The 72,089-nt window shown below is 42.5% G+C and overlaps 2 protein-coding genes across 7 annotated transcripts in view; one reads left to right on the forward strand and one right to left on the reverse strand.

The window, feature by feature from the left end:
- Positions 1-8,219: 8,219 nt before the first annotated feature.
- MYB (MYB proto-oncogene, transcription factor) lies at positions 8,220-36,194 on the forward strand. 3 transcript variants are annotated; one of them, XM_057364417.1, is made up of 16 exons: positions 8,357-8,437; positions 12,046-12,163; positions 13,813-13,884; positions 14,521-14,613; positions 15,006-15,226; positions 16,752-16,989; positions 17,783-17,863; positions 18,264-18,368; positions 19,691-19,948; positions 20,980-21,345; positions 22,790-22,932; positions 23,545-23,659; positions 23,746-23,871; positions 24,549-24,659; positions 25,290-25,397; positions 34,891-36,194. In XM_057364417.1, the coding sequence occupies exons 1-16, from the start codon at positions 8,415-8,417 to the stop codon at positions 35,005-35,007; spliced, it is 2,295 nt and encodes a 764-aa protein (XP_057220400.1). In that variant the 5' UTR covers positions 8,357-8,414; the 3' UTR covers positions 35,008-36,194. The 3 variants fall into 3 exon arrangements, with proteins under 3 accessions (XP_057220399.1, XP_057220400.1, XP_057220398.1); XM_057364416.1 differs by lacking the exon at positions 20,980-21,345 and having other exon boundaries at positions 8,220-8,437; XM_057364415.1 differs by lacking the exons at positions 18,264-18,368; positions 20,980-21,345.
- A 26,004-nt stretch (positions 36,195-62,198) lies between these two features.
- The window catches only part of AHI1 (Abelson helper integration site 1), an 85,682-nt gene continuing 75,791 nt past the window's right edge, over positions 62,199-72,089 (reverse strand). For all 4 annotated transcript variants that reach the window (XM_057364419.1, XM_057364418.1, XM_057364421.1 and 1 more), the window contains 2 exons: positions 66,893-66,972; positions 62,199-63,347 (listed from right to left, as the gene is read on the reverse strand). In XM_057364419.1, coding sequence (XP_057220402.1) covers positions 63,110-63,347; positions 66,893-66,972 — 318 coding nt within the window. In that variant the 3' untranslated portion in view covers positions 62,199-63,109. The remainder of the gene's footprint in view (positions 63,348-66,892; positions 66,973-72,089) is intronic.

The raw sequence follows: 72,089 nt of genomic DNA on the forward strand, positions 1-72,089 counted from the left end.
GCCCCCATAGCAAGTTCACCTCTGATAAGAAGGTGAGCACTCTCAATGCTCAGTTTCTGTAACATCTCCAAAAACAGCTGAGGAWTCAGAACCCAACTGCTGACCTGGTGTACAGCAGGCAGATGATGGGCCAGCTCCCCTTTCATGGTTCTTTGTGTTTTACAGTGCTGACAACACTGGAGCTTGTTTTCATCAGTGTACTATGCAGATATGACTCAGAAGACATATGGAGAACGTGTACTGCCAAGATTCATTTTTTAAAGTCACTTTTCTGCTCAAAACCACACTTAAAGAAAAAAAAGAAAAAAAGGAAAAAAAACCCAAACTAAAAAAAAAGAAAAACCCACAACAAAGATCTGCTAAACTGACAAAAACTGTCATTAATAGCTGCCTAAATCAATAGGTGGTCATCTCTTGCCCTCTAACTTCAGTGGGGATGGGGAAGCGGAAAGGTGCTTGATGTGTAACTATGAAAAATGTTAATTTGAGGAAAAGTTTTAGATTAGCAAACCAGAACACTGAATACTATCTAGATTACAAAATAAAAAACTCAATTTATGGCAGCTGATATGAAGCAATTATGTTGATTACTATTCAAAAGAAGRGAAAAAAGAAAGGAGGTTTCTGTTTGGTATTGAGACTACTGCATCACAATACTCCTCAAAACAAGAAGTGCCCATTAACAGGAGAATAGGCACTTGTGAAGTCCAATCTTGAACCTACAYGCATGGCATGGCCATTTGCTGGGGGATCTGCAATCCATACTAGAAAGCAACAGTAGATGGCCTACTTTCCACAAAAAGTGAGAGCTAGAGAAAACCACATTGTRCCATAGGGAGGGGAAGCACAGGCATAGCCTTCATTATTAATTGGCATGCACAGAAAGAGCAAGCAGAAACAAGACAAGTAAAAGAAAGAAGGGAATTCTCCCCGGAAACATATGGGAAGCACAAAACAGAAGTAATAAAACATTAAAGAATAGGGTTACAAACACCAGCATCTCCAGAAAGTGCAGTCATTAGTAATGAACGTAGTGAAAGCACTGGAAGTGTGAATGCAAAAGTTAATGGGTTCTTTTACACGTGTGAGAGACTGCACAGCAAAAGAACAGGGTATCTAAATAAGAAATGTATGAAAGAGTCTTCCAAGTATCATTTTCTATATAACTCACCAGCCTTCACTAAAGAGAGAAGCAAAGGAAAGCACAGAAAATTCCACTATGACACCTGTCTTTTAAAGCTGTTTTCATTTTCACAATTTGTCTCCGTAGTTACTGCACAGCAGAGGACCCAAAGCCAAGAACTGCCAGCAAGTCTGGCCACAGTCCTGGTGTTCTACTCAGTTACTTTATGGGTCCACTAAATCAACTCCATTTTATAATTAGCCACCAAGGATAATTTTCTGTCTGATTTTGCCATGTAAATCCAATAAAGGCTCAAACCCCTAAAGAAAACTAAGCACTGCTGACACACCCTCTCTTCAAGAAGCTGAGCACGAGTTTTTTCAACACTTTTGACTATTCTTTTCCTATCTGGTTGAATTCTCAAACCACAAGCTGCCTGATGCTGTCAATTGACATTTAGAAGATACCTCAGGAAATACTTTTGCAGGTCCCAGAAGTCATTTCCAGTGTTGAAAAAACCGTGCATGTAAACATGTATCTTGAAGAATTATTGCTAAAAATATTTGGTGGACACATTTTCACAGTTCATACCCAAACTTTGCTGGACAAAAATAATTAGTAATAACAGCAATTGCTCAGAGCTGTCTAAGTGATAGCAATCACCTCTTCAACCACTTGGTATTGCTTCTAATTAAGATCCAGCAAACTTCTTTAAAAGCTAATGATGTGATGTAGGAGTAACTTAATGGAATTAAATGGCAGCACTTATGGGCACAAGGAAGAGATGAAGAAGCACTGCCCTATTTGTATATATAGTGTAACTGCATACATAATTTGACTACCTCTTAAACATCAGTGACTAACCAGGGTTACAAGATACAAAAATGGAGGTGATTTTTCTGTCTTGGCCTGAAAAAATTACTTTTCTTGCCAATATTTTGGCACCTCCTACTGACTAATACAGAAAGGAGTGACACAGGACCTGAGGATGTAAAACAGATATGATGAAAATGAAAAGCTTTAACAGCTARCCAACATTAGTCTAGCACAGCAACAGAGCAAGTGTGAAGGAAAGTRGAAAAAAAGAGACTGATTCCACTTCACAATACTCAGTCAATTGAATGATGGGAGAAGGTTTGAAAGGGGCAAGGTTATAAGCATATAAAATACTGGATTCTAATACGATAATAACAGACTTCATGGGAAATAGGGCTTTGTGTGAGCAGAGTCCATGACAAATCTACAAAATGAGATTAATCATGGGTTAACAGCTAAAAGAAAACATGTAAGAAATTACTGAAACCAGTGAGTTAGAACCACAGAAAGAGACAAATCTCCTTTACTTATCTTACAGTAATAGGAGAAATTAATGAATTTWAAAGACAATGGATTTGACAAGAGCCCGCCCATGCTTTTATTTAAATTGGTGTAAATCACCTTGCATTTCCTTCCAATTTATCAAGTCAATGGAACAAGAGGGAAGAAAGACTGCTGCGATGGGGAACCAGGACTTTCCAGCTTCATGACAGTGAAAGAAGGCTAAATGTAAGCAGTTGGTGTCTGTAGGACCTTGCTATGTTGTGCATTGGACAAATAAGTGGCTAAACTCATTTACATGTGCTTAGTCTCAACTACACTACCATGGTTTATAGATTAAGCTCTGCTTTCAGGTACACCAGGTATATCTACTGAACCTTAAGAAATATCACTGGAATTGCTTTGCATTTACAAGAGCAAAAATGAGAGAGAAGGAACAGACTGAATCCCCTGCTAAACCAGTGCAAAGGTTTGCAGAGGACACTTTTAAAAGCAGCCACAGAACAAAAGCCACAGAGGACACTTTTAAAAGCAGCCACAGAACAAAAGCCTCTCTGCTTGCCAGCCAGGCATACATTAGAGTAACCACACCCTTCTAGGTAAACATGTACATAGAGCAAATCACTTCTTTGGTGAATAGGGTTTACTTTATCATTTTGAAATGCATATTGCTGTTCCTTKACATATGAGTATGCTTAAAAGAATCATTAAAGAAAATAAACTTATTTGCCTCTGTTTACACTTATTTGTCCTCTCCTCTGGTACTAATCAAATTTGTCTAATTTTTTATCGTATCACATTTTATATAAATAAATAAACATCACTATTGCCTTTCAAGCAGTAGTTGCTAGAAATAAAATAAAGTCAAGAAATGACATAGTTTCCTGTGTGATRAGAATAGGTGGAAAGGATGTATTGCTCCAGGTATTTCGGTAACATACAATGTCAATACCCACCATATTGCAAATTTTCTATTGTTTTGAATGTCAGTGCTCTGCTACAGGTTAAAAAGATGAAGCAGCCTATGCAATGAATCCTTCTTATTTTTAGTACTGTTTTTAAAAGAAATGAGATTGTTCTGTATGATGATGTAGGCATTACATGAAAAGAGGCTGGTTTTCACAGGAGGCACTGCACTTTGAACACCACTGAGCCCACCATGCTTGGGCAGCCAACTGGATGTGGGGTTCTGCTGGTGTCCAAGGATCTGGTGCCACTTGCCCTGAGCCTCCTTTTGCACCTACTGTACCGTGCTGTTTCCCAACAAATGAAAAAACAGCTTTCATACAACATATGTTCAGTTCCTATAGTAAGCTATTTTTGCAGTTAGAAGGCCTCAGGCATTACTCTCCTTCCAAGCCATACACAAACAAAGAGGGTTTACCACAAAAAAAGAGCTTCTGCTGAAGAGTGCAAGGTTTACCTTTGCTCCCTCACTCAAGATCCTAATTTTATCAAGTCCTATAAAATTTCAATTGATTGAGTTTCACCTTATCATTGAATTCTTATTGCTACCTGGCCTAAGGTCAACTATGCTTTCAAAATAAATAAAGAAAAAGATATAATGCAATCAACTGGTAAGTCTGAACCACTGCTATCTTATTTGTGCTCTATACCAAAACACACTGGATTTTCAGTGTAGGTGCTCTGCTATAATCAGGCCACAGTGGTCTAGAGGGGTCTAAACCTGCATGTGCAGAAACCATATGTACAAACTTAAAGATCCAGGTGTTCATCTACACCACTGGAGCAGCAGACAGCAGAGCCCCTCCTTCTTTCTCTAAGCCCATGGATGCACAGCCTTGTTTCCAGCTGCTAAAAAGTTTCCAATCAGCTCCCAACCCTTTCCCTGGCCATCCAGCCTGGCTGCAAGAAAGCGTGAGTATGATGGTGTGTAGGCAGCTGCWTCTCCTGCTGGCCTGCAGTTTGCCATCGGTTTTGGCCTTACTAAGGTCCAGGCTATGCCCATTTTCAGCAGGGGAGGTGGCTGCCACTCACACCTAAGTGTTTGCTGTTCTCAGGGTCCTGGGCCACATGCAAATCTGGATGGTGCCACATCCAGCTACCTTTGAGGCAGGTACTCTTGGGGAAGCCACCACAGGACCAGACACCGGCCTGGCCCTCACACACTAAACAGTTTACTGGAACAAAATTGTTAATGCTTGTGGACATAATTTGTATCCACAGGTAAGGGAATCTGGCTAAATATCTGGCTCTAAGTGACTTGGCACATGATACAAGAGGCATTAAACCTCAGCCTCCTGCCTCCTTCCCATGAACTTGCAATCAATCTTCTTATCTCCTTTTATGAGGAACTTGTTAGGAAGTCTACATCAAAGGAAAATCTACATTTTCATTTTGCTTCAAAAGTATTAACAATATTTATTAAAAATATTCTGGCCAAAATACCAAAAACCACCTCATGTTCAATTATAAAAATACCACAAATGCATTTGAAAGTTTACCRTAACTAGAGTCTAAAAGTGAAACTAAAAAAGTGAAAGTTACTTGTTGTTTTATGATGCACAGGCTCAAAGAAAYGCAGAAAGTAAACAAAAAAGCACACATAAGCCTACATTTATAAAAATGCATCTTGAATTTTAAGTTATCTTTGCACTAAAGAGGAAAGTGGCAATTTACAAGACTTTTAATAGGGAAAAAACACGTGTGATCTTATAACTTGTTAGACACTGATTTCACAGTACTCCTTGCATATCCTGTGACAAACTCAGAAAAAAATAGGAACACATAGGTAGAGAATGCTGCTAAGATTTTCCAGWGTAAAAAGCATGTATGCRACTACCTCCTGTCCACTTGGAAAATCCTGGTGTTCAGCCTTACTGTTTTTCTCACAGCTAAACTTCCTTCATGATTCYTTCTCTATTTGGTTATGCCTGGTTAATGTTGGCAATACTCAGCCCAAGGCATGCCAGTTAAACAGCAGATCGCAACAGGAAAACACTACAGAAGAAGACAATGTAGCTTGGATTTGACATTTAACCAGGATTCTTGAAAATTTCTTTGCATGCTTTTAAACTTCATTTTGAGGTTTACGTTTGTAGTGGAGATGCAAGAAATCAAGTAATTCAACTTGTATTTACCATTTATATAATTACTTTTATTAAATTACCTRTATAATTTGTGTAAGTAAAAAATAAAAAAAAATCACCAGAACATGCAGTTACACTGTTTACAATTACTCTGTCAGTTGATGCAATTACTATAAATAGGCTCAGAGATATCACTAATTAATGAAGTTGGAAGGGTAATGTAGGAAGAAGTCTGCTACTGCACAATTAAAGCATATAAAATCTAAGTTGAGATGTAGAAGATTGATTTCTTTKTCTTTTGGGCTTTGGCAAGAATATACTGTCAAGAACCCTCACACATCAAAGTCCCCCAGGCTACAGATGCTTGGGAAATAAAGCAAAATAGTAGAGTTGTGTTTGGTTTTTAGCTAAATTTTAAATATTAAGAATGAAGCCACACCAGTGGAGTGCATACACACACCTTACAGATYTTAGTGGGGTTATATATGCAGAATGAGTTGTGGAAGACTGATCTTTAAACCTGGAGCAGAGGTGTCATTTCCCTCTCCGTTTTGAACACAGTAAGTTATTTTTTATTTGCAATTTCATGTAATCTTGTAAACCAAATGTAGTGGATTTCTTTTCTCTTGGATGAAAAAAATTATTTCTTCAGAGTTACAGGAGAAGAAATGTAGTCTTGCAAAAAAAACAGTCAGAAGAAAATTGTGCTTATTAACAATCTTCTTGAGAGCAACAATAGATATTCTTTGCATTTGTTCAACAAATTTRCATCCAAATAGAGAAGATGTTGGATTTATCTCAGTTAACACTGAAATATTTGCAAAAATCAATAGGGGAAAGTGTTTTCTGCAGAAGAAGGGAAAGATAACATTGCACAGTCTTGTTTGTACCTCTGTGGGATACTGTAGGCAAAACAACCACCCCACTTGAGTGAAACGTGTGTTTTCAGTCACAGAGAGAAMTAGTACATCTCCTTAATAGCCGATCTATTGAATCCTGACATATCCTTACAGCTGCACTGACCACAGGCCCAGCTTTGGGCCTCCTGTGTACACAAGCAACACTTACTTGTGGAGCAGTACCCAGGAGACTCTCTTAAGTAACTTTCTGTAAAGGTTCAGGAACATTTTACCCACACAAAATTTAAACTCTTGTGGCTTGTTACCTACTTTGATTTTGTAACAGTAATATCCCAACCACCTGGCAACAGTGTGAACACTGAAACATCTTTCTGTATTTTCTCTGCCCTCCTGATTTCCTTCATTGCCCAAAGACATCTTTACTGGAAAAAAAAAAAAAAACCCAAACAAAACAAGTTACAAATCCAATGGATATGAGTAGTCTTGTTCTCTGCTGATGCTAAAATGCATTTTATACAAAGGTGTACAACAGAGCTGATTTAGCCTTCAATTTTCCCGATTAGCATTAACCCCTCCACTTCCTTGCAGAAAAATGGTTTGCAGACACGTCCCCGTGCGAAGCCACTTCACCCGCACTAACGCCGGTCCCCCGGTACAGCCGACCCATTTTACAGGCAGGCAAATAGAGGCCGGTCTGGACGGCACCTCCTACCGGAGGCTTGGGTAGGGCAAAGCAGGACCGACSCGCACCCTGCGGCCAATTTGGCACGAAGTGTGACCCCAAGAGGTGATGCGTCCGCTCGGAGAGACAGCCCCGGCTGTCCGTCCGTCCATCCCCGCGCTGCCCGGGCCGGTGACTCCCGTTACGCGGGAGCCTTCGGGACGCAAAGAGCCGCGACGGGGCGGTGCGGCGGTGCCCGCGGGCTGTGCCCAGCGCACGGCCCCGGCCCGCGGTTCGCCCCGCCTCGGCAGCCCGCTCTGGCCCTCCGGCAGCAGCGCCGCGGGCTCGGGAGCGGCTCCGCGGCCCCGCCCCGTCGGCAGCCCATTGATGAGCCGCGGGCCTTTGAGGAAAGGGCGAGTGCTCCGAAACCGCTGCAAAGCTAAGATTTTTCAAGCAGCAGCGCAGCCTGGGAACTTTGCATGTTTCGCCATTTTTCACRTCCTGACTCATTTCTGTATCAAAAAACGTGTTCTCTCGAGCTCATCGGACACCCGCCGCCCCTCCCGCCGCTGCCGGGCGGGACGCATCAAAGCCGGGCAGCAGCAAGGGGAACTATAGCAGAAATCCCCCGCGGCCAGGCAACCGCAGCCAAGCCCCGGGCAGCCCCGGGCCCCTCTGAGTCCCCTCCGAGTTCCTTTTCTGCTGTCAGCGGGGGTTGTTTGCCCCTCGAGAACTGCTCTCGCTGCAGCCCGCACGCCACGCAGGGAGCAGAGCAGGTGCACCCGCCAGGGTCCACCCTCCCCCCGTCGGCGGGAGGCACCTGCGAGCGCCGGGGGGTGATCGGGGGGTCTCGCCCGGCGAGAGTTCTCGCTCCACAGCGGGACTCGCCTTCCCCACCCGCCGTGCACGGGAAAGAGGGGTTGCCCCCTGCCCCGACAGCTCCATCAGCGCAAGCAGCAGGGCGCGGGCACGGGGGGCTGCGGACGCGCCGTCGAGAGCCCGCGGTGCGGGAGCGGCGCTGGCCCTGGCGCGGGGGGGTCCCGCCGCTAGAGCGCGGGATGGGATGGGATGGGATGGGCGGAGCAGGGCGGGAGGGCCCCGTGGGGAGCGCGGCCCCGGTCCGCCCGCCCCGCTCCCCGCCACCGCGGCACGGCCCCGCCAGGCGCGTGCGCACTGCTGAAGCGCCAGATTTGGCGGGAGGGGGAGTGTCCAAGGGCCCTTTGTTTGATGGCATCTCTGTTTACAGAGTTTACTCTTTAATCTCAACCTGTTTCCTCCTCCTCCTCCCGCGGCTCCTCGGCACTCCCGTGCGCGGCGGCGGAGCGCCCAGGCGCAGCCCGGCAGCAGGGAGCGGCGGCGGGCTCGGACTCCCCTGTCCTCCTCCCCCAGTGGCCGGTGCGAGGATGTCCCGGAGACCCCGGCACAGGTAACCCGCTGTYTGCGGGCGGAGGACGGCTGGCCGCGCTCCGCGCCTGTCAGACGGAGAGCGGGACGGGAGACAGGGAAGGCGGCAGCAGAACGCCGCTTTGCCCGGTGGACGGGCGGGCAGCCCCCCGTCCCCCGTGCACCTGGTTRACTTCGCCCGGTGCTGAGGCGCCCCCCACCCCCGGAGGCGCCGGGGGAGCGGCAGCCCAGCGGGACGCGCCGCGGAGCCGCCGGTGCCGGGGCTCTCGGGCCCCGCGCTGCGCGCCTGCCGGGGGCCGCGGGGGGCCAGCGCTCGCCGCCCGCGGGAGCCAGCGCGGAGCCCGACGGAGCTCCCCKCAGCCGCACGCCAGGACAATGTCTGGCGGGCTCGGCGGTGGCAGGTAGCGCGTCCCGTCCCAYTCATTCATTCATTCCCGGTGGGGTGAGGTGGCAGGTGGGCGGCGAGTGCGGGGACTCGGTTTGCTCCTTCAACTTTACTTTTTCTTTTATTCGTGCGGCCCCTTCGTCCTTGGATGCGCGGTTCTCGCCTGCGAGCCTTAGCTTTTTCCCGGCACACGCCACTCGGCACACGCCGGCGTGCGGCAGCGCGGGCGGGGGGCTGCGGGTCCGACGGAGCGCTCGGCCGGAGCTGTCATCCGTGCTCKCCCGCCTGCCGCGCACCCGGGCCAGGGCGATCCCTGCCGCGCCGCGCCAGGGGCCGGGGGTGGCCGTGCCCCGGAGGCTGCGGACTGGACGGGACGGGGCGGCAGCGCCGCGTGGCCGCGTCCGTGCCGCCGCTGCCGGGCGGGCGCACAGAGTGGGGTTGTTGTCTAATTAGCCAGGGACGGCGGGTCGGACACGTGGAGGCTTTTTTCTCTTTCTCTTTGCAGCCCGGCATCCTCCCCTCCTCCCCTTCCCTTTGGCTGACTGTGACAGGGGAGAAGGTCGCAGCCTTGTTTGTTGCTTCTCGGGCTCCAGCCCTGTCCGGTCGGACTGGGTGCTTGGTGGGCTCTTTCTAAGGAAGAGGGGCTTGCGGAGCGGGAGGAGGCGGCGAGCCGCTGGGCGAGCGCCGGGCTGCACTTTCAGTCAGAGCGGAGTTGTCGCTAGGGCTGGCGGTGAACCACCCGGCCCGTCTCCCGTAAGAGAGGGACAGCCACCGCTGCCTCGCGGGCGCCTCCCGCAGGGACGTGTCCGCCGCCGCCGCTTAAGGCCGGGGAACCGGAGAGGCGCGGTGCGGTGTCCGCCTGATCCGCGGGCGCGGCGCCGGCGGGGCCTCCCCGGCGGGAGCGGACGCGGGCTCTGCCCCGCGGGGCTGATGCCCGAATTCCTTCAATGACGGTAACAGCAGCGAGTCATTTCCTCTACACCTCCTCTTTTTTTTCTTTTTTTTTTTTTTCCTTTTTTTTCCCCTTTTTTTTTTTTGTTTTTTCCCCTTTTATCGTTGCACAAGCCAGTTGCCCGGGCGAACAGCACAGAGCTGATGGGCGGCCGGGGGTACTCCCTCTGTCCCGGCTGGCGGAGCGCCGCTCCGAGCCGAGCCGAGCCGGGCCGCCCGGGGGGAGACTTCGGGGCTGAGACCGGAGGTGCAAAATAAAGTTTTAGAGCACCGCTGGGGGCCCGGTTGGCTGAAGAAACTACCGAGCGTCTCGGAATCCCGGGCCCTTTTCTCCTGCTGGAGAACGTAGGTAGTACAGTGGAGTTTGCTCGGTTCTGCGGTTCTGCGAGGTCCCAGTCATTTAAATTACCCGGTTACAGAACTGGCCCCACGCTGAAGTCCTTCAATGTGCTGCCGCTGATGCTGCGCTGCCGCTGCCGAGCGGCGTTTCCCTGCGGTGCCCGGCCCCACGCAGGAAGCGCCGCCGATGGATGCGTACCTGCTGGTTGCCATCTACGGAAAACTCGTTTTCAAAACGATACTTGGAAACTGAGCCACAAAACTTCCTTTGGCATATGGGCAGTGGTGCAGCTGTCTCTGTGTTTCACTGTGAAAAGTGAATCTACTTTGAGCGGCAGCTGGGAAGGAGCCGCGYTCGTGGCAGCTGGAGCGTGGGAGCTTTTGCTCAAGCATGGGAGGCTCCAGCTGCCAACGAGGGGTGCGTGCGGAGCGGGGGCTTCAGTCGAGACTTGTCCCCAGTGGTTATGGGGTCTGGGGAACAGGGACTGAGCCGTGGGGCTGCAGGAGTACGGCGTGGTGGGGGCAAGTTGAGGGTGGCAGCGATGGGCTGGGTGGGTGAGGCAGGGACCACCCGACAGAGGCTGCGGGAAGACCACGCACATCACAGCAGACTGTGGAAAACTCACATGAAGCATAGTTTTCATGGCACATGACATAGGATAGAGAGTAGGGTGGAAGATGTATGGTGTGATTAGCCCTACACTTTTAAAGAATRTTTGTTCAGCAGCTTGAATTTTGGGGGGTGTTTGCATCTTGACTAATCGTCACCATGGTTCACTGCAACTTAATTTAAAGTAATCTGAAAGCGTGTTAACAGCATAAACAGCGCCTGTTGATTTTATTACAAAATAACTTTATTTTAAAGTCTTAGTCATACTTTAACCACAGCATGCCATACCATCAGATACATCACAGTTTTTAATCTTGCAGCATGACATTGACTTCTTYCTAACACTTGTGGCTAGCATCTCTTAGCTGAAGTATCAGAATTGCCACTCATGCCTTAAAAGTTTGAAATAAAATACTGWCCACCAGAAAGGCCCCTCTGGTTGCAAAACACTCTTTTTGAGCTGGTTAGCTAGGCAGAGCCAGTGCTGTTTRTGAGAAGAGTAATGGAGTCCTTTTTACCCATAGATAGCCTCTGGGGAAATCCCTTAGTCATGAATTAGGTGAGAAGCAGAGTATTTCAAAAACAGTATGAGGGATTTAGAAATAGATTAGAGGTAATAAAGTTAGAGAAATGGGGAGTATAGAAGGGTTCAGTCATTCATTTATTGGTTGCAGGATATTAAATAAACTTGTCCTYAGTCCTTATCTGTCCAAACCCATAAATGGAGGGCATATTTTATATTAGAACTTATTGCATGTTAGTGCTGCCACTTACTGTCTTTACTTAATTGCAAAAACTTGTGCCTTCACATATAGGGTCCATAAGCATTTTTTCAAACAAGGTTACTGTTTAACTTTTGGTATTGCTGCACRGTCTGTTTTATTTTGGAACAATATAACTATCTGCTGAATTAAATATACAAAAGCACTTCTATCTTTCAGAATGCATGGCACGAGTTAAAGATCTTAAACATGTACTYGTGTACTGGACACAGCCTCTAGTTGTCTTTATTGTCCCAAACATTGTATTTTAATTCGAAACCTTCATTGGTTGAAAGTTTGCCAAATGTGTAATTCACCACTGATCTAACATTAAGAGCAGGTCTAAACATGCACAGTAATACGAAGGTTGCCAGCCTTTTGCTTGTATCTGTGGATACCAAAAACAGCAGAACCAGTTCAGAATACTAGAACAACAGAATGCAGAACAAAATCTTGTTGTGCAAGTTTTAAAACTTTTATCTGTGTAACCTTTGTAAGGATTGTAGTGGGGGGGTTTTGTGTTTTGTAATTAAGCAGCTCAAGCCCTCATGCTCTATTCTGTCTTGCTGTGCTTCCTTTTGCAGTATATATAGCAGTGATGATGATGAAGAAGATGTTGAGGTGTACGATCACGACTATGATGGTCTGCTTCCTAAGACTGGAAAACGTCACTTAGGAAAAACCAGGTGGACYCGCGAAGAGGTAAATCCAAGTTCATTCATCTCTTGCATGTGAAAAGATAAGAGAGAGCATGGATCACATTCTTCTCCAAGTYGCTTCATGTTCTCCACCATGTTGCTTATCTGCAAACTTACTTCAGTGACAGTCCTWTATCTATCAAGGAGGACAACTTTTGTCACCCACTAGCTACATTCAGTGTTTTATTTAACTWTGAGCTTAGTTCTTACCTTTTAAATGAAATGTATAGCCACATTTTTTTTAATTCCCACTGAGTTCTGTATTACAGTATGTATGTGATCTGTGAATCTTTGTGTAATCCCAGTTGGAGAAGCAGATTCCAAATCACCTGTAGCAGYGCTTCATTGTTACTATTTGCCTCTTTTTGTTTGGAAACTGTTGCTATGCCAGAACTGCCGTGTGTTCGGTGTCCCACAGCCGCGAAGAAATGTAGCAGAAACTGCTGCTTCTGTACTGTGGGAATTTTATACTTTATTGCAGCATTATGGTTYCAAGGGGAAATAAATTAAAAGCTGGAGGAAAGAAATCCACCAGTACCAACACTGAGCATTCAAGATGTATTTTGCTTTTCAAGGTCAGAATGTGTTTTAGTCGTGATACCCTTGTGCTGACTTTCTGGGAGAATTGTGGTATCAAACTCCTTTGCCAGGTGGATATCCTTTGGCCATTTAACTGGCTTGAGTTTGTTGTGAAATACATTAATACAGTTCTTGAGTTATGTTTTGACTTTCTCTTCTCTAACAATGTGTATTGATGTAATAACAGTGTCAGGTCACCTTTTGCAAGCCTTTTATTTATATTTTTTTAAATCATAGTCTGTTCTTACAAAGGTGGACGTGGGTTATGATGTGGCCAGGGRGGAAAGGATGGCCATGAAGTTCCAATGGCATTGTCCTGTCACATGAACTGGGAGCATACTGGGAGGTGCTAACTGGGGAAGGAGAGGGCTCCTCTTTTCTTATCTCTTGGGGCATTTCTGGTTTGTTTCGCATTATCTCTATCTTTCCCAGTACAGAAGATTGGTGTCTTTTGTCTTTAGGGTCTGTATTTCTGGCCTTATCATTGAAAAGATTGGGTGAATTTTTTTGTTATTCCAAGTATGARAAACTCCCTCACAGASAACAGGAGCAAAAAGGAGCTGTTAGTTTTATTGTGTATTATTGTAGGTGAGCAGACCATGAGCAAATCACTGGAACTCCCATCWCTTGCAAGGCATATAAAGTTTAAGSCTGTGATGTTCAGGGGTTCCCAGATAGCTGAGTGCCTGAGTGTTACTGAATTTCATGGTTATTCTGATGCCTGGCACCTAAACACCCCTGGCCTCCTGTAAATCCAGTCCAAGACTAACAGTTACAGTGCTTTGATGATGTAAAATGAGTAAAATGGGAATGTGTATTAAGTCAAAGAAGTGCACAGAAGTCAGTCTTTTCTGCTGCAGCACAGTAAGGAACCTACCAGAATCCAAAGGAGTAGAAAAGTCTTCTGTTTTAAGCAATTAAAAGTGTGAGAAGTCTRCAGACCACTCCCCCTTACACTCAGAAAGCAGAAGTAGATGTATAAGAAGCTAAAAGAATAAATTTTWAAACATATTTCATTTGAATTGTAAGAGATTGCAATATTAATAGTATATATATATTTTTTAAATTGTTTAGGATGAGAAATTGAAGAAGCTTGTGGAGCAGAATGGCACAGAAGACTGGAAAGTCATTGCCAATTTCCTTCCTGTAAGTGGATATTGGCTTTCTGTTTCCAGGGCTAGTGGCAATTCTTTATCGAGGAGTTTCCTTRATAAAGGGGAAGGGGAGTGGTTGCCTTACAGCTACATTTTCAGCTCCTCCACAAAGGAGGCTGTAGAAATTTAGTTTGATTACTGTGGAAATCCTTACATTAGCTTTCCTTTCACTTCTCAGAAAGTGCTGAAAAAGTCAAACAAGTAAAAATGGGGGATGGTGGGGTCTTGCACCGTAGATGGTCAATGTGACAATGAGTCAAAGTTTCTCAGCACAGTAAAAAAATAGCTTTGGTGAATTGTAAGTATGATTTTGAAGATAATTGCTTTGTGAGCACTGGCTTTTGCTGAAATACTGCATGTGAAAGCATGCCAGCTATTGTGCAGATGGGGAAGAAAGATAAAGTTTGTGTAGTTTTGGTGATGCAGTCCTCAATGCAGAAGTGGTAGAAATCCTATCTAGAAAATTGATAGTTGAGCACCTTCTTCTCAGACTCTTTGTATCACTCCATGTTGTTTAGTAGTCTTAGCTGGCAGTGAAATACATTGAGAGCAAGTGTATATAAATAAGACATTCTACTTTCATCTCGTCTAAAGCATTATCCACTTTGTGTATTTCACATTTCACTAGAATCGGACAGATGTTCAGTGCCAGCACCGATGGCAGAAGGTACTAAACCCAGAACTTATTAAAGGTCCGTGGACTAAAGAGGAGGATCAAAGGGTAATCAGTTTTCCTTTCTGTCTGATTATTGCCTTACTAGCAGATTTCATGTGTTGGGGCAAAACTCCTGGAAACTTTGGTGGTCTCAACTTTATTATGGCCAGAGGCAGATTGTATTTGTGTAGTGCTTTCTAAGTTTGCTATGCAAATAAATTAATGTTGCTTTACAGCACTGTAATGCAGGATTGCAGTCTAGAAATGCCTTAACTATTACCAGATTTTTCCTTTTGGGTAAAAATATGAATGGGAAGTGGGAAACCTTAATTGCTGTTACTTTTACTGTGGCACTTTTAAGAAATGTTGTTGAAAATATTGCTTCACCACAGAAAAAATATTTCATTGATTCGTGATGCATCATTAAATACAGGCAGTTTTTATGTCCTTCTTTGAAGGTAATAGAGCTCGTGCAGAAATACGGTCCAAAGCGCTGGTCTGTCATTGCTAAGCATTTGAAGGGAAGGATTGGAAAACAGTGCAGGGAGAGGTGGCACAACCATTTGAATCCAGAAGTGAAGAAAACCTCCTGGACAGAAGAGGAAGATAGGATTATTTACCAGGCACACAAGAGGCTGGGAAACAGATGGGCAGAGATTGCAAAGTTGCTGCCTGGACGGTAATGACATATACTTTTATCTCTTAAAAAAGGAAAAAGCTGCAGGTCTGAGCAGTCTGTTTTGGTCACCTCAATCTGCAATGTATAAATCAAAAAAATTTTGGAATCAAAACCTGGGGAGCCAGTGACACCGATGTGCATTTTTCTCAGTGGGGAACTGCGCTGTTTGGTCAGTACATGGAACAGTATGCTATTTTTATAGCCTTTTAATGTTTGCCATAGGTAAAGAAAAACCAGTAAGTAGAGGAAGACCATAACAGTGTCCTAAATGTCTGTGCAGTCTTATTTGTGGCTGCGATGACTGTCAAAATTTATWTTGGTTGAAGAGGGAAGGATCAGGCTCTGCTAGTGGAACATAATTTATCTTCTTCTAAGAGTATGCCTTCAGCGTGAAATCCAGTCTGTTTATTCAAATTTATTTAAGAGAAGTCTTCTTCAACTTTTGTAGTTGCTCCTGAATCATCCAGATGATTTTGACCTAWTAAAACTCCATGCATAAAACAGGAGAAACTTTTTCTTTAAACTCTGGTCCTGGAAACATTTGTCTCACTGAAAGCTTTTGCACAGCTTGTATACAATTTCAAAGATTCGGTGTCTTATTTGCTWTGATTAAAAGAGACTCAAAGTGTGGGCAAACAAATAGTATAAGCAAGGGAGAAGTTTCCCTTCCTACTTTACTTCCTGCTATTTGGTAAAACATCTTCAAGATCTGAATATAAGACCTAAGATCATGATAGCCTTTTAAATGGGCATTTCCTGGGCTGCTTTCACCTTCTAGGAGATAACAAGAAAGGTATTAACCCTTGAAAATATTACTGTAGTGTCCACACATCACAGATACTGCTTTGAATGATACTGTGCAGTGGTGATGTTTTTCAAATAGAGGAGCTGTTGCTATGCATACTCTTAAAACCTCACAAACTTGGTAAGTTTGCTTTTTCTGACTCACATATGTGAGGATTTGAATCTCAGTTTTTCTGCACCTAAGAAAAATCCCGACAGTTTTGTTTACTGAATTTGTGTGTACAGCATGATGTTGTCATCTAGGTGGCCAGCTGGAAAGTTGCTTGGAAGTCAGTCTTTGCACAGCTGTTCTCCACAGTCTTTCTTCCCAGCAATGAGACACAATAAGACTCCACTGAAATGTTAAGATATAGAAAATGATGTTGGCTCTCCTTTAGGATAGCCTGAAAGGATTGTTAGCCTTTGTCGTCACCTCACTTCACGGGAATGAGGTGAAGCTGAAGTTGGTAATTTCTTACGGTTTGAGGATCTAAGTCATGAYGGATGGCTTTTAAAAGTACATAAACAACTTTAGCCCATTTTTCTTTTTCCCTAACTTTTTTACTGAACATCTTTCCTGAGAAGTCAGGAGTAGCTTTTGTGGTGGTGGAGGAAAGAGGAAGGCCAGAGAAGAGCTCGGGATTTAAACAGAAATGCCAACAGCAGTTCCCTGCCTGTTGACCTGTCTGAATTGGAAATGCTCATTTTTGAAACTCCTCAAATCTATGTATTTCTGTTGCAGAACTGATAATGCTATCAAGAACCACTGGAACTCCACCATGCGCCGAAAGGTTGAGCAGGAGGGCTACCTGCAGGAGTCCTCCAAGGCCTGTCACTCCTCAGCAGCTGCTGGCTTTCAGAAGAACAACCACTTGATGGCCTTTGCTCACAACCCATCGCCATCTGCCCAGCTGCCGGTGGCCAGCCAGCCCCCGCTGAGCAGTGACTACCCCTACTACCACATCTCTGAGCCACAGAACGTAAGTGGTGGAAATGGGAATGTGGTGGGGCTGCTTGTTTTGCCTTGTTGAAGAGATGGGTGCAGTTTAGCCATGCCTGCTTTCAGGAAGCACGAAGGATTTTCATTATCTTGGGGGACTTGGGYTTGATGTCAGATGAGGACTTCYTTGACTTTTATTTCATTTAGTGGTSAAAATATCTGCATTTCAAACTGGTTGCATTTGGGTGGYGGAGCTGGGTACAGCGGGTTTAATGCCATGGGAGCAGTTAACCTATTTCTTAGAGCTGTGAATAATAAATTCCTTGAATATCGGTTGAATCTGGTTAATTCTGTGTTCCATGTCAAAATCTCCCACGTTCTCTTTAGYAGCATTCTGTTTGTGGGTTGCCTATCAGAACAAAGTAAACAAGTATTGTTTTTAATCAGATTTCTTTGTTATTAATGATTAATAATGAAACRGGCTCCTGCTTCAGACAGTTGCATTGTAGAGTTTTAGATGATAATAAATTGCATCTTTTGCTTTTTCACATCAATTTAGAAAATCCTTACAACTGTCTCTATAAATTATTGATCTTTTCTCGTTCAGGAAGGGTAAATATTTCATATATGAATTTTCTTTCTTCCTCTCTAAAGCTCACTGTCCTATTCCTAAAAACCTGATTACTTTTCTTGTAAACATTTTTAGGTTTTTTGCTATTTCATCTTCACAGACTGCAAATATTAGGTGCCTAAAACCAAAGTATGTTTAACACAAATTCACAATGCAAGCAGATAATATGATGGAAATAATCACTTTTTGCTTTTTGGCCTAGGTTCCTGGTCAGATCCCATATCCAGTAGCACTGCATGTAAATATTGTCAATGTTCCTCAGCCAGCTGCTGCAGCTATCCAGGTAGATAACTTGAACCTCATTTCAAGMGTCCATTTCTTAAATATTTGATAAAATAAAATGCAGACATTATACATTAAGGAAGCATTTTAATGTATTAAGTGTGGCGAAAAGAGAAAATGGGGAAGGTGGGGGAGTTCTAACATGGCTCATAATTGCTCCTTCAGAAGTGGATTTAAAACACAGTTGCTGACATCTGGTGTGATGGCTTTCACTTTCTCCATTTCAAATGTCTATATTGAAATTCAGCAGGGACTTTGGTAGTRGAAAACACAATTGACATTTGTTTTGTCTTTGAATCTAATGTGGCTGTTATAACCACAGGTCGGAAAACCATGAGCATTTTAGTTGCTACATCCTATCAGACCTTTATCTTTTCTTTTCCCTTAACTCTTAATTTCAGAGACACTATAATGATGAAGACCCTGAGAAAGAAAAGCGAATAAAGGAATTAGAGTTGCTACTAATGTCGACTGAGAATGAACTGAAAGGGCAGCAGGCATTACCAGTAAGATTGTCACTGTGTGCTTGGATGGAGGGATAGCAGCCTTACCCCAGTGCTTGTCTTTTTAACTTTTTACTCCCCCTCTGCCTTCAGTACTAATCAAGGCTCTATATTTCCGTTTTAAAAGGATGAAACATAGCACATATATAAACATACTTGATTCCTTTAAATAAATTCCTTTATTTAAAAAAAAAAAAAAACCCATAAAAATTTGCCACTATCTTACTTTGCAAAGTGGGAGCAGGACTGGGCTCTGTAATGTAATGCAATTTTGGAAATATGATRATTGTAGAAACATTAAAAATCCTGTAGATCTTCAATCAATAATTGTATCTATGTTTCTGAAAGTGTGCAATGGTTCATGTGATGAAAATGTAGTGCCTGTTCATTAGATTTTTCTTCTCTGTTGTATTCTTTCCTTCAGCTGTTTTATAGACTTTGTAAGCTTCAGACTTGGTGCATGTTTGAAAGTTTATTTTACTTCTCCCAATAATGTTAGATTCTTCATAACTGCATGTGTGGAGCAAGTGCTGGCTATTACTGAATTCTCATTGTATATGCCATTGGATGTTAATGTGTGAAAACCCTGATGTAACTACTTAACACCATTTCCAAAGCCAAGAATCCCAAAATAATTTTTGACGATAGGTGATAGCCAGCAGACTTTTTTTTTGGGTAATATTTAAATTAATAGTAAAAGAATTGCATGCATGATACGTTAGTTAGGCCACTTTTTAACTTTAGTTAATGTTTTGCAATTTCTTCTGTTGCATGATCACACTGGAAAGAAACTTCTGTTAATTTGTTCTTCTGCTTTCCTAACCACGTTGATTTGACAGCCTCTTCATTGCATTGGTGTAAGCTGTAGCATTAGACAGGGATAGCAGAMGAAAAGGAGATAAGCAGACAAAAGCAACTCTAACTCTAAAACCTTTTAGCCTTCTACAGTGCTGAGCACTCAGTAGGGAAATCCTGCCATTTCTTGCTTCTGACAGTAAAGGACTTGCAGACACTTTTTCAGCACTTGGAGTCACRAAGTACGAATTGATTATGTGTTACTAATGACATATGCCTATAATCCTGGAAGTAAATTATAGGTAACTTTGGGATAACAAATACAATGCCAGTGTTACTTAAAACAAGATCTTGCACTGATGAAAGGAAACATCTTGACAATTGTTTCATAGGCATAAGCTTTTAGATGATGATGCAACTACTTTTATCTTTCCTCCAGTGGCATCTGACACCTTGTGCAATTTCATTGCTAAGTTCCTTCTGCCTTTCCCCCCTCCCTTTTCTTTTTTTTTTTTTTCTTCTTCCTTTAGACACAGAACCACACATCAAACTACCCCGGCTGGCACAGCACCACAATTGCTGACAGTACCAGGACCAGTGGTGACAGTGCACCTGTTTCCTGTTTGGGGGAACATCACCACTGTACTCCATCTCCACCGGTGGATCACGGTTGCTTACCTGAGGAAAGTGCATCCCCTGCACGGTGCATGATTGTTCACCAGAGCAACATCCTGGATAATGTTAAGAATCTCTTAGAATTTGCAGAAACACTCCAGTTAATAGACTCCGTAAGTAGACTTGCCGCCTCAGGTGGATTTGTGTGTCGTCAAGGAGTAAGGGGTGAGGAGCTGGGATTGTCCTAAATGTGRTTATTGGTGTCTTTCCGAGTAACTTTGAGTTGCTCCAGGATCTGAAGCTTATCTTCTGACATAACAAAATGCAGCTGCTCATAAATGAAGCCCTYGAGTGTGGATGCATAYGCTTTTTGTGGCTGTCTCCCTTTCCTGCTACAYCTTRGTACAGGAGTGTGAGTTTTGGCAAGCTGCACAGTAGGAGCTTGAAACAGTCTCTCAACATTAAGTCTCCTTAAAAAAAARTCAGAGACATCGTGAAAGATTTTAAACAATGAAATTATATTTATTAATATTTGAAGTGACACATGCCATAGGTTTATGTCTGGCTGCTCATGTATCTGCATTGTTTCCTAGAAGTGTTTGTGGTACTTCAATAGCTGCTTCTCAGAGTTTAAGGAGCTTTCCCTGGCATATGCGAGGGACTGYACACACATTTTTAAATGCCAAGTATCTGACTGACATTGACATGGATCTGTTCTCACTGCRGTCTCTGGGGTGTTACGTGTAAAGTAGTAGCACATTGAGATATGTTTGTTGGTGGGAAACTCCTTCAGGAGTGGAGGTGTCTGCTTCATGTGGCACCACGTCCCTGTCAGCACATCCAGAGCAGACTTGCACATTAGGAGGAGGCCAGTCTTGGTCTAGAGCACGCATATTTTGGTAACAAAAGGCACCACCTTCATACCAAGCAGAAAATGCTGGGCAAGTAGTGAGGACATAATTTGACTTGTTCATTAGGGACTCAGTTGCCAGCAACACTGCTGGGATGACAGACAGTTTGATAAGATCAAGGTATGTACTGGAAACACAGACTGTGTTTGCTACTCGCATGAAGAGGGTCAGGCTGAATTGAGCCGGGAAAGACTTTATTGTTGTTGTTGGTTACCGGCATATCCTAGCGCTGTATTTTCATGAGGTGGCACTATACACTGTCTTATAGCTCCGTGCCTCCCACGTTGTTTCAGGATCCTTCATCATGGGGTGATCTCAGCAGTTTTGAATTCTTTGAAGACACAGACACTGCGGCTAGCAGAGCTCCCTCAGGCACAGTCGCGCAGCTTCAGCAAAGAGCGGCCAGTGCTTGTAGACCTCAAGGACAGCCCAGCACAAATTTGAGCAAAGTCATGTCGAGTCAGGGCTCTCTTGGCTCACCAAAGACCTTATCTGCCTCACAGGGCAGTGCGGCTCCGTGGGTCCTTCTTCGCAAAAGGAGAGGGCACTGCAGCCCCTCAGCCAGTGGCCACGGTAGCACCTTGGTCCTGGCTGACATCAGCAGCTCAACTCCTCCTAAGCGCTCCCCTGTCAAAAGCCTGCCCTTCTCTCCCTCGCAGGTAGATCAAGACTTCTGCACAGATGTTACTAATTCKCAAAAGTCACCCCAGTCTTAACAATTTAGAAACTAATCCTTTGGAACAAATGACTAATTACCGTTGTGCTTGTTGATTTCACTCCGTGTTTGAATCTTCTCACTGCTCTTAGTCTTCACTGCTGAGTTTAGTTAATCAGCAAGCTAACTGTTGATTCTTAAATTCATCTGTGGGGCTTGGTTTTTTGTGTTTTGGKTTTTTGCCTTTTTGGAGCTCTTCTATAGGGGAGTGTGTCTCCTTGCTTTACTCCTGCTGCTAACTCCAAATACTAGAGTTTGACATTTCTTATCATTTGTGATCCTTTCCATCTCTGTCCACTTACACTATGATTCATTGACCTAGAAAACCCCAAACTGCATTTAAATAGCATTCAGGTTGTGAGACAAACTAACAACAACCAGAAAATTCAAATRACATTTGCCATCCTCTGCCCAGTCCATGGGAGTTGGAGTGGAATAGGAATGAGGAGGAAAATGGCCTGTTAAAATGGCCTGGTGTGTGCTTTCAGATTCCTGATGGTGGTTGCTTTGTTTCACAGCTSTAGCACTATTTAAAAGTGTTTTGGATTTTTTTTGTTTGTCTGTGTTGTTTTGCTTTAGCCTTTGATATTAGGTATTGTAATCATGTCATTTGTCCAGTGAAAGGCAGATTTTCTAACATGCCACATTTTTATAAAGTAGCAGATTGAATCTAGAGGAAATACATTGAATTGTCATCAGAATAAAGGATACAAGTATGCTCACAGATTTGTAAACTCTAGAAATAGAAACAGTATTTTAGGTTACTAGGTAAAACACATGCAAAAGTAATTTTCTCCAAACAAAYAGTGCTGCCTCCTTTTCAGTCAGCTGTTACCACTCCAAAGCAGTCCATGCACCCGTCACAGGTGGCAGTTTTCATTTTAAGCCTTGAATATGAAGCGCTTTCTTTTGACAGAAWTGATAGGAAATTTATTTTCCTGGCATAAACACTTCATTTACTGCCCTAAAAGCCCCTAGATGCCCCATATAATTCTCTGCGGAATTTAACCTCATTTCCTGTGGGTTTGTTTCTGAAACATCCCTTGCTCATTTTCACCTAGTTTCTTGGGCACACTGCTCTTAATTAAAATTTATTTGGAGAAAATCCAAATCAGGCTCTGAAAGTGGTGGAAATTGTTTCTCATTGGAACAGTGTCATTTACTTTAGAATTTCCCTCTCTAACTTGCTGAGCCTAACCATTGAGTATTTTTTCACGATGTAGTCAGGTACCCCAGATACTCCTACTTGCGTCATAGAGGCAGGAGAGTGACTCGTGTCAATCAGAAGAAAATAATTCATTTTTCTTTCTTCAACAATGTCAACTTAAGAGGYCAGCCATGTAATCTGGATGTTCCTGTTAATTTTTTTTTTCTTTCCACACCTGCAGTTCTTAAACACCTCATCCAATCACGAAAACTTGAACCTGGACAACCCTGCACTCACTTCCACGCCGGTGTGTGGCCATAAGATGGCAGTTACCACCCCGTTCCACAGGGACCAGACTTTCAAAGCTCAGAAGGAAAACCATGGGTAAGTCTGTTGTCTTGTCGGGCTCACAGGGGTGTCTTTCCTCAGGCTGGCATGCAGCCAAAGCCTGGGTCAGTGTGTGTGCTTCAGGCTGTTAGAGGGTAGGTTTAGATTAGATGCAAGGAAAGAATTCTTTGCTGAGAGGCTGGTGAGGCACTGGAACATGTTGGCCAGAGAAGTTGTGAGAGCCCTATCCCTGGATGGAGCCCTGGGACACCTGGTCTGGTGGAAGGTGTTCCTGCCTATAGCAGGGTGTTTGGACCTAAATGCTCTTTAAAGTCCTTTCCAACATAAATCATTCTATGATTCTGTGCTTGCTGCAGAGTTGTTCGCTCACACATTCAGATTCTTCTTAGCTGGGAGTAAAACTTCCACTTTATGACCATGGAGGTAGGTTATTAATAGAGAAAACAATGTATATAGGCTCAATAGTTTTTACAGTGAAGTCATTACACCTTATAACAGTCATATTAATGTTCTGTCATAAAAGCAAAATGGMTTATAAGATCGCAGGGAAATATTTTCCAAAGTCCTACAACAATACGGCACGTATTTTTATAAAGAGGTAGTATTTCCAAGCATCTTCCTTTAAAGTTCCTCTCCTTCTTTTTAAAGTTTCAGAACTCCAGCAATCAAGAGGTCGATATTAGAAAGCTCACCAAGAACACCCACTCCATTCAAAAACGCACTTGCAGCTCAGGAAATCAAATACGGTCCTTTGAAGATGCTGGTAAGAAGGAAACAATGATGAAAGTTGCTTTGATTTTAGTGCAGAGGGATGTTCTGGGACTTGGATATAACGTTTCTTTCTTTCAGCCTCAAACTCCAACTCATCTTGTAGAAGATCTGCAGGATGTTATCAAGCAGGAGTCGGAGGAATCTGCAATAGTGGCTGGGCTACATGAAAGTGGACCCCCTTTGCTGAAGAAAATCAAACAAGAGGTAAATCTCAAACTTACCTGAGGCAATTTAATTCAGAACTCTTTGCTGAGAAACTTATACCAATGCCTTTTCTGTTAAATAGCTGTGTCTGTTTTTCTTTCATGTGAGCCCCAAGATCTTAGTGTCGGTTCCATATAGTATACTAGGCATGTCTAATTCATCTCCCATTGATTTCCATAGAAGTCTTTCTGCTGTTTTCAGCAGGGGTTTGCTTGGGCCGTTCTAATGCAGTTTTCGTTTGAAACTTAAAAAGAAAAGAAAAATTAGACATGAATTTGGATTGAATCTTTCAAATATTGGTGAAAAGTATAGAAGAACCCCATGGGGACCAAGCTCCATGGAGTGACTTAGAAACCTGAACATTCGAGGACATTGCATTATATTACTTTGTCACTAAAGTTCTAAAAATACATATATTCTCAATCCTTTCTAGGGGATTAAACTCCTGAATACTGACAGAGCACTGAGTGCAAGTATTCAAAGTTTTATTAGATGGGGTTTTTTTTGAAAACCTTGAACTTTTTTCTTCTGCAAAGAGAAAGRCAACTGTAAAAGATGTTACGGTAAACATACATTATGCACCTCTGTGAAGAATATTTGCTCAAKTTATTTAGCAACTGACAGAAATCTCCTGGTCAGTTATGTGCTGGTTATTACCATGCCTTTCCTGCTTTCAGGTGGAGTCACCAACAGATAAAGCTGGAAATTTTTTTTGCTCAAATCACTGGGAAGGAGAAAATCTGAACACACAGCTCTTTACACCTGGGTCTACTATGGAAGATGTGCCAGTAAGTACAAGTTTTCACATCATCAAATAATTTTTTTGTTTTACATCCCTGTTCAGTTCTTAAATGCAAGAGAAAGAACATTTTGTTTAACCTTCTTCACACGGAGGCTCTATTGCTTATTTTAGTGCCATTTTCCTGTACTAAGTATAAAAAGCAAAGTGCTACTCTAAATTAGATCGCTCTGATGCCTAGAGAAGGTTGCAGAAGCTGCAGTCATTTTGCAGCCCACAGACTTTGAAGAGCCTGCACCAGGAGGATGCCTGCACCTGTGTGTAGAAATGACTAGATTATGGAGTTAAAAACTGGTAAAAGAGAGAGAGTCTCTGTTGCTTTTGCAAAGGAGACCTTGAATGAGCACAGTTCCCTTTGCATTGCCAGGATTCACGGACTGTTACTGATGTTCTTGAACTTGGGATTTTCATAGGATGGAAAACCTTTGCATGTGGCAATGYTCCTGCAAAGCCAAGTCCCAGGAACACCAGGCTGAGGTCTGCTCCTTACCTGTGACTGTGCCCAGTCTTGCAGCTTCTGCGGTCAAGCTGAATTTGCTTTTAAAGCATTTGGCATTTGAATTCAGGTTATTCTCACTAGTTGCTGAAAATCTTTTCCTTTTTTTCTTTTCCTGTTCAGAATCTTCTTACCAGTTCCATTTTAAAGATGCCTGTGTCTGAAGATGATGAYAGTTTTCACAAAACAGTTGCAGTACCTAGAAACAGGCCACTAGCTAGTCCTCTGCAGGTAACTATTCTTTGATTAAAATATAATTTGTATATAATATATATATATATATATAGCTTTCTCACAGACTGCTGTTAAGTTTTGAGTATGGAAGAATGAAATGTTCAGATAAATGTGTCTGAGGATCTCACTTTGCCTGTGGAGTATGAGGGCAAATGACTGCAGCAGTGCCAGGAAGCTAAACAGGGCATAGCCCTGGGGTATTGTAATACAGCTGGGTGCAGAGTTAAATTGGTGGGACTGAGAATTACAGTGGACCAGAAGCTTTTTTTTTTTTCTATAGACTTGTAGTAGGCAGCACTGCTGTTTTGAAGATGTGTGTGCTGTGGTGGTGGCCAGAACTGGTCACTGGCCTTAGGGTGAGAGGAGAGACTCCAGTGCTGCCTGAGTATTGCCCATCCAGCCTTTCCCCAGTGCAGGCTAAATGTGAAATTGTTGTACTGTAGGTCAGGTGTGAGGCTGGGGCTTGTGTGTCTGCTTTTGCTTTTGTTAACAAGCACACATTTGCTGTGTTTTTAAACGTGGCTGCTACAGGGGGGCTGATCCAAAGCCCACCCAAGTCAGCAGCAGCCAGTCTGGCAGCTCTTGTGTACTTTAGGTGGAAGCCACAGCAAGTCATTCAGAAAACAAAACATAATTTCTGTACTTCTGAGGTAGATGAGTAAGTGATTTTGTAGTCCTTCTCCACATGGGAGAACTAAAAGAAAGTGTCTCATTCCCCAGGGTGAGTCACTGTCAGGAAGGAAATTGTAACTCCATARTTCCTGACTTTCAGACAGATAGTCCACATGGCTAATCCTTTCTTTCCTCCCTCTRTCCAGAATTTACATTAGGGCTTATTTACAGTAGGAAGGGCTGAATAAAGGCTGGTTTTGATTAAGCATTTCTAGCCAGGCATTAAAAAAGGAGATAGTAAAATTTCGCACATGTCCTCGTTTGGCACAGTTTGCCATGGAGTGGGCTGGTATTTTGTGCTGCAGAATCATTTGATGAAAAACAGCTTTGGAGAGCAGGGACGAGGACTCTCCTTGGCATGGCAGTGTCTGTCAGAGCCAGACTCACTCTGCCTGTTTTTTACCTGCTCTTTTCTCATGAGCTGTGTTTCTTGGCTGCACTGTGGCACACAGCTGAGAGGAGGGTTTGAAGATCCACTGCCCCTGATATAGGGCAGGATTTAGGGGCTGAATTCAGACCACCTCATGGCAAAGGAGCCTGGGTCTCCAGCGTTGCAGAGAGTTGCTGGAGCTCCCTAGAGGGTGTGGGAGGAGGCTGCTGGCCCCTGCAAGCTCAGCCCTGCTGTATCCCAGCACCCATCCATGACTCCAGACAAACTCTGGGCTCCTCCATGGGTTTAGGGCAAGATTTCAGGTAGCTAAACAGTGTAGGCTGTGTGTTGTCCTGTTAGTGGTAGTTGCCTGCCCTCTGACTGTAATAAAAAAGAAGCATCTGAGAGCTCTATAAAATAGGATCTTTTGATCTTTGGTGTAACAGTGTTATGTTTCCTGCTATCTAAAAATAATTTCTTTACAACCTGCTGTAAATGAAAGGGCTTGTTTAACCTTCTGTCCTCACTCATGCTGATTTTGTTCAGGAAGTTTACATGAGTCAATTTGTGGATCATTCTGGATTCAGTTCTTCAGTCCTTAGGAAAAGCATGTTAAAAGTCAGGTATTCTCATTGTTTGGATAAAGAGGACCTTTTCTTAAGTARGAACTGAGTTAAAAAGGACTTCCCAACTCATATCAGTGTTTAAAGTGTGTTGGACTGAAAGAAAAAGTAGTAGTAAAAAGCCCCAAAATGACTAGTTAGTATGCAGCTTCTTAGTGTAGTAGTATGAAGGTAAAAATGAAACATTGAGTTTTCCAGCTGAAATGTAATCCTAAACAAAGAATGAGGCTGGGGGTTTCTGTGACGGTGGCACAGACACTGTTTACAATAAAATACAGACTTTGTAACAATGCAGTGCTGTCTGCCCATGGTTGCACTCTGGTTTGGACTTGGTGTCGTGGTTAAAAGCGGTGGTAAAGCTGCTTGGCTTCGTCAGAGGGGAGGAGTTTGGCCCTGTGCAGCTCAGAAAGGATGTGTAGTYTGGCTCTTTCACCCCAGAAACTGCTGCTGCTCTGTCCCTAATGCTCCCCCTCCTCCACCCCAGGGCAAATGGACCCCTGTGACCAGGACACAGCATGTCCAARGGGTGCAAAGCTATGGAAAGGATCATCCCTTATTCTTGTTGTTGGCTGCTTGCATTTTGTACATGATCTGATTTTAGTGCATTACTGTTCTGTGCTTTCTACACTTCCCTGTTTAGAATTTGGTGTCTCACCCTCATAAATGAACACATGCAAGGGCACAAACAAACACTGGAACTAAATCCACTGATCCCGTGAAAGTAGACATTAAGCATGAGGGAACTCATGTGGGTGAAATTTAATTGTGTCTGCATATGTTGACATTGCTGCTGTTGATATTTTGGGCCTGATCCAACTGTTCTTATTTAGGCAAATTCTCATTGACTTTGGTCCAAGAAAGAATTACAGCAATCTCTGCACCTTGGGATCCATGCCTGGAGAGGGAAATAAAGACAGCACGAAAGTTAGGGGATTTTTACTATGCTTGGTTATTAAAATTACATTTTCTTTAAAGTTTGAACTTAGAAAGCAGGGAGGCAGTATATTTATCCACAGTATTTTCCATTGCTTTAATAATTTGCACTGCATTTACATAAAGATATTTAGCTAGCAATAAACTGATCAAAATCCTTGATTACTTATTGTTTTGCTGCTAAATTCCAAAGGAGGCCGGAGTAACAAATGTTCAAACAGATCTCCAAGGATATTTTTTTACTGCATTTTGGRTACACGACTGATCATATGCCATTTAGTAAACAGCAGCTGATGACCATGTCAGATAGCACGATATGATTCACCATCACTCAGCAGGAACAGCTCGTTGCATCATTTGGCACATGAGGTCAGGTAGCTCCACACAGCACTGGGGTGGTGCCAGTCTTGTATAGAGCAAAGGGGGAAGAAGCCTCCTTAGACCCAAAAGGAATTTGGGTTTTATSTTTGTTTGATCCCCTGGTTAAGTCTCTCTAAGATGTTGGATGTGAAGGTAGTTTTGTGTAAGATCTTTCTGGTAAGGTGGGAGGGCTCAGCCAACTCTCTTGTCCCACATGACAAATCTCATGGTTGTGCACTGAGTGKGATCTGACTGGCAGGAACAGGAATGTCTCACCAAACCCACATGCTGCCCTGGGGTGGACTCACTCTCCACTGCATGGATCCCAAATATTTCTGCTTTGTACTCATGGGGTTAGTTAAAACCTGTATTTTTGCACCTTCTGTTTTTGCCACTTAATTGCATGGCAGGGAGATTTTGGCCTTTTCCAGCAACTTTTCCCAGGGTTAAGATTTTGGGATAGCATACTCCAATACCGAGACAAACGCATGGTCTGTACTGAGCATGTGCTTGAATTGTGCCTCGTAAGAGGTTACATAAAAACCCCTCTGCTTCTAGCCCTTCCTGTGTAAAAGTTAAATTTTATTTCACATTATGTTCTGTAGCAGTAGCGGTACATAATACAAACTATCCTAACACAGACATTTTAACAGATAGAAAAGTAGGCTAAATCACAGACCTTCCACCTAACCCTGCAGGCTATCAAAAGACACCATGAAATGGAGCCTTTTAAGAAAATAGCGCTGCTTTGATATCTTCTTCCCCCAGTAACAAAGGAAACAACACAAGGTAGAAGCCCTGCAAGCTAAAGAGAATGTTCTTCAACCCCTGGCTCCTGTCACTTTCCATTTTTTAACCACAGACTGACACATTTCAGCTCGAATTTCCTGACTTTCTKTGGTTTATGTAGCCATTTTCTTCAAAGAGTAAGTTTAAAGGATTTTAAAACAGTTATTTGGTTAACCTTTTTTCAAGTGCTTGAGCTGTCATGAAGCCTAATTTTTTCAGTTTAAAAAGTGAAATGCTGTTTTATTTGCAGCTGTTTGTAAGACAAAATGGCTATGAAGGCAGCATGGTCTCCTGCAGCAGCTTTCTCGGTTTTTCCTTCATGGCTTTTTGGGGGACAGAAGATACTGAAATCTCCTACTTTCCTTTGTTTAATCAGGGAGAGGGAGAGGCATGTTCTGTTTGAGATTTGCACAGCAAGGGAAGGTAGCCCCACAGGTTTCCCTCCCTTGTGTTGCCCTTCTCTCGCCGTGGCTGATGTGTGCAGGAAGGAGCAGTGCTTGGCACAGCTGAGGGAGAAAGTTTGAAGCTGCAGTCATCATCACATATTTCCCTCCCAGGTGGGCAGAATTTGGGTTGCAAACAGATCAGAAGTTACAGCTTCCCTGAGCTGGTGGTGGTCTCTCAGAAAAGAGAGAAGTGACAGCCTAACTAGTAGTCATTTGCAGCAATGTATTCTGATCTGTGAAAAAAAAAAAAATTACATAAGGACAAAACTAGAAAGGGGCTGAATATCCCAGTATGAGTAGCAGGTGCTTAACCCACTTCCATATCTCATCCATTCCTCTTACTTGGAAAGCTCATACATCTTGAGCAGGAGTTTTGTCTGAGAAAGAGATTCAGGGTTAAGCTCTTAAAAGTGCCACCAAATGGCTCTTTCTACCTCTGGTGTCATAGTTGTAATAAAAGCTGAAAGGTTGGACCACCTTATTCTTTGAAATTTAGCAAGCTGTATTTCTGAACAATTTGGAAAGCCCCAGAGTTTAGGAGAAGTCTGTCCTGTGCCCCAAAGAAAAGCTAACAACAGGGGTAGAAATAGTGGTCTGTCTTGGCAAATGAGGTAGAAAATTCATTTATGGTCACTTTAGTTTTTAATTAGTCTTTACTGTCTGGTCTTGATGAGTAAATGGGCTTCTCTCGGCTCTGCGTCCTTACAGAATAGAAAGCCATGTTATTCTACGTGATGTCCAYTGTATTCTGCTAGGAAATTGTTTTATTTAGTGCATTGTTTTACTGTTTCAGAAGTACTGCATTTCTGTTGTAAGCTGCCTTTTCAGTGGCACATTCTGCAAACGATCCACACCATGTAATTTAAGGCAAAACTGGCAAGAAATCCAGCTTTTTGCTGAAAGGAAACACGATAAGAAGCCTTCTAATAGTCTGAGCCTTGTAAATATTTTAAATACGCTAGCTTTTTTTAAGTTATTGTTAAATACCAGCACTGCTTGGCTAAATTAATGGGAATGTTTGTAACACCACTAACTTTGCTGGAGTTGCTGAAGATACCTGACAGCAGAGCAAAGATTTAAAATCTGTTTTCTAACTCAGTTCTTGCCTAAGGATTTTTGCTACACTTGCATCAGTTTGGGAGCTCAGCACCAGGACTGCAGCAGTGCTGGGTGTTGGCATTGGCTCCTAACACATGAGGTCTTGTCACACAGGAACTTTCTTAAGCCACAGAGACAGCACATGAAAAGGCAGTCCAGGCTAYKAGTGCAGGAGGACTGGTTCTGTTARAAAAGCACCTTTCCACTGTGTTTTCTTCTCTTCCTCTAGTCTGCTTTGTCTAGATGGTCCAAGTTTTTATTAAAAGTGTTTTAACTGGATATCCCAGTTACAGGTTTGACAGTTTGTTTACAGTTCACAGTTGCCTGAGGGCAGTTGAAGGCATATTACAGGATAAATAAGGTAGTTTTGCTGCCAGGAGAAGGATGTACTGGTAGGATTATTGAACCTAAAAAAAAAGAGAGAAAAAAAGAATAGGGGCAGGGAGAATGACAGAATGACATAGCTGGAATTGTACCATGGATCTGTAAYTTTATCCTATGGGAACCTGTAGTACTATACTTTCTTCTCCCCCTGATTTAACTTAAAGAGTAAGATTTTCTCTGCCATGTATGGAAGAGAAAAATATAGCTAGAGTACTGGCTGAAAAGGTTTAAACTCTTGTAATTGACAGCAAAATTAAGACTAGTCTTGTACTGTGAGGCAATGAAAAAATTGTSTATATGGAAAAAATTTACTGTGGAAATYCTTTTCATTGGCTAGGAATTTAGGWGCCAAAATGAGCACCTYGCTCTTAGATGRCTGAATTTAAGCAKGATGAATCCACTGGATCAATGAAAATGTACCCATCAGTTTTGGTGGGGTTTGGGTGAGGCATTCTGGTTACTAAGATCTTGTGTTCCTGCTGATTTGCAGAGTTAGGCCTGTCAATGTGGTCAGGAGGGTGCAGTAAGCACTCTGCAGCAGGACTGCTCTGGCTGGGSTTTCCATGCTGTTTTCCTGCGTGGCTGTAGCCTTCTGCCTGCCTCTCTTTCCTTCTGATCCATTTGCTGAGCACKGCTGCTGTGGGGCACTGCCCCTGTCCTGTAACAGAGCCCTGTCAGTACGGGCTGCTGTGCTGKCATGGAAGAGGCATTGTGGCATCCCTTTTCACCCTTTTTCTACCAAGAGATCCCATRKYTGTGTGTGACCAGCCCAGCAAGGTSCTCTGCCTGGGTTTAGGACCCAGCACTCCCTGCCAAGGAGGGAAGGAAAGTGCTCCCATCAGGATGACTTTCATACGTGCCTCTGGCACGGCGCTGCAGGGCTGGCAAGGCACAGGCATTGTGCTTTGTTTTGTGTTGGCTGCCGAGAGTTGGGGCTTCCGACAGAAAATGTTTATTAAAAATACCCACTTAAATGTTATCTGAATTCCCCAAGGGTAGAATTGAAAACTGCCTCAGTAAATATTGCTGCATCAGAAAACATACTACTTTGGGTCAGATTCTGTTTTCTGCACTGGGGCAAAGCTCTCRCTTCCATCACCAAGACGCAAAGTTAGTCTTTTTTTTTTTTTTAAAGTTTGTCACAATAGGAAAAAAAAAGCGTAAATAGTGTCGTATTCTGGGAAAACAATACAAGGGTGAAAACTTTTGCGTCCCTAGAGCAAAGCTTGTTTGAAGCGGGCTCAAATGAGGGGTGGAGCTGGTCCTCCTGTGCTCGCTGTGCCTGCTGCCCAGCGCTCCCCGGGGCGGCCAAGCCCATGGGAGGGCAGAGGGTTACTGCCTGCCCGAGCAGCTTCTGCCACACTGACAGCAGGTTCAGGATGAAGACCAGGCTTTCCGTGGAATGAGTGACATGTACCAGCCTGCTGAGATGTTGGTGATATCAGGATACAGATTTTTTTTTTCCTACTAAGCACATGGCTGTTAATACAAAGAGCTCAGTGTAGATAGTAAAAATTAAGCCTAGTTTATGAAACAGGGACACTCCTAGCCTGAAGTTACTTGTATTGTTWAAAAAATTTATATACTGTGGCAAGTTGACTTTTCTTTCCATGTTTTCAGTTATTTAAGGGACTCCTGATCTCCCCTTTCTAGACCAGTGCGTTGAAGCTTTGGGGGATCACAGGGAAATACTGGTTAGACACATATTTCTGTCCTTGGAAGTGGTGGATATTCTGGAACTATGAACTGCTTTTGAGGTATACAGAACAAATCTGGCTTCTAAGTTAAACTGATGGCATTGTACCCGGCATTAATTTGGTTCTTCATGCAAATACCTCTAAAACAGCAGGGGGAAATATGCACAGGTGCCTGAGTCCCACTGAGGAGCAATAGGGGGTTGTAGGTTCCCAGCTTGTGTAGGTGCCTTTGAAAAAGTTACCCTGGAAGCTGTTTAGCYAAAACATGAAAGAAGCTGTGGTGTGTTGCATGCGTGTCTGTGGCACACAGAAATTGTGTCACACCTGCTTTCTGGCATGTTCCCTAGACTGAGCCACTGCACAAGGTACCCAGCCAGCCCAAGTTGGGCTGCTGTAAAAAAGAAGTGTATGGCATGTTTGTTCACTTCACAGATGCAGCTTTCYAACAAAAAGCTGCAGAAACTTAATGATTTGGGGCCTGACCCGGTTCTCCTTCAGGAAGGGAACTCCTACTGAAGCTCAGCAGTTCTGCTTGCAAAATGGCATCCAGGAAAAGAGGCAGCATTTGAGAGGAGAAAGCCATGTCTAGGGAGGCCCAGCAGAAGTTTGCAGAGGGCTAACACACTTGCTTAGTTATTCTCTGGCTTTGTCACTTTCAGACTGTAAACCCTCCAAGGCAGGAACCTCAGTCCCTGTGTTTGTACTGGTGCCCTGATTAGGGCATGTCATRTGAAATTATCTGTAGTTCATAGTTGCCCAGCTTTTTACTATCAGTGTGTCTCAGATAACACTGTTTGCCGTCAGAAGAGCATTCTGTAAACATTTAGCASAGAGAATAATTCAAGGATCCTCTTGCAAAGTTAGCAACTAGAAATAGTAGCAGAAAGAGCCATGGGCACGCCAGGACAGTTCTGCTCTTAGCAGATGGTTTGCAGTCCACTAATTATGATTCATCCAGTGTCCTAGAGGCTGGGAAGGCTTTGGTCATCTCTTTGAGCAATATTGTACTGCAGAGATGATCCTTTTTGAAAGCAGTGGAGAACAGAAAGGTTCCTCCTGACTTGTCCTTGCTGGTGGATCTTGAGCATACACCTTCTCAATATTCAGCAGTACTGGGATCCCCTTGTGGAATGATAAGCACAATTGCRTGGATTTTTGGAATGCAGAGTATTTGTACAGCTAAGTAGGTGATAATGGAGGTTTTATTCTTAGAGAATATTTCAGTGTGGAAAGACAGACACATGGGGTAAGTGAAAGAGTTCAATAGAAAAAAATTAAAGTGTGTATCCTGGTGAATTCCAGGAGCTCCGAAATTTCATTGCTGTTTATAGCTCAAGGCAATGAGAAATGTCTCACATGTGTAGTGAGTAAATAAATAGAGCGCACACAGCCCTCGGCAGATAGGTTTATCTCACTTTAACATTATACTGAATGCTGTCTGCAACCTCCATAAATACCACAAGAAGTGAAATGGCTTACACGATAATTAAAACGCTGTTTCTGCTGAGAGTCGAGCCCCACTGCCTCCTCCTGCCAGAGGAGCTGAGCTACTGGGTGAGTGCTGCTGGCTGCACACAGGTGAAAGGGGCTTTGGGCATGGGAATCCTYGGCAGCAGTGCTCAGGCTGTCAGGGATGGCAGGTTCCTTCAGGGAACTCCAGGACAGAGCAGCTGCATGTCTAGGAYGGAGGTTCAGCAGGAATTTGTGCATGGTCATAGCTCTGAATGTTTTAACTGTGGGTTGTAGCCTCTCTGTGCTCTTTGACTGTGAAGTCCGCCTGCCAAGTACATTCACTTTTAGACCTTTTGTGTAAAGGATTAAAGGCAAGGCTACAGAAAAGCYTTATAGAAAAGATGCTGTCTGAGAGAGAAGCAGGAAGGTTTGGATGCTGGCTCTTGTGCGTCCCCTCTGCAGATCATCTGCTCTGTCTGCCCCTGGGGTTGCTAACCGAGAAGTTGGGGTGACCATTTTTTTGCCTGTTGAGATTTCAATTTCTCAGGAGACAGGACAGCATCCCACTGCCTGTTCATGTCCCAGTTAATTGCAAGTGGGTCCGGCTCTGGCTGGGGCTGTGGATAAATCACACAGTATTCAGCCTAAATCTCTCTTCTAATTTAGCATCTGAACAACGCCTGGGAGTCGGCGTCCTGCGGGAAGATCGAGGATCAGATGGCTCTGACGGATCAGGCACGCAAATACATGGCCACCTTCCCCACCCGGACTCTGGTGATGTGAAAGGGTCGACRGACAGACAAGCATTATGGATTTGAGAACACTTCACCTCCACTGGGAAATTCCTGTTCCTCTGCATGAGAACTTTTCATGAATGGGAGAAGAGCCTATCTTTGTTGTGGTACAACAGTTGGGAGCAGCACAAAGTGCATTTAGTCACTCAGCATATATATTCTTGTTGGATTTCACCCAACCTAAGAGTTTGTGTTTTTTAATGATACTTGCCTAAATTATTAGGTATTGAGTTTGAATCAATAATTAATGATCATAAATTCAGTCTTATAATAAAGATAATTTTTCTTGTACTTTTGAGATCAAGCAGACTTTAACACCAGTATTGTTATTTCAGTGATGTGCTAGCCAGGGGTGGGGTTTTGTTTGTTTCTTTTTTTATTTTGGTTTTTTTTAATAATAAAAGAGCAGGTACTCAAACAGATATATTTTAAATCACTGAACAAAATGCATTGGTGTAAAATACTGAAGTGAAAAGCATTACTACAAACGCTTGGCTGTGCAAAAGGGGAAAGCTGATCAAGATCGTGAATGCTCAAACATCCATGCCTCTTGAAAAACTCCTTTCTGTTTTGGTTCTAGGCCATTATATATTGTGTGTTTCTGTTGGGGGGGGGTGGATAATTAGCTTGCTTTAAAAAATATTACTGTATGAAACATAGATTTATGAGAAAAATTATATTTTTATTCAGTAATTTAATTTTGTAAATGCCAAATGAATACTGTGTTTTGCTGCTACAGACCTTAGCGTGTAGACATGCTGCTAGTGTWAAAGRAGCAGTAGAGCTTTATATGGAAAGAAACAAATGTTGATGTTAGCTAATTGACTATGCACTAGCATTTCAGACCTTTTTGTTATATTTTTTTTTACATTGTTTATATTTTTTCCCCTTTTTTTAAGCAATATTTTTGAACACTGTTCTTGGGAGATTTTTTTTTTTTTGTGTGGATGTGTTGTATTGTTTCTCATTGGTTTGTAACAGCATGCATTGCACCTTCATATGTTTGGGAGAACACTGTCTTGTTCATGTTGTCTCTTTTGTTCCATGTCTAGCTGGTTGTTCCCTAACTTGGGTCTTGTGTACTGAATCAGGTTCTTAGAAATATATGGTTCTTTGTACTGTCATATCAAGTACTTATTGATATGGCAAAACACTGATTTAATTTTATTTTTTTATTTTTTTATTGTTTTGTGTTTTTATATCGGCCTCTGACTTTGCTGCCTTAATAGCATTTGGTGCATTTATCTGCACTTAATTTTTTATACAACAATGTACTGCCTTGTAGATAAATAAAGTGTGTTCTTTTTTACTTAAACCTGCGTGGCCTCCTAATCTTGTTTGTCTTTAGTTTTTTGGTGGTGGTGTTAATGGCAACAACCAAGCCAAGAAGGTTTTTTCCAGCACACTTAGATAAGYAAGGAATAGAGTTTTGCACACCATAGCCTCAAAATCCTCGGTTTTCATTGATTGTTAAGGAAGTAGAAGGAACACAGCACAAAGCAGTGAGTACTGAGCACGTTGTGGTCTCAAGGCACATCTGTAGTGACACCAAAGTCCAGGTCAGCTTCAGTCAGTGGGAGACTGCAGCTTTTGTGCAAAACTGCCCTTCTCCCACAATGCTGGCTAATTTGCTTTTTCATCTAAAGGACCATCAGGTCAGGAACCAATTGAATAAGAGAAAAGTGTTCTGGAGTACTTATTACTGTACAACAGGCTTTTTTCACGCTTGTCTTAAGAAAACAGAGGTGAGAATACACTTTGAAACCCTGGTGCATTGTGCTTCACAGCAAATAATTGGACTGACCTGCAAGAGCCTCACACAGCTGACGTGCTGAGGGACTTTGAGCCCTAGGAAGGCTAGAGATAAAAGCAGCTCCCGACAAAACAAACAAACAAATACAAAGGCAACCTGTCAGGAGAAAAAGAAAAAACACCAAACATTTTATTTAGTAGCTTGAAAATAATTCGCTGGAATGTAAGTTGGTGCAGGGGCTTTGAAGTCAGACCGATGCTCATGAGAGCAGACTTCAGCTCTGTGACGGAAGAGTAGCCACATATGYGCTGACCCAAAGGTGCCTTCCAGTCCTTTCTGCTCCTCACCCAGCACCTGCTTCATCCTCCCAGCTGAAGTTTTCAAACCATGCACGGAAAAAGGAGGAGAAAAAAAAGGCCCTTTTGCCCTTCTGCCCGGGCTGAAAGTGCGAGGTGGGTCCCGTGCTTGCAGCAGCCCCTCCAAGGTGTTCCGTGTGTTCCACACCCATCGCTCCCGTGTGGTTTGGGCTCAGCCCAGTGCTGGGGACAGCCAGCCCCGGGCACTTTCCCCGTGGTTACTGTGGGCACGACCCCGGAGCCAGGCATGGATTCCTGGATCACGGAGAAGGGGAAGTGTGCGGGCTCACGCCGTGGAAAGGCTTGTGCAAGATGTGAGAGCCCTGCGGGACTCGGCAGCATGGAAAGAGGGAAAGGCCAGCCTTGAGGCGTGCCACACAGCTTAGGCAACGTGTTGCAGCTTAAAAAAAAAAAAAAAAAGGAAAAAATGAAAAAAGAAATGCTAAGCTTACAACAGGACTTCAAGGCAAAGCTCCTGCTCCAGCGGTAGCTGCACTGATCCTGGCTGAGTTTAAATGGACCATTATCCCAGTGCTGGGAGATGTGGAAGCTCAGTCTGCAGATGCCCAGGATAAGGAACAGGCTTTTTTGCCCCTATACCCTCAGTTGCTTTAAAATCCATTTTAAACATGTGAAACTATTATAATAATTGTCTTCTTGATGGGAACACTTAGGCCTGATACAGAGGAAAATGTTTCTTTCCCCCCTTTCTTGTTTTACTGAAAATGCAAAGTCAGTAGATTCAGGTTGATTTGTGTACTGCAGCGCTTGGCATGGGCAAAGGAAGAGGTTTCCTTTGGATGCTGGACCTAGGAAGATGATTATTTTCTCCACCAAAAGTGGATATATTTCCTTTGCAGCAAATGCCACCTGCTACACGCCTTTCTCACACAAATATCCCCATGTGACAGTGCTCTGCTCACTGTCTGAAACACACAACTTTCACAGGCCCCAGAGGAATCCCACCTGTCTGTAAATTCCATCTTGAGCCAGTCAGGCAAGCACTGACTCCCTGTAAATGATGTTGGTGACAGCCACCTGACCTAGCAGTGTCCCTTTGCACAACTGTATGGCCGTCCTGGACCCATGTACTCCTAGAGTAACCGACCAAAACCAAAGGAAAGCACGTTCAGTCAAGTTCTCATTTAATGSAGAGTAGATACTTGGCTCAAATTCCTATTAACCTTTTTTCTTCTGTGTAATTATAACTTAATAATGTTGTCAGTGGGAATTCTTTTGATTTCTGAAAAGAATTTCAATTATCATTTCAGCATGTGCCACTAATTAAAAATGAAGAGGCAAAGGAGCCAGGGCAAAAATAAAGGAAAATACCAGAAGATGAGGTGTTTCCCACCTAATTCCTTGTCATTCTTCAGCTTTCCATGCAGAGAATCCTGAAGTTTCAACTCCCAGGTCTGACCTACATGGCAGCTATAAGCCTAAATGGAAAGAGGAACAGAGCTTGAACTGGTTTGGGAAAAAAAAAACACTGGAGCTTGAATGAAACAACCATTAGTTAGGGGGCAAAACAGCAAATCTGCTGAGGGTAAAGCAGAGAGCAAGCACAACATTGAATATTCTACAGCACAGAGTGATCCTTCAAAAAAGCCAGAAGGGTTTTTCTCCGTGTTTGTAATCTTGATCCTTATCTGTGCCAGCTCAGTCAATGGCAATCAGCCCTCCCTCAAGCCCACACAAGCAGGCACATAAGCAAAGAGTGTTTCTGTAAGATTGTGACTGGAGCATCAATCATCACCTCCTCTTACTCCTGACACTTTTAATTGTATTTCTGCCTCAGTCCTGATTTGAGACAGGTGTGATGGCAAAGCACAGAGAAAAAGGCTTATTCCTGGAAATCTGTTTTAAATGTGCTGGGATTTGGGGTTTTTTTTGTTGGTTGTTGTTTTATTTTGTGTTTAAGGAGCATATTAAAAATACTTCAGGTCAGGAAAGAATGATTTTGAGGCACCAGTCTGCATTTTGCCTGTGCCCTTGTTTCCTAAGACAGGTGGAGTCAGTCAAGAGCCCAGACATTGCTCAGGAGCAATGGTGGCCAAGGAAAGACATTGGTCACATCTTTCAATCTCCAGTCTAATGTCCTAATGCAAAAGGAAATCATATTTCCTGAACAAATGTATATTTTCCCTTTGTTTGCCTATTTTCTTTGAACTTGACTTTGATGTCTTAGGAGTTTTCACTGAAGACCCTGCTACCAACACAAACTTGTTTGTGACATTTTTGATCTTAGGGCAGATGGAGGTGAGATAATGAAGATGGACCAAAAAGGTCCAAATTCTGCCTTCAGCTGTGTTTGCAAGCTGGCAGTGGTTATACAGCTCATTGTTAAGGGCTGCAAAATGCATTCACTCTACTATTATTTTTCCATAAATTATTWGTGATCAAGTTGCTCACTTTGTTGGGTTTTTTTTTTACAATCCCTCTTGACACATGACATTTCTAGAAGGCATTTTTCCAATCCATTTGAKTATCAGAATAATTGCTGACTTTTTACTTGTTTTGTAAGACAGCCTGCACTTCCCAGACTGCACAGACCCACATTTACAGCCTAGCTCATCTCACAGCCGAAGAAATTCTGTTTTGTGAGGAAAACAACTTTTACTACTTGATTCAATCACTTCTCATCACCACAGCTCCACGATACGCTCTGTGCACACATCTGTCAGAGAAGCGRAGACCAAAGTTTCAGGAAGCTGTCCCCAGCCAGGTTTCTACGCTAACCATAGAGACCACCTCTGCATGTCCCGGTTCCTGCCAGCCCAGCTGCAAGCCTGCCCTGGCCCTCCCGATACAGTCAGCCCCAGAGAGCCTTGAAAGGGTGCCTGCAGGTGTGCTTTCCTGCCCGCCGCCTCTGGYGTGTCATTAACTCTCTCATCAGCGTGCATCAGCACAGGAGTTATCTGAAGGTGCAGGGAGGCCATCGCTTTTTCAGTGATGGGTTTTTGATATCTCTGTTCCTACCAGACCTCTGAGGTGCTGGCTCAGCCTTCCTGTGCAGATAAAGGTGCTGCTAGGCTGTGCTGCCAGCTGGGAAATGGAAATCTGCAAGAGGTGAGAGCTCCTGCCTGCCCAGCCAAGCCTTTCTGCACCAAAGAATTAAACTGAGGAACAGCTGGYRTTTGCTGCAGTCAAAGGCCTAAAAKACCTTCCAGTGAAATAATAAAGARAAGAGATCATTCTTTGCTTTTCTTTTCTGCTCTGCTCATGAGGGCCATCCCCTCTGCACCCTTACCTGCTTCGCCTCTGTTACACCAAGGCACACACCAAACAGGGTCAGGATAAACACTGCTGCAAAGAGATTGATAAAAATCACCAATTTCCACAACAGCAGTGACCCCAGGCTCACACTTGGCCRGGACTGAGGACATGGATCATCTCCTTGCCCATGGCTGATGTGGACACTCCCACTCAGCAGAGGCCCCACACTCACAGTGGTTCTCTTGGTATGCCCAGGTTCAGGACCATCTTCCTGGCAAAGTTGGCTCTGTTTGTCTCCCAAATACCATCCTCCAGTCAGGGGGCACACACCAGCCTTTCACTGGACGCCATTTGCCCCTGGCTGGGAGGCCCAGCAGGAATAGGCAGGGCAGGTCCTGTTACACCCAGATTTTGCACTGTCTCAGCAGATTCCCACCCACCCAGGATGAGGATGAGCTCTCCTGCTGCCCCRTGAAGGTCCCATGGTGGCAGTCACAAGCTCACCTCTTGAGCTATCACTGACACAGGAACAGCCTTAACTTTCTTTAATCAAAGAGGTTAGAGTAATCCCTTCCTCRCCAACCTCTGATTTGTGGCCACATCCTCTAACAGAAAACCCATAACAAATACAAATGCAGTTTTTATGGTGATAAGCTACAGAACTGATGTGATAGTCACTCCTCTACTGCTGCTCTCAAACCCAGGGCTTTCTAATACAAACCTTCACTGCAGCCAGCAGTGAATCTCAGAGCCAGACCCAGTGTGGTGAGGGAAGACTCAACCTGACACACACCTGCACCACGAAATTGCCACAGGCATCACAAAGCAGCAAGCATGAACATTAAAATAAGGTGCTGGATCATTCCAGCAGTACCCCCCTCCTTGTTTTGTCTTCCAAGTTTTGCTGTGCTGTCTGACATCCAAAAAAACACTTGTTACCCTCCTCCCTGGCAATTGATCAATGGAGCAACTTGTTTTTTACATGACAGCTTGAACGGAGTGAATGTGGAAATTTATTTGATATCTTGGTTTGCCTTCCTGTCAGAGACACGAGCTCTTCTTTCCTCTTTAACACCCATAACRCTTCATAAAGGATTTCCAGTAACAGAAACCCACTTGGTCTAGAGCACTGGAAGCTTTCCAGAAGGCTCAATGTCCCATAAGCAGCCCTGTACTCTCTTGAAGACAATGCTGAGGGTGCTACAGCTTCAGCCTCGCTGTACCAAGCAGGTTCCCACACCCTAATCCGAACTTTCCAGTAGAACCAGGCTCTGTGAAAGCAGAAGAGCCCAAGTGGTCTGTGTGTGGATTTGGACTGACCAGATTTCTGTTGATTGTGCACACAGGCTGGCCTAGGACACCTTGATTCTGGAGCAATGTTCAATTGCAGTGACAGGGGTGTTATGAGAAATTGCATGTATGATCACACAGCCAAGCAACTGAGCATGCTGCCCTTGCAGTTTGCAAGTCCTTGAATCTCCCGGGGAAGTTTGCAATTGTAAGAGAGCTGCTGCAAGTCAGAAAAGGACTTCCCTGGAAGGTGATGGCTTCCCTTACATTTATTTATGCTAAGTAAGTGCATGCAAATATTTCCCTCTCTCTCTCTCTCCCTCTCTCTCTCTCTCTCTCTCATATATATTTATTGTTTATTTTGTTAGAAATAAAGGAAGGCTTTTTTACTGAGCAGCCCCAAATCCCAGCCAGCACTGAATCCATCACAAGCCATGATGTTGTGTGCTTGCATTATGGAGACTCTTGGCCACCAGAACAAAACATCACAAAGGACAGAACTCAGACAAACATCAGACTCCGCACGCAGAAAAAGAGAAAACCGGCCAAACAAGAGATTGCTGTGAGAACAACTCCTGTGATGAGAACTGAAACTGCAAGTCACTGGTTTTCATTGAAAGCAAAGCAACCAAGAGTCTGAAATCAGTCATGCCCCCCAACTGATGAGTCGTCTGAAATCTGCCATCTTCCAGAACACACAGATCCTGAGATTTCTCAGCTTCCTTGTTTGTGATCACAGAGTTCTGTAAAATGGTATTTCATTATTAAAATAATATTTATCATGATGATAATCATCATCATCATAAAGAAACCATGGMAAAGAAATATACACAGAAGTTTTCTGACATGTTTGGGGTTTTTTTTCTCCAATGAATAAAGTGTTAATTTTTCAATTTATGCTGCAAGCGATTTAACACAAAACCTTTTATCTTAGCAGTAAAGTTGTTAGAGGCTAATCCAGATACATCATGGTTTAGAGTTGACTGGACTTAATTTCACAACCATATTTTAACCTAATTCCTCCATGCCTGCTGCAAGAGTTTCCAGCCAAGTCAATGGGAGTAATCATGTGAATAACACACGCAGGTTTCGGCCTGAAAATCTCTACCACCCTCGTTTGTGGGTCAAGGTTGGTCTGCCTGGGGAAAAGCACAATGCAGTGCCAACAGTGAATGGCCTTTACATGGTCCATTTCCAAGGGATACAATGATACCACCAAACCACCAGGGCTGCATGCACATAATGAAAAGTGACAATGCGCTCATTTGTGAAGGATATAAGACAGCCATGGTAGTTAGGGCAACATTTGCATAATCACATTAACTTTAAGGACCTACTTTAAAATTGACCTAACAATGGCTGCCATTGTTTAAAGCCACAGCTGTCCATGCTGATCGGACAACATGCTTGGTCAACTTGTGTCGCAGCCATCTTCTTCAGGAGGACTTAGAAAGTTTGACTGAAAAAATCGTAGGCTCCAGGACATCCTGYGGATGTCTGGCCTCCCACCATGGTTTGAGTAGCTGGGAATACACATCTTTCAGGGCTGCACAACTGATGCATTTTCATTGGAACTGATGTGATCTACGACACAGCTTTATTTTTCAGAATTGTTCATCGAGGCTGTGAGAAAAAAGACACGCCGATTACTAATTGGCTGCTAAAAATATTACAAACCATGAATAGTCTGAGCCCTGATTATTTTAGGCTTGAGCAAGCTGCTGCTTAAGATTTGAAAAAAATCAGAACTTGTACTCCAGACACRACACTTCAGTCACATGTTCCTTCTACACACAGGGAAGACCGAACCATTTGCATCTTCATACGCCTCGCACAATCATCCTCCACCACAAAATTGCTGATATTCAGCCAAAAATGTATCTGGTGGATGTTCTTCAGTAGAAAAACATTTACATACATTATCAACACATTTCAGGGTAGCTGGTTATACTCAAAGTTCCGATGAATACCCAGACTCTTCTTAGCTAAGATTTTTTTTTGTTCTGCTTTTAGACAGGCAGCCTTGTCCACTTYGAAAAACATGTTTATTTTTACGTATTTTCAGGATTCTCAGACCATCAAGATGGTACTGGATTAGCTGGAGGGAACTCAGAGTTTCAGTTACAGTGTGTCTTCTTTGAATAACACTAACCACAGGTAGGAGAATGACTACAACACACACTCTAGAATGGAAAATAAATAAAGAGAAATATCGAAGAAAAAAAAAAAAAGTTGTAGCAAAAACGGTTCAGCCCTTTCTGAGAAAGAGGTTGAGGAAAACTCGTTTTTCCTTGCCCTAGTAGGCCTAGTTAGCATAGCATGAGTCTGTGAACTTTAACTGACTTTTTTGTTTTGCATTGAATATACAGTAATTAAAAACCCATTTAGGCTCCCCACTGTCATTTGGTCTCAAACCGTAATAACCAGTTTAAACATTCATGTATTGGTTTTAATTAACAAACTCTCCTGCCTTCACACCGTGGATCAGGGACTCGAGATTTTAGGCAGGAGTCTAATTTGTGACTCTTATTCCTATGAGGATTCATATAAACTTGACCAAGTCGTGCCCTCTGAGCATTTCATTTGGCACAGGAGCACCAGGGGCTCGCCTCAGTTTGGCAGCTCCTGTCCTGGGCAGGACACAGCACCCCTCTGAGGGTAAGGGTCATCTTGGTCATCTGCTGCCCTGCCCTGTGCCCTAGGGGCTGATGAAATGTCACACAGGGGCTCAGCTGAGCTGCTTTGGTCTCTCTCCTGCTGCTCCTCACTCAGCCTCTCGCTTGGGAAGGACGAGGTTACCCAACACCAGTGCGGAGGGACACAGAGCAAGGTGGGTGTAAGGCAAGTTGGAAGTGATGGGAATTACTGGCCAGGAGCCAGATGTAAATGTGTGTACGAGTGTGTGCACACATAAATGTGACTGTGTAATTAAGGGTAGTATTGTAATGAATATACAGAAAAGTGGGGAGCAAGGGGAGGGTGAATTAATTGCATGTCAAACCTCAGTTCTGACTCCCCTAACTTTGAAGTACTGCACTCCCAAGCCTTAATGATCTTTTAATTTATACTTTAAATGATAATTTTWACCTTTTGATTATTCAGAAGATGGGCAACATTTGACACCAATAGTTTACATTTAAGCAAAGTAATTGAAAAGATGCAAATGCCTTTATGGAATAGATATGCAGAATGCCCTTCTGCGCTAAGCACAGGTAGAGTGAACGAGCATATTAATGTAGGCAAAGCTTCCCTAACCACATTTATTTATATTTTAGGCATTTAGTTCATCATGAAGATCAGCATTTATTYCTCATATTCATATCTGATCCTGTTAAGGCTACTGGAACAGTTCAATGGCATTACAAGAGAACTGCACTAGAGCAAAGATAGGGRTGAGATCTCTGAAACCTCTTCAGAAACACAAATGCTGTTTCAGCACTTCTGTACTGTTTCAGTTCTTCAGAAACCTCTGTACTTTGGGACTGAAAGAAAATACAGCTTCACATCACTTAGACACACACATAGCTTTCCCACACGAAGGAAAGCCTCAGAGGTGAGTGCTGTTAAAGAAAAAAAAAGGTAATGGATGTGCACTACTGTCTTCTGGAAGTCAAAACGAACCTTTGGCAGGGAAAGTGATACGATATCTTCATTTGATCTTGTTTTAGGCTTCAAAAAGCTATGGTAGCCCCTTTATGTCAAGCCAATGTCAAGATTCATTATGTAATTTCTRCTTTTGAAAATCAGCATTGTGGCATTCATACATTCCAATGGATTTGGTTATTACTGCTGAGCACAGTTTTGTTGCAGGATGGTAACTAGGCATTTCATGATACAAAAATCTTGTGTAGGTTTCTGCAGGGATACAAGACTGGTCAGATATATTTTTCAGCATGGCAAGGATGACATCAGTAGCTCTGGGATTTCTGCCTAGAAAAAAACCTTAACATTTTGTAGGAGAGACTAAAATGTGTAAAGCACAAAGGGCTGAATTTGGGAATCCATCAGCGTGCTCAGCAGGTGGAGCACCGAACCCCTCCTCATCATCATCAGCGTCCAGTACCACCTGCCTGCCAAGAACATTTCTGCACCCATGCTACGAAGCACCAATGGCCATGAGATTCCATTCCTGGTGCATCCCCACACACAAACCCATTCAGCCTGGGCTAAACCCAAAGCTCTGCCAAGGGAAAGGCTGGCAGCAAAACAACACAGCTTCCAACTCAGGCCTTCTCCGCYAACTGGGCCCATCCAAAGTTAGCGSATCTGAAATGGGAGYTCTCTTCAGAAAGTCACACTTGCCTTTCAGGCTCAGTGCATTTGRGGTAAAAACTTGCTAATTTGTTCAAGCAATCAGCATTCACTTTCCTGCTTCCACTGTTTGCTGACAGATTAGAGTATTTCAGGTTTCAGCCCCACCATTTTACACACACTATACCACTTACACAGAACATGTGTCTGCACTGGAGAACCGTTTGAAGTAACTTAAAAATTATGTCAAATATGAGCTCACAACAACACAAAATTGCCTATTTACAAATAGCATAGCTGGTAAAAAATTCTGACTCTAAACACAGCCTGAAATTCATCCTCTGCGAGACAGAATTAGCTACTGCTAACACGTCTGGGTGTAAAACRAGGCATATGAATAGGATAGTAACTGCTTTATGTAACTCTCCATACCRAAGAGAAACAGTGAGTCATTTATCTTAATGATACCAATATTCTGCCAAACATAAGATAAAACTGTGGATAGAAAGTTCAGAAACCCATTCAWGCACCCAGCAAGTTCTCATCAGCTATCAGGAAAAGTAACTCATTTACTACGGAGTCAGACAAGGTTTACAAGGAGAGCAATATTTTTATTAGACCGCCTGATAGAGCTCCTTAGATCAATGGCTGAACTAAAGCAAAGATATGACAGACTTTGATTTCCTGTGCAGCAGAAAGCATAACCTCGCTTGCACCCTTGGGCAGTGGCAGCTACAGGAGCATCCCCCGATTGCATGACAGGCGTGGGACACAGCRCTGTGCCATCACTGCACAGGAAAGCGCTGCTGCAGAACGAGCGCTGGCAACACCTCCCACGCAAAGTTACGGTGCCACTGTCAGAAATCCTGCACAGCACAGGGGCTCAGGAGCACACGGTGCGTCTGCTAAAGGAGGGAAGCGCCTCCATCCAACCGTGATCCCATTTTGCCTCACACACACCACAGGTGGTGCTGCCTGGTGCTGTAGGCACAGGTGAGAAATATCTGCAAACCAGGTAAGTRTTTTCTGCAGTGGTGGAGAAGAGGCGAAGATATTCTCTTTGGGGTGCTGCATGCCCTGACATGTGAGATTTGGTTAATCTTTCTTAACACCGAGTGTTAMTTTGTAGGCAGCTACCCATGTTATACATATGCACTGTTTAAAGACAGATTAGCATTAGAAGGTCATAGGCAGCTCAAAATAAAATTACACAAACCCAACCCAGCTACCTCCTCCAAAGTCCCCACASACGTCATTGCAATATGCATGTGGGTTAATTTCAACTGTTGTAACTCATGGATCTCCTTTTGGCAGCTTCTGTACTTTTTCCTCTTTTTTTATTTTAATGGCACTTGGAAGGCGTGGGCTTGCAGAGCACTGATGTACAACAATAAACTCAATTAAGCAACAACCAAAATTAAACATCTATTCACATCACTGAAAAAAAGAGGGAAAAAATCAGTCTTTTCYTTCTGACAGTATTTCCAATACCCACACAAACAGTGCATAACTCTTTAACTTTTCCGATGGATATTTTGGGGTTTCCCCCTCGCTAAAAGCCCTTTCATGGAGACTGTTATCCTGCAAGTCTTATGTTCCACTCACATTTAAGTATCTCAGACCTTAACATAGCCATTTACCTGTTTTTCATTTCTATCACAGCACCAGTCAAAAATGTCAAGGAGAGCCTGACTGTAAGACATTGTAGCACAACCCCAGAAAGTTCAGGCAGAATTTGCTGCTAGGAGAATTATCTAGCAGTAAAATAATTTTGTAAGAATAGATCTCACACYTGCAAAGAGTCCATGTGTTTTCTGCTGCTCACAACAGGCACTGAAGGCACCATCACAGGCAGGTGGGACTGCTCAGTTTCATCAGACATGGGCGTATTATGACACAAATCTCTGTGAGACACCTTCTCTTCTTTCATAAGCACACATCAAGACACACAGCCAGAGCTTCTGAGCAATCTTTTGTCTTTCTTTGGGTTACTGGAGGAGCTACAACAGCTCCTCTATCGAGGAACTGTGGAGGTGATATTGCATGGTGTGTGTTGAGTGGTGACTTGTCCCTTCAGTTATAACAAATCACTTCAGGATTCTTTCCAGTCTTTCATTGTCTCTTAAAAAAAAAAAAAAAATAAAAAAATAAAAAAGGGAAGAAACAAAGGAGGGAGGCAAAAGAAAAAATCTCTCTCAGCCTATTTCTTTCACGTTGGGACCATGTGCAGCCTGCTTCCTGCTTTGCCATGTTCTGTGGCAATCACTTTGATCCCTRGGGAGGTGAGACGGAAGTTGGTCTTCGCCATTTAATTTTTTTATAGATAGCAAAGTCCATCCTTCCACCTGCATCCAAAGCACTGAGGCAGCTGGCAGAACAAAGCAGGAGAGAAAAATAGTTGACCAGAATCTATATGAAATTGCCAGCATACAGGTGCAGTYTTGTTTTTCATCTCAGTTGCAGCAGTCCCCAGTGACTGTCAATGTTTTACTGAGGCTAATTAACCCTTTTTTGCCAAGAAAAGATCACCAAAAAAAAACCCCAACCAACCAAGAAATTCCCCCAAACTGTCTGAACAGGAATAAAATTACGTGAGCAGAGAAATGCAAGACTTGTGTCTAGTTCAGAACTGTGCTACAAATAATAAGGTTGCTACAGAAGCAAAGAAGAAAAGCAAATCTATGGGGAAAATTTGCATCTTTGGATTGCTGCGACAGCTCCAAGGTTAGCATGTTACTTCTAACACCTGACCAAGGTGGTAAAGATAAACAGAGAGATCACTCAAGAAGCACCGTCAAGAGTAAAGGAGCAATTGTTAAGCAAGGAATAGTAAAACTGAACAATAAACTTGGATAAGCACTGCAGGCAGGAACTCAGCAAATCTAAACAACTGAAATAAAAGATAAGACTTYGAGGACAGATAAGAATTCCCAAAGCTGCAGTTTGGCTGAGCCGTCAACATTAAACATTCCTTCAGATCCTGAAGGAGAAGCGGTGGCAAAGGAGCCTCATGAGGAAATCCAAGTGCAAGAGGCAGGGCTGTGCCATGAGATGTGGTGCCTCGTGTTCCTTCTCTGTCTGGTTGTTCGAGTCCTAAACTACAGGCTTCCACTACTACCCTGAGGAGATGATCCCATCATCCCAATGTTAGGATTTTTCCATTTACATGTAGCCTAAGTTTTGCRTCTCATTTTCATCTCATTCCCACTGTTTATACCTCTTTCCATTAAAAGGAAGATGTCCATGTTTATCGTTCGTGCATTACACATATTTAGCTCATTTTCACTCTCYAGCTGAGTGGCTGTGATTAACATGGGTGCATTTGGTTCTCTGACAGCCTCCATGGGATCCACCCACAGTGAAGGGCTCCTCCAGCCCTCCAGGACCAGGCTCACCACAGGGGCTGCAGGAAGGGAAAAGTCCTTGTTTCTTGCTGCCATCACCTGATGCCTCAAAATGCCCCTCTCAAAACGCACTGGGCTTTTTTTCTCTTCTCCAATCACATGCTGAGTGAATGTCTAACCTCACTAGCAGTTTCYTGCCTCACAGGAAGTGTATTTGGTCCAGTTTACTTTTTCCCCCAACATCAGTTTTTCCAGAGCAGCTTGAATTAGCGCTAGTTGCCCCTCTGATTTGTCACAAACTCTGACAGCTCCCTACCCACCGCCAAAAGCTGAGTGGTGCCAGGACAGAAAAGTCAAACAGGCAGGCAACATCTGGGCTTGTTTTCACCTTCATTCTTTGGTGCCTCGGTTTTCAGGGTGAAGGGTTCATAAGGATGCACTGCAGCTGCTCTCCAGCTGTGAGAACCCAGACTTARCTCTGCCAAAACTTCTGTAGCTGCAAATGAGGCAATTTTGGTAAACAGAGAATAATGCATAGGTCTGGGAGGAAAGAGGGGGAAATGGGGGACAAATGCTTGGTTGAGCTGGTGCAGCAGGAGTTCAGTGCTGCTGTCAGAGCCGCTGAGCCCTTCCTGATTCCTCTSAAGCAGGCCAGTCCAAAACCCCTCACCAGCCCAGAGCTGGGGATTCTGGAGCTGCAGTCACATTCCCACCCACTCTGAGCCTCAGGAGCAGCGCCAGGGAAAGCGATGCCTCCAGACCCAAGAGGTGCGAGTCTGCCACGGGGCTGGAGCTGCAGGAAAGCCGGGCTGTGATGCAATCCTTTGGCAATCATCGGCTCTGCTGCAGCAAAACGTGCCCAGCTGTGCCACTTGTGCCTTCCATATCCCTGGCTTTGAAGAATGCCATGTGCAGACTCAGTGAAAGGGAAAAGCTTTCCCGTGCTTCAAAAGACTTCAGCATGTCTCAGATATATATATTTATGTCTGGATATAAAACCAGAAAACACTGTTTGGTGGTGGAGATGCCCAGTCTTTCAGACATCTCTGCTCCTCATGCGATGTTTTCTACAAGTCTTACCTGAGTCTTCCTCACTGCAGTTCAAGCCTATTCCTTCTTTTTCAATCAGCAAAATCATGGAGAAAACTTGATGTTTTCCTCTTTGCTGCAATGCTAATAGTATTARCAAATCATCACCCTCTAATGGGATTTAGAAATATCAGCCATTAGGAGYCTTCAGCTGAAAGGGAGCTGAAGTATGACAAAACCTGCTCTCTTAAGTGTAGTATTTCAGGATTTAACTGAACTCACRCTGTTAAATTGAAATTCCACAGCGAATGGAATTCTAGGCTTGCAAAACAACTTCCTCCCATTTATAAATCGTATCACTTTGCATATATTTGAATGGTCAAACATCTATTTAGTCCCTGGAATTATTTGTTCTTTCATTAATGGAGACTAGATGAAAGCTGCAGATAAGCACTAATAGTGATTGAACATAAAGTAAAACTCCTTTTATTGCGCAGGATCTGCAGCCTGAGCACCATGGCAATAATCTAATGATGCCAAAACTTGGATGCCCTTCAAATGCTCCAGAACAATGGRTGCTGCCAGCATGACCCACACGAGGCACCAGAGGCTGAGAAGCCAGACTGAAGCGGTGTTTTCCCTCTGTGGCCGTGGCAGTGCAAGRGCAGCGCCCAGGGGCTCCCTGGAAAGGCTGATCTGGGCAAGGGGCCAGCGCTGCTCAGGCTCAGTCTCTCAGGGCTCCTTCTGCTTCAGACCCTCCAAAGTCCAGCTGCCAAAACTCAGGCAGAGGTAAACTGGAGTCCTTGTCAGAGTATTCCAGAGCCAGGAAGCCCAGAGGGTTTCTTCAGTGAGACTTGCCCAGCAGTGAAGCTCATAAACATCTCCATTTGCAGAACTTCCCTATTTTAAAGTTGGCAGGGGCCTGGTATGGCTAAGGGGTGTGGCATGGAAGTTGCCCCTTAAGCTGCTCCAGCACTTTGGAGCCTTCTCGGGCACAAGCAGCACACCGTGGACAATTAAATGCACTGATTGTGTACACTCAGCTGTGCACCAGCAGCCCCTTTAGAAGAAATGTCCMGCTTCCGTCATTTGACACCAAAACCCAAATTATTTGAATGGCTGGTGGGATTGTTCATTGTATGTGCCATAAAATCCTCATGTACCCTGTGTAGCACAAAACTAAAACRCTGCTGGAGGAAATACATTTTACTTGTGAATGAAAAATGATTTCTCAGACTAACACTTGGAGTAGATTTGGTGCTTTCAGAGGGTTTGTGGGAATGGGAAAGGGGTGGTAAAATAACACAACCAAAATATGGTAACATGGTTAATTTCCTTACTATTACTTATTTCCCTCCTTTCCACCAAATGGTTGCGTTCACTGACCACCTAAATTCCTGAACAGAAATCTTGTTAATTCTGAGTTCTGGAGAAAAAGAGTCCCCCACAGAGAAAAAATGTGAGACAGTACAAGCCATTCACTGACTGAGTTCACAAAAGAAGAGAAATGGACAAGGAAAAGGCCAAGTTTTTCAACAGTGAGACATTTCCAGCTGGACCACAGTATTTATTTTAATTTAAACATATGGCTTAGTGAATTAATGAAATGAAGGTGCAGAGCTCAGGACCCACTAGAAATACCATCCTCTACCTACTATTGTCATATAAATCTTCATATTTTTCAAAAGCTTAACTGGTCATAGCCTTTATTAGTCCTGTTTCAAAGTAATGACACTCCCACTCCTTAATGAGAGAGCTTACAAGTGAGAAGAACACTGGGTTTGCAACAAAGACACCTCCTATCTATTGATAAGACATTATTATCTCATGTACTGTAAAATAAGCAGGGACTCCTCACTTTTTAACACATTTCTGTTTTGTTATCAAATCAGGACAGCATTCTATGTGCTGGGCAGGCATTCCACTTCATAGCGGACAGCAACTTGGGTCCTTTCCTTGCCAGCTTATCCAGCATTTATCTTCCCTCTCTGTTTTGATGGTAATTATCACTTTTGAATGCARGAAACCTGAGGGGAAAAGTAACCTCTCTTTCCTTGCCATGGAACATACTTCAAGGCTTTCAGTTTTTCTGGCCAGATTCCCATCCCAGATTTTTGGAGCTCCAGTGGGGCTTGCTCTACTATTACAGCTGCCAGCAGAGTATGTTGTATTAAGTTATGGTGTCCAACTACAGCTGAGTAATCCACCTTTACAAACAAAGGCTTTTTTCAGAGCTCTTTCCTCATGACTGATAGTGCCAGCCCCAAAAATAAAATAAAATTGCCTATCAAAGCCATAAGACTGAAAAACATGACTTTACAAAACACTTTTAAAAATCCCCCAAACCCTCAAAACTTTGTCTCGCCTTAAGTATGGATGATTTTTCAGCTACTGAGTCATAGGTACGTAACTGCTAAACTTTTAGTATTCTGCTTGAGGACTGTACATTGTCAAGGCAGGTTAACTCTCAGACTGTCCACAGCAGAAATATTAGTATCTTCAGCTAAAGACAGGAAAACTGAGRTGGACATTCAATTCACCCCAGGCTGTGCCAGAAATCATTGGAACAGCACAATTAGTCCTAGAGAAAAATTTGGGGTCAGGATTTTTGCTCCAGTTAGAGATTTTTGACAGAAGAGATAATGAATAAAACATTTTCATCGCAATTTTTTTCTCAAAGAATGGTTGTTATGCACCAGCACTGATCTACTGAATCTTACAGATGATATTTTAGAGGAAGAAAAAGGCAACTAATAATAGTACATATAACAAAGAGATAGAAAGGAAATAAATGATCATCTAATTTAAATGGACCCACAAATAGTTCTATTTTTGCTCCATCACACTGCTGTAAAATAAAACTAAGCTCTTCCATGAGCGAGAGAGAGAAAACAATAGACAAGCTCTGTAATGAAATCACAAGGRCATAGATTGCACCAAAGAAAGCTGCCTGACTTCTTGCTTTCTGTAAAAACCTATGCACGGTCAAGCACGCCTATTGTGAATCCCAGTCCTTACCCTTCTACATTAACAATCACAATCCCCTGCACATTTTTCATTTTTTTGTCACGCCCACTGTTGTTCTCTGAACCAAACTCAGCTTGTCTGCCAGCTCCACTATGCAGTACCCAAAACTAAAGTWAGGTATTCCTGCTGAAGCTTCACTGGTGTAACTTGGGAAGAAGTAACCATCTTCTGATCTTATACACTTCACCTCTCTCAGTATCACTCAGATGGCCCTTCTTTTCGAACAGACATAGCATGTTGATGATTCACTTAGTTTGCATTCAAACCTCCCACCTTTCACATTTTTCTGCAATAAAACCGAAAAGTCRCTTTATATTTTTGTCTTTGGTTCCTTCTTCCTCTAGCACAAACCTTATTGGCTCCTATTTTACTGATTTGCATGATTACTTCCATTTTCCAACATAATTTTTCATTCTGATCACATCCCACAAACAGTCTGCAAAACTCCTGGTGTCACGCACACGTTTTATAAATACTACTACATCRTCCCGCTCATTAATGGAAATAGTGAATAGAAGTGACAGAGAACTGACCTCAGGGACCTCACTTGCAATATCTCCCTGGTATGATAACTAAACTTGGATAACTCTTTTTTGAATGCAGCTTTTCTTTTYTAATTAGTTATGCATCAACTCCTTGTGATAGTTTCATCCAGACCATATTTCTCCCCCTTTGGGTATAAARAATACCATATAAGACATTATCAAAAATCTTACTGAAATCAAAAGTCATGACACTTAYTATGCACATATTCACTCAGACCAGTTTTACTGCCGAGTAAGTAAATTCATTTGAATACCTAACATCAGTATTGTTCATAGAAAGATTTTCCCCAAAAAATGTTTTTTAAATAAGCATACAAGTTCTTAGTAAAAAACTGTCAACATTTAAAGTATTTCCTATGACAATGTAATTCTATTATTTTCAAAATTGGTAAAATCACTGCTGAGTAAATGCGATAAAATATAGCTCGGGCTAATGAATTAGGTCATTGAGTATTTAGACAACAGTTTCAGATTAAAGTTTACTAATCTGATTTCAGTTGAAAGTCTCAAAACCAGCTGTAAATTAAACCCAGCAAAGTGGAAACAAACAATCATTTCAACATCTCTTGACAAAGCGTTTTCTTGGTTTTCAGACAGCACTGAGATCACAACTTTAAATTTAACTTTCCAATGCATTTCCACATGCTGTTCTTCCTAGAGCAGTTACTTCAGCACCTTAGGACAGAAGCAACAAAAGCTACTCCTACTCACACCCTTCCAGTAAAAGAAAGTTGTGATGGCAGTGGCAAATCAGCAGCCACCCAGCCTACACAAAAAAAGCCAACCTTCAAAAGGGCCAAAGCCAAACAAGGCAGCTCTATCAATATTTGCAYAGATTTGTCCAGGAGTGAGTAAGTTCTTTGAGTTCCAGCAGGCACGAGTGCCCGAAGCAGTGAGTCACCCAGGGATGGACGGCACGGTGTCCGTCACAGAGATAAGCGGCGCTTGATGCCCGGGCAGCTGGCAYGCTGCCACCCATCCCGTTTCTCCATTTCAGCGGGAGCTTTACACAGGAGGCAGGAGGCCAGCAGGGAACTGAGGGAGGCTGGGAGGGAGAATGGGAGCAGCACCACAAATTGCATGTCCTTCCAGGAGTYCTTAATCCCGTGTGACATGTGCCACTGCTTTCAAATCCGCGTAGAGCCAGGCCTGTTTTCCAGACTGCTGCACTACGCAGAGACTGCCAGTGCCCCGCTCAAGCACTTCTCTGCTGGTACTGCATGGGTTCAAATGGCAGCAAATTCTCTTTTCCTCTTTCTGAGTTCTTACTCAATTTACAGGATTCAATCTGACCCTGTGAGATGTATTCATAACAAGAAACTCCAATTCACACCAGAACTCTCCTAGTAAGATTAAYCAGCATTCAGCTAAACACATGCATCTTCAGTGTGGAAGCTGTGCTGGTCCATTGCTGGGTCCTAAGAAAGCAAATATATCAATTTAGCTAATTCTAGCTCTAGCAAAGTATGGCAGCAGTGCGGGAAAATACACCAACAGTTCAAATGAATTAGGAATAGATTTCTGCAATGATACAAATTTCCAATATGTTTTACCACAGACTCAAAATAAAAAATAAACAAAACCATTAAAAAAAAAAAAAAAGAGATAACCCAAAACATTCGCAGATGTTACAGCACTGATCTTAGTGTGAGAAACTGGTGGAGTTCAAAGGACTTGAAGAAGCAACCTCAGCCTACAAAAAGACCAAACCTTGACACTGTTAGACCAGCCCCAATGTCACTTGCCACTCTTTCCTCTCTTTACAAAATGTGTCCTTAGGATAAGCAACCTGATCTAAATATTAGGATTATCATCTTTGGTGGCAGCCTCTGTCTGCACATTTAGGCTGAAAGATATTTGAGTCTTACAGCTTTCTCCTCCTAATTTTTCATGGCTCAGGAGAAATCTTTGTTGATAGTGGTGYTGGTAAGGGCCATCAGGATTACTTGTTCTGTGCCACCTCCTGTTTCACTGGAATGGAAAAAGCCCAGTCAATGCTAAACATTGTTAAAAATATTAACTCTTCTGACGAAGAAAACTGAATCAAGTTGTTGTTAGATGAGAGCACAAACCATCAGGAAATTGTATCTTAGTCCCTGTCTACACAAGTCTCTGTCCTCCAATACAGAACCTGACCAAAAATCAGAACCTGAGAATTGTCAGACATTTCATTTCCTATGAATTCAGGCTACGCAAGGGTCTAAGTGGAGACAGCCAAGTCTGTAACTCTTGTCCCAGAAGCCTGATGTCAAAAACACTGCCTCAAGTMAGTCTCAGCAAGAGCCAGGTGCCCAGGTTTCCAAACATGACTTGGAAAACTCCATTATTGTATTGACAAAGAGTACCAAGGGCAAAATGCCAGAGACACTAAACTCAAAGAGCTGCCATTGAGGGCTTTTTCTGCCTCTAGAGAAAATACAACCCTCACTGAAAGAACAGCAAGAAAAAACAACTGTAGCTACCACTTCAACCAAGCATGAGACGAAAGCACTGTCTAAAGCTTCCACCCGCATTCCCGGTGCTGGTTCAGTGGCTGGCTCTCATCCCTGGGGAGCAGCAAGCCTGAGCCCTGGCCCTGCTCAGCACCACCCTGTGAGGAGAGTGCCCTGRGTGTCTCTGAGGAGTGAGGGCACCCTCCTGCCTGCTGACCTCTTTCTCATCCAAACCTTTGGATACAGACAACTAATTAGKAGCTCTGAGGTCTAAACCAGGAGTCCTGATTATGGGATGTTTCCTTTGGAGAACAGCACCCGCAAGGTYCAGTGAGGCTTCATGGGAAGCAAGCCAGCACAGGACCATGTGTTGCTCCACACCTTCTGTCTGCCTGTGCACATCCATGATACATCACTGAGGAAAGCCACCCTGGGATATTTATGGCTCTGTAGTTCTGTCTCAGTTAACAGAAGAGCCATTTTCAATCACCCTCTATTGCAACCTGGACCTGCTCAGATCTGCTCCTGCTGTTGGTTAAGGAGGAGGGATGGCAGGAGCCCTTGGCCACACYGCAGAGCACATTTACTGCCCCCTCTGCCCTTTCCCTGATGTCACTTTTTTATTATGACATTATACCAAACCACAATGGGGATTAACCACCCCCGTATAAGCTTATTATAGGCTTATGCARGCTGCTAGAGCTTGGCTTTGGATGGCATTTATTTTAATGAGCCTCGGGCTGATGTCACCATCACACCCATGGTTGTGTATCCCCATCCAGCGCTAAAGTGAATGCAGAACGTAACGTCAAGCTGCTTTGTACAGTCTATACAGAKGTGTCAAAATCCTGATGACATACACTGAAAAAAAAAMMMMAAAAACCTGGGTGATGATGCAATGGCAAAATAAAAACGTTGAGGTAGAACTAAGGGAATAATAATTATTGTCCATAATGAAACAGCCCTGCTGAAYGAGCAACACTTGGTGATGATAACCACTTGCATGTACTCTGCACGGCTCACCTGGAGCAATGGATATGCAAAGGTTTCATTTGTGCACATTAAAACACAGTACAAGGAAGCAAACCAGCCTATTCTACTTATCAAAAATTTGGGAGGGGAGAAAGAGGATTTTCATCAAATTATACAGCTGTGCAGTGCTGAATCAGCTATGTTTACCTGTGGATTAATAGCAGGATTTTCAATACTGATAATCCCCAGAAAAGGATGAAATTTGGTATTTCTTCATTTTAACTGAGAGCTGAGGGAAAGAACTTAAAATAAGCAGCTGAATGCAAGGACAACCTGTTGCAGTCACCTTTGTAAGAACTAGAGCAGCAACAGACATTAAAAACTGATTTGTGAGAAATCTGTACTAATTCTCTTTGCAACTCACAGGCATTTTCATTGGAACTYTTTCACTATCGTTAAATAAGACCAAGTGTCTTTAACACGGGCAGAGAAACAAATATGGACTCACCAAGAAAAAAGTTAAACCAGCACTGAGTGTCTCAGCTCCTCTTATTAACTTCATCACCAAAGACATGGCTAGGCCTGCACTGACTCAGAAAATGTGTGAAAAAAGGTTCCTCAGTTGAATATGTCTGTGGAACTTCATTAACTCTCCTTCTCATTCCAGAACTGCAGGATCTAAGCCAATATATTCTGCAACAATTTCCTTTCCAGTCAGTGCAGGCAGAGGTACTGACTCTGCCATGTGCACTCATGCTGGTGAAAAATTTTCGATAATAGAGAAATAAAGGTAATACTGGGCTACCCTTTTTTTTTTCTTTTGCCTTTAATACCTGCATTTTATGGGACTACAGGGTTTTCAAACAGCTATATCATAACAGTCTGTCGCAAGCGTATTGGGTGTTTCAGTTTGCCAGACCTGTCATAATAAATTAATTACAGGATGTTGCAGAAGTGGCTGAGTTCCAGCAGCATCTTGCACAGTTTAATATAGACCTATTTCCCCATTTCGATGTATTTGTGGTTAGATAAATCCTCAGAAAATTTACAGCTGCTACACACTAGTTTATTATACTCCCTGCCTTTGCAGGCGATATAAATGCAACAAAAATTTGAAGTCTGCTCAGAGCATAGATTTTACTGATATTACTTTACCGGAGTGGAAACATTTTTTTCCCGCTAAAAGGTGCATCTGCAGTTTCTGCTGATTATTTACATTTGAGCATTACACAGGACTTGTAWACTTGCTTGTCACAGCCGAACACAGGGCAAATTCATTTGGCTTGACTAAGTCCTCACAAAAAATCAGGTGGACGAAGTTTTAGATGAAATGCAGAGCTGACATCTCCATCTACGACTGCAAGATAGAAAATATTTTCCCAATCTTTAGGGCTAGTATACACTAATTGCAGCCACAATGCTGTGGCTCAAAGCCTAATCCTTGCTGACTTTGCTGGAGCTTTGAGTACAGGGGTMCATCTACTCCGAGCAGCTTGCAGGACTGGGACTGTGCATAAACATCTCACTGCTGGTAAACAGCCCCTGCTGAAGGGGAGGGCAGCCAGCAACTGCTCATGCAACAGATGAACAAAAGACACGGCTCTTGCCAAAACCACTGTGAGCAGAACACACCCACGTGYAAGAAAGGGATCATATAATATTAAAAGTTTAAAAGAGCAGCTTGACTCTTGGTGTGAAGTTCCAGTGTCTGCTGTAGCTGTTTTGTACCACATGAAGAGGCTGGAGAGGACTGAATCAAGGCAGAGGTGCCCACTGTAAAAGGCAACAACTATAAAGGTGCCTTCTGAAGACCTGTGCCAAAAATCAGGGAATGAAAGCTTCATGTATCCCAACAGCTCTGCCAGTCACAGACTCTGTGGAACTTTTCAGGCTGTAGCTCAGAGTTATAACACTATGGAGCTAAGAGTTACTGGGGAGACACAGCATGTTCTTCATGGGTTCTGAGAGTTCATCTAGAAAGCTTCTGTAAATGGCACAAAACAAATGCTTTAAAAAGTGAAGTGGTTAAATATCTGAATTTCCAAAGTCTAAAAAACATGACTGAAGCAACCAAAGCTCTGCTATAACACACCTACATCTATCTTCTGTTCCTTCTTCTTAAGTTCCAATTTCTAATTGCCACATTTTTGTAAGTCTCCCCCAAGCAGCAGCTCTCTTCTCAAGTTGCTTATTTCCCTCTCTCAGACCTCCTCTTGTTTCTATTCCCTACATGCAGCAGTTCTGTTCCTAAAGCATGTATTCTAAACTCCAAGCAATAAAAYCCCTTCAACTTACACATTGTATTTTTACAAGTGCAGGTGTACATCTTTAAGTTAATTTGTCAAAATTATTCTGTATGGACATTGGACAGAACGCTAAGGGAAAAACCAGGAGTACCAACCTCTACATGAATCTTCCTGGCCTCCCTCCACCACTCAGAAAATATTTCTATCCSCTCCCAATTTCCACATCCATAAAATAGGTTGCACTGCATACATACTAATTTCATACATGCTGGAAAAGGATCATTAAAAMACCCCATCACTCTTTGTGTTTACCAAACAAGTGTTTTTGCTTTAGTCTGTTCCCGCCTTAAACGAAGTATTTCCTATTCACCTGARTAATTAGAGCAGAAGGATGTAGTGAATGAAGTGCCTCATTATCAAGTTTGCATCCACGGTCCCTGCAGAATGGCTACCATGCCGGCTATTTTTCATAGCTGTCTGCTTTTGCTTGTAATGGGCCATTGTTAACCCTAAATGATCCTGACATTCAATTCTCCATCAGACAATTGCGTCCAGCCGGCAGATTTAGTTCACTAGTCAACAGAGACTTTCGGTTGTCATGTTCCTCTGTGTTCTCATTAGCCCTTGTTTGACTGTGATCCATCCCCTACTGCCTTCTGAATTAAGTGATGCTACAAATACACTTATTATGTTTTATGATGTCTGCTCCTCAAATTATTTTAAGGAAAAAACTAAATGCAATTTGATGGCTATTGGGAAACACAGGAAAAACGTGGCCMTCCATTTTCTTCTGTGCTGCTGATTTACGCACAGCGTTCGGTATCTCTGCCATATCATAAAAACATAATAGCAACTGTATGGTGTAACCACACACACAAAACCTACAAACACCAGAACAATGAAAGACCTACGACACTGCTATCACCAGCAGCTATAAATATCTAATATTCACCCTTTTTTAAGCAACTTTTTATCTGTTTTGTTCCAGTAATGAACTTGTGTCACCCTCCAAGGAAGTCTCACAGAGACTTATAACTCTTGCATTTTAATTCACACATCAATGGTTTAGGGAACAATTCTGTAGGACACTTCTAATTCTTCATCTTAAAAAAAAAAAAAGGGGGGAAATTTTCAGTAGGGCAATTCCTTCTGGAATTCTTTACTTTCACTGAAATTTAGGCCCTCTAAGTACTTGCACAATATTCAGCAAATGCACGATATTCACTGTAAGGTGATTTTAAGAAATATGTAGACTGCATTAACACAGAAACAAGAAGCATTGTATTAGCTTTTAAATTAAAACTTCCTTTTTAAACCATTACACTAATCCAAACTCTTTAAAAGTTCTATCCCTTTTTTGTAAATTTAAAATCCCAACAGCAATRCCTGAAGAATAAAGACTCTAGTAACATCAAAAAGCAGTTCTTCTTAAAATTAATGTATCAACCATGTTTCTGAACAAAAGGTAAAAACTTCTTTGCCATTKTGCCATGCTCATAATTTGTTAAAAAGATTTTAGGGTGAAGGTTCTAATTTTAACACTGAAGGATCATAGACTTTTTTTTTAATTTCAGGTATTTTTGTTCCTTTTCTGTTAAATGAATGTAGAAAACTAGCACCAGTGACACTGTGTATAAAGGAATAGAAGTCTCTAACCAACCATGTGGTAGGGAAGAAAAAAAAATACAGAAGCAAAACAAAAGCTATTGCAATTACAAGAAAACATTATGAACAGTTTATTTTCAACTCCTGCATTTTCATGTTTGGCTCTTATCTGATTCCTTCTGCTTAATTGTTATTTGGAACTGTGCCTTGGAAGACACTACTGCTGCCTCTCCTCTCAATTTGGAAAGTGTGGCAAAGCAGCTCTATTCAGCTTCAGAGCAGTGAACATAATTGGAGCCCTAGTTCGCAAGCATGAAAGGAGGTGCTGTGCCTTTGATTAGAACTACCATCTCTCTGTGGTGTTTATCTGAAGTGTTATTTCTGTCTTCAGTGTCGACAATGCCAAATTAACATTTTACAATGCTTTCCAATGAGCTCCCASATCTTGGCTACTGCTCAGCTCTCCCTGACGTGGAGCCTGATGTCACGCTCTGCCCTTGTTTTAAACGTGACCCAGGACATTTTAAGAAATGTAAGATGTYGAGATTTTTTTCCTTTATAAAATCTCTAAATGCCACCTAGGACAATGAGCTGAAATAYACTGCAGGGAGACAAGAGGTCCTTGACAGGACCAGGCAGCCCCAGGACCAAGGTAATTTTACACCACCTCTGACTGGGGAAAGAGACATTACTAAGTCTCCAGCACACATTTGCAAACCCCATTTAGGGCAGGRCTCCATGCACACACTCCAGGCACAGCAAAGCTAGAACTGCTTGCAAATAACCACTGCCAGTGGGGCAAAAAAAAGAGTATTCTCTGGGCGCTTTACTCGAAAGAAAAGAAGTTTACAGACTTTTCTGGCTTTAAAACATGTGCAAGGAGGATATTACAATACACAGCAACTAGTCCTCTGCATCTGGGTGCATTTCACACATCAGTGCCCAGCATTGTTATTTTCACTTCTTTTTTTAATGGAATCAAGTGCCCTGTCTACTAWATAAGGGCTTTCTAATTTTATGTTATTTATTGCTTCAGAGGGGGAGGAGAAAGAATTTCCTAGCAGAGTAAAAATAAACTGGGCATCATGAGCCAGAAAAAAATACCAACACTAACTGATAGAAAGTGTTTTGTTTAATATAAAATATAAATTATTTAACACCATAGATAATTAGGGAAGTCATTAGTAGAAGTTCACAAAATAATACTCAAGTAAAAAAATAATTAATGGTACAAGTGAATAAAGACTACAAGTAAAACAAACAGCATAGTTGGATGTGAAATATATCATTGAGACAAAAGAAAGTATATTTGGCAAGAGTGCTGCCAAAGCAGCCAGGAACTCTGAAAAAACTGCAATGAATCTTTCCTATGTGCCGAACACCTCATTTGAAAAATGTAACTCCCTGGAATTTGCAACACTAATTTATTTTGATAGGAACAACTAGTCCTACTGAAGACAGTGTAGTTGCATAGGTAGCTACCCCACAATTCCCTTCAGAACTGCAAAATGCAGTCCCAACATATATTTGATGTCAGGAAAATATTTTTTAAAAGCTTGTCTTTTCAGATTCACCTTAATGTCAGCACTCCTTTGGTATTTTACCGTTCTGAACACCCTTCYATTCTACTTACAGCACACTTTAAAACATTCATTTAGTAACTTATGTAGTGGTTGGGCTTGTTTTCACACTTTTCCACTTGATTCTCTGCTCCCAGTGGACTGATCTAAAGCCTACATAAACGCCCAAGTGAAGATTTAATCAGATATCAAATTAGCAAACAATGTATTTGAAAGTGTCAGTTCTTTCTCAATCCAGTAAGGAGCTGAATCTCCAAGTTCTGTAGATTTCAAGGAACGCAGGGCAAAATTCATCCAAAACAGGTTTGCACCACTGGTAGGTCATAACTGGTACCATTTTGCATATTTAAGTATTCTAATTTCTTTGTTGTTAATCCTAGAAGAGAGATCGTAATTACAGCGTATAAAATGTGTTATGAAGATCACCCCAGTATTCTGAAATAAATTATGGCTGTGCGTCATGGCATTCTGGCTCAAAGGCAGTATTTGTCCTTCCATTTGTGCTTAAGTTTGAGCTTCTCGCTGCCTTTTTCTTCTTCTTCTTCAATTCCACCCCATGGGATGTAGGTTCGTTTTCAACACCATTAGCTGTAACTGATGACAGAGGAGTATCGACACTCATTAAGTTGTGCTGATTTTCTCTCTCATTCCTTTGTATCCTTTTCTTCTTTTTCTTTGTACCTCTAGAGGAAGGTGGATATAAAAAGAGTAAAAGAAACACAAAGTTAGCCCAAATTTAGAGCTTTTTCCACCTACAGCTGATGTGTTAGAGCAATTGTCTGCCTGTCCTCTTGAGCACAATGCTGAAACAACTACAAAAACTACTGTTCCACAGCAGAACAAAGACAGAAAAACCATGAAGACAAAATATGAGACCACTCCACTAGTCTACTTTTTTATCATAGCATTGCTTTGAAAAGAACTGCTCGTGATCTCAAAAATCAGCTCATCTTGATCAATAGACAACAGATGTAATTAAAAAATACAAATTACCAGTCTCCTCCGCTCATAAAAGAAATTGCACCTTTTTTTTTACTTTCCTAAGCTCAGACACCAAAATACTTACAATTAAGGAGAGATTCCTGGTTTATTTATACAACAAGAATAAGACACGCTGTCAAAGTGAATAAGATTAGCTTTTCCATTTTAATTTACCTGAACATGGACAGAGTCAGAAATCACTTTAATATCTATTTATGCTTTTCAGGCTTCATACGTGCCAAAAGGATCAGCCAAGCTCCTGTATCCCAGTGAGTGCCTCTGACTGGTTTTGCACACGATGCTGTGAATTATGCAGATGTTACACCACTTCTMCCATGAATTCCCACTCTTGCCAGAAGTTGTAACTTTACTTAACTATAAATATGTAACAACACTTCGACTCTAACTTTTCAAAGGAAGGTACTGTCTTTGTTAAAAATTTGTATTGTGCTAGCACAAAAGGGTCTTGGTTTATGGTCTGAACTGTAATGTTTAATGCTGCTGAAACACATAAGCAAATGGATGACTGAAGACTGAAAAATGTAATGTGTGTCTTTTCCACAAAAAGGGTGCTGCTACAAGTGYGCACTGTTGATGATACTGTGCTAATGTAATCAGACTTTATAGATTAAAAYGTTTACACATCAGCCTTGCAAATGAACTGGTGAATATCTGCCTATAGTTGGAATTTTCTTTTAAGCTAAACTGTATGCTTATGAATATGTGGATTGCTGMAGCTCTAGTCCTGGAACATCCTAAGGAAAAGATTCTGGAGTCTAAGACTCTCTGTGTTARGATTCCTAGAACAATCTGGGGAGTACTGCTGCATGAAGAAACTAGGGTATAAAGTCRTAATTATTCCATGATGTAAGTACCAGTGTACCAAACAGAGTGTTCAGCTGGGTCTTGTGTAAATTTATGCAGAGAGCACTACCTGGGGTAGCTCAACAGAAGCATGCAATGGGAACATATATATGGAGATAATGGCTGTACTGACAAATAGCAGCTAATCATTCACTTTCAAAAGGTAAGGTTACTATGCTATTTCCAATATAAAGCTACTGTAATTTTGAGAAGAAGTTTTCATCTTTTTATTATTTGAACATCAGATGTGATAATGTATCAAATCTTTAATTAAAGTCACTTAGCATCCTTTCTCTATTTCTCCTGGAGTCCGCAGAAGATACCTTAACTGCGTGGCTAAGATAAAAGTCTACTACCATCTTCTATAAAATTTGTTTTCCTATTGCAAACCCATATTTTCTACCCAGAAATTCTCAGAGATAGACACTTCATAAGGACTTGCTCTTTTACAGCAGGTATTGTGGCCGTAATGAACAATACWCTTCTAATAAGCAAACCAGCAATCGTTCATTTGGCTTAGAGAGTTGTGCAGGTGGTAAAGTTTCACTTCTCCGTATTGAAAGTGTGTGCYTGGCAACCACATCTCACTTGATTCTTAGGAATTATGTGGTAAATAAACTTCATACCATACACATCAAAGTGAAATGGATATWACGTGTATTTTCACAGAAAACAGAAAAATAACAGTATGTTGTAGGTGGAGCAACTATTTCAGTACAGATTGGACTGGATCTCAAGTCATGTTGATATTGCTGTTAGATGCTGAAATAGAAACCTTTTCCTTTTGCATGCGTATGAATTTTTAAGGAATTTCAAGACACAGTGACTGCAGTGAGCAAGAAAAATACAGTTCTGTCAGAGCCCTGGCAGGTCATGGTTTTGGTAATAGTGAAGTGAAAGTTTTCATGAAAAATAGGCAGCCATGTTTCTGAGCTGTTTTATTATCTGATCTGTGTTGCATAAACACCTATAAACAGAAATACATGGGAGTTTTTGAAACTAGTGGCATCAGCAGTGTCAGAGGATCCTTTTCTCTTCTAGCTCTCACAATAAGGCAAATCTTTATTGTAGTCTTTTTTGAAAAAAAACCTGGTACATGTGGTCACTGCCATGAAGTGCTATGACATGGAGCATGAATCAATTGAGACTAGAATCTCCACCATGCTCCTGCTCCCTATAGTTCAGGATGAGGGAGCACATTCCAGTGACTCAGGCATGTAGGTGTGTTCTCTCACCTTTTTGAAATGTAATTGAATAATTTTGGGGTTCTATTCCTTCAGTGTGGCACCTCCTTAGGACAGCCCTAGCTCCCATTAAAATTAACATCCATAATTGGTATGACTCCAAACTCTTGAATTTGCTTAAACCATTTATGATTCCACATTTTAAATCTGTGGTCCCACATTTTTCAGTGGATGCCCTGGAAAGGTCACTTGAAATAATTGTTTCCTGAAKTTCTACCAATGGAGTTGAGTCATCCCAAATTTTTGACACTGACTTCTAACAGACTGTGTCAACCGTCACAGCAACTGTGCTTTTAAGGCATTTCCTTCCTTAATGTATATATTGTCAGAATAGTCGTGCCCAAAATTCAGCACTGAATTCTGTCAATGTGTAGTTGTACAGCCCCATCTTCATCATGAGGGTTAAACTTTCCATTCACAATTTATTATCAAATCTAGACACCTAGATACAGCTGGAGATACAAAACTAAGATTTAAAGGCAGGTCAAAATTAGGTATTTATGTGCATCTGCAGCATAATGGACAGATTATTTATAGGAGGAGGGAACTAGTCTGGGAAATGATCACTGAAATAAGATAAGGTGGCAGATACTATGACAATCAGAGGAAGGACTTTCAGATATCAATTTTTCAAGTACAAATGGTTGCAATAGCTAAAGATGTTGTGGAAGCTCTTATTCAAAACACTGAGATCTTATCTGCTTACAGCTTTCACACAGCTGAGAGATATGATTTTTAAAAAATGCAAGTGTCACCATCAAAGGTGCTGCTGGCATCTTTTTAGAATGTGACAACCTTTTGGAATTTGCATTAATTAATTTTCAGAAGGTGCAAAAATAGTTTGCAGTCTGCAGCAATAAATGCTAACACATAGCTAAGGGATGCCAAGGAACAACCTCATATTGCTGAGTTTTGATTGTCATGTATATTATAGTCCTTGCTCTTTTGGGGATATGCACATGTATATGCACTTTTATTTCCTCCACATTTTGGGTGTGAAACACCCTCTAACTGATTACCCTAAAGCTAATTTCTTGTTTTACTTGAAAAACAAAATAACCCTTCCAAAATTTCTCACAGTTTTCAAACAGCAGTTGTAGAAATAACATTGCAAATTGTTTTAAGCGTTTCTTGCTTACTGTATTGCAGGTGAGTCTTCATCTGTGACATGTTTGGAGATAGATTTTAGGTTCCCTGACTTACTGGTGACTGGTGACATCTGCAAAAGAAACAAAAAAAGCAGGAAGGTAAAAAGATGATAGGCAACGGGGCCAACACATGTGCACAGAAAACCCACCAGCTTCCTGAATAAGGAGAGAATATACCTCGTTTGAAAAAAGAATGTCTATCAGCCATAAAATGTTAACTCCTGTGTGGTTACAAACAAGGAAACAGTGCTCCGCTATAAAAAAAAAGCTACTTGCAAATAAAAGAGTTTTCAGATATGCGTAGAAACAAAAGGTTACCAATATACTTAAAAACAGCTTAAAACACACATTGTCTTAAAAGATYTGTTATTTGAGCTGCTACAAGTGAAAAAGCAGAATGCTAAAAGGCCTTCTCATTGCACAGTTTTCACAAGAAAAACTTGTCTTTTTTAAGCCATTCAACAGCAGTTCAAATCACTCCAGGCTACCTTGTAATTCAGGTCTAAAAAATGCCCAAATCTGGAAAAGTAAATTGTCTCTTTTCCAAAGTAATTACTGGGTCTCTGTACAACTTCCTCCCTCACAAACGTCTCCTAATTCTAACAGTAATAATTTCATACTTGATGAAAGAATTCCCATAGGGAAATGTGAGTGCCCTTCCTGAGTTTTCAGGGACAGGTTATTTTATTAGTTTAATATTATTTTTCTGCTGACTTAGAATAAACAGGTCAAGCTCCCATTGACTTACTGAACTCATACATGCACACTGCCCACAACAAGCATGTTCAAACATTAGTCATTAGAATAAGTCTGCTGTAAAAACACAGATTGCTGGATTAGTTCAGACAAAAGCCAGCCTATTAGAATACAATAATGTAGCATTGGCAGGGTTAGGAAGAAAAATCATCTACTTYACACACAAAATCCTTGTTAATACAGCAATAAACTTGAGACTAAGCCAATGGTAAAAGTAAACACAAAAGAAGGAAATATAATACCACTGATATGAAAATACAAGGGAGTGTTGTGAAGGGAACGACTCCAAGTAATTAATACTTCCTTCAGCATTTATAACTGTGTGGTTCCTTGTCATATGCAGTTATGAATTCACTTTGCTTGCAGTCAAAACAAAATCTTTTTCAGTAAATCCTGTGTGAATGATGTCAAACCATTTTTTTACCTGCCTTTTTGAATAAATACTACAGAATCTTCTCACTGTACTAATACTATAATCAAACATGAACTGTACTAATACTATAATTAAACATGAACCATTCCAAAGAAAAGTAGAGTAAAATTCCCTAAAGTCCTGCTACAGAAGACTGATCTCTTATAAAAAAGACAGCTTTTTAGTACTTTCAGACACCTAAACACAGAAAATTCTCCTTGTTTTACAGTTAGAAGATTAACGTATTAATTAAATTAAGCTGCCTAACTGAGAGTTTCTATGATATGTTTTAAAAACAACTTACCACACAGCCTTTCATATATTAAAGCACTGTTTTTTAGTATGAGTACCAAGGAAARAAGAGCACACAAATGAAGACATCTGAATAGCAGTGCTCACCTCACATGGCAACTACTGAGAATTCCTAGGTCTGTAGAAACAGACTCCCAACTCTCAGTACTGTTTGACTATGACAGTTTTCTTACTTCATCCCTACAAACTTCCAAGCATGTAACGAAGGAAACTATAGACCTCACTGCCACTACCTCCTTTAGTCTGTCCCACACACCTTTGTGTCCCTCTTAGCCTGCTTCTTGACCTATTATTCCCATCGTAATCAAGTAAGAAGTACTGAAGAAATGAGGGGATCAGTGGCAGATACAAGGAAGCAGTGCAGGAGCTGGCAAAACAAGGGGATGAAGCAGCAGGAGGAAAAAGTGGCAGCTGGGAAAACAGGCAGGAGGTATTTGGCTGCAGAGGTGTGGTAACACACTGGGAACTCACTAAGGACATGTCAACATAAGGAGCAAGTCAAGGGAAGGCTGGAGTATGGAGGAGCTGAAGAGGCTCTTGCTCTCATCTTTGTCCATTTCTGAACCTCTCAACCACTTGTTAGCATGGGCAGTTCTCCCAGAAAGCTCCAAAGACCTCTGCATTGTTGTCATTGCCTCTGTACTAAGATTCAGCAAACCTGGTGTTGGAACAGGCATGGTGCGAGCTATTACACTCATCCAGATCACAGAGCTTAAATACTAATGCAGAATTGTTAGGGCAGTGTTTGCTTTAAAAAAAAAAAAAAGATACCCTAATGTTTCAGATACTTATGAATATTTTTCTATTCACAGGTACAAATACCGAACAGCACAAAAAATGAGCCCCTTTGGACAATGCCACTAATCGTGTTCAATTTTGTTGCCATGTTCTAATTCTCCCCGCATTCATGAAATATAGCCTACCAGAARGTGAAGAGAATATTAGTTCATATCAACTTTTACTTTATAATCACAGAAATAAAATTTGTAATGAAATACATATTTTCTTTTCTAAAAGGCTTGCTTGCTTTACAGCTCTTATTTTACATGTAACACTCTCTTGTTGCTACATAAGAAGCATCCAAGGCAATATAAATAAAGGCAAAATACACAAAAGCATATGAAGTTCCTGAACCCTGCTGTAGAATCCACAGCAGTCAATCAAGCATTAAACCCTTCCTGTGCAACTCATGGGAGCAATCAGGTATTTCAGAACATGCTTTCTAAAGCAGAGGCCACTTAAAGGAAATATTAGGGACAAAGTCTCATCCCAAGTCTATGTCTTTGTTAGTGCTTTCCTCTAGGCTGTGCAGAGTTATCCCTAAGAGTGAAGGTCTGCAGAAGATCTCTGGCAGATGAAGAGGAAGAAGGACAGAATAGAGTGGCGCAGGAAATCTACTCAGATGAGTCAAACCATAACAGTAAATTAGTTTGCTCCATAGCCTACTCTGCACAGAAGAACTCTCCCATAGAAACTGTTTCTACAGAACTTGATCTAATTAAAAACTCATTGGATCACAGATGGCAAGAATGAACATGTCTCTGCCTTTTCAGACTCATCTTTAGGACACTACACTCAGTATTAAGTTTGTATTTTGTTTTCTATTACGCAGTCCATGGATAAAAGATTCACAGCCGTGTATTTAACTCCCCAAAACTATGCCAATGCCTCCTGTCAAAACTATTCTAACAAGTCAACTTTGAGAGAAATGTTGTGACACCACACCACACTCATAGTTTTCTTTCCTGTTATTCTGCACACGTCCACACATTTCCCCATTAAATGAACAACTGACAGAGACTTTTGTTAGCAGAATTACATATGTTTYTTCTGCCATGACCTTTCTGTTTAAAATGCAATTAACTTAAAATTGCTTTTCCCACTCTCCAGTGTTTTTAAAGAACAAGCCTATCTAAATCAGATTGATCACATTCTAACCCACACATCTAACAGTATTACCTTAGTTGTGAGTATCTAGCAGAACCATGGCTCTATAWGCAAGAGAAACATTGGCATGAATTTCTATCTTTAGATAAAAGGTGGTCAAAACTGGTCAAAACTGCAGACATGACTTAACAATGACAAATACTGCATCTCAGAAATCAAACCCACTACATGAGCTTTTCAGGGATAACAAAAGGAGGAGGAAGAGGGGAGACACAATACTTCAGATTGAAGCAGTATGGTTTAGAACACCTGTTTTCAGTCTTGCAGCCTTGGCCTCTGGGAATTTCTATGAGGTCACAGTTTTGCATTAATATTTGCATAAAAATAGTTCATTCTATTCAGCAAGAGACTATGACAACCCAAGGAGAAAAATGTGGAAGGGAGAAGTTAGCTTGTTCCTGAGATAATATGTGTCACGCAACAGAATTTTTGGTTCTGCTTGACCAATTCAGTGGCTCAGCCTGATTCTCCCTATCTTTAAAGACTGGTCACCCACAGTAAATGTGCAAAAAATTTAATCTTTTCATTTCCCCCCAAGAGGTATTAATTTGCTTATAAAGCAGATACCTGCTYTTTCAATGACTCAAATAACACTACAGACGTAGGTGTAAATATTTTCTGAGACAGAACATGTAGCTAYCAGCTTACAAATAAAGTAGCATCACACGCACTTAAGAGAGAGCAATTCAACTTGCAGGTGCAGTTGACACCCTGGAGGGAAGGGATGCTATCCAGAGGGACCTTGAGAAGCTTGAGAGCTGGGTCTGTCCAAACCTCATGAAGTCCAACCAAAGAGAAGCACAAGGCCCTACACCTGGGTTGTGGCAATCCCAGACACACCTACAGGCTGGGCAGAGAAGTGATTGAAAGCAGCCTTGTGAAGGATTTGGGGGYGATGGATGGAGAACTTTTTGATGGAAAACTCAACATGGGCAAGCCATGTGTGCTCACAGCCCAGAAAGCCAGACAAATCCTGGGCTGTATCAAAAGGAGTGCGGCCAGCAAGTTACAGGAGGTGATTCTGCCCCCCTGCTCCGCCCTTGGGAGACCTCACCTGGAGTGCTGTGCCCAGTTTTGGGCACACAGCTGCTGGAACAAGTTCAGAGGAGGGTCACAAAGTTGATAAGAGGACTGGAGCACCTCCCTATGAAGGCAGGCTGAGCAAGTTGGGGCTTTTCAGCCTGGAGAAGCTTGAGTAGAGAATTTGTAACAACCTTTCAGTATCTGAAGGGGGCCTACAGGGAAGCTGGACAGGGACTCTTTGTGTCCTGATTTGAGCCARAACACGGTTAAATTTTGTGCAATAGCTGGAGGGACATGGCCAGGATTCAGATGTGATAGGACCTCACATCATTGCCAGGGGTGGGGAAAAGGACTCTCTTGGAAAAGGGCGTTCCTTCTAGTTAGAAACTTGGTGGGGGAAAGCCATCTGGCACTAATCTATTGTAACAGGCTCCACAGTGAGCATTTTTGGATATGAATCACTCTCTCTTTTGTACACTTTTGTTATTCATATTGCTGCTATTACTCTTCATTTTTTCTTATCTCATTGCTGTTTACAGTAAATTGTTGTTATCGAAACCCATGATCTTCACCTTTTGTGCCTCCAATTCTCAACTCTATCCCAGTGCAGTGGAAAGGGGAAGAGGAAGGGGGAGCGAGAGAATACTGTGTGGTTTGGGAGAGACTGGTGGGGGCACTGAACTGGGGAGCACCATTCCTAAACTACAGCAGCCTGTAATGACAGGACAAAGAATAAAR

Source organism: Malurus melanocephalus, unplaced genomic scaffold, assembly GCF_030028575.1.
Source record: "Malurus melanocephalus ecotype Western Australia unplaced genomic scaffold, MMel_1.1 scaffold_38, whole genome shotgun sequence".
Lineage (NCBI taxonomy): Eukaryota > Metazoa > Chordata > Aves > Passeriformes > Maluridae > Malurus > Malurus melanocephalus.